Source organism: Protopterus annectens, chromosome 5.part0 (assembly GCF_019279795.1).
Source record: "Protopterus annectens isolate FY-2018-M chromosome 5.part0, PAN1.0, whole genome shotgun sequence".
NCBI lineage: Eukaryota > Metazoa > Chordata > Ceratodontiformes > Protopteridae > Protopterus > Protopterus annectens.
Genome location: NC_056735.1, coordinates 675,322,589 through 675,394,677, shown reverse-complemented (window position 1 = coordinate 675,394,677; position 72,089 = coordinate 675,322,589).

Genomic DNA, 72,089 nt, shown 5'->3' with positions numbered 1-72,089 from the left:
ATCCTAGTTATGTAATATAACGTAAAGTTTTGTAATGTACCAATGTCTACTTGATATATTTTGTTTGTTCTATTTGGTTATTGTATTGTGGAGATTTTCTCCCCGGGCCTCCACTGAAAATGGACATATATCCAGCTAGACCAGCCCGGTCAACAAATGTAAAATAAATAAAAAATAAATAATATATATATAGGGACATGATAAAGTGATGGACTTATGAGTATGGATAAAAAGGATTCTGTTGTAGCAGCTAATGATATGTAAGAAGAGATTAAACAAAAGATAATACAAAAACTGAAAAATTGGAATATCTGTTATAATGGATATGAATAGCAAGATGCAAGCAGTTAAAATGTTTTAGTCCCTTTAGTTTTATACACAGGTCAGGCATATTTTTATCAACCAGAGGAGAAGTTGTGGATAGTAATTAATAAAGAGCTGAAGGATTTTATCTGGGAGGGAAGATGGCAAGAGTCAAGTGGGATAAGCTGATTCTTTCAATTGACCGATGTGGTTTGGGGTTATCTGATTTGAAGGGATATTTCAGAGCTATACAGTTAAGACTTTTATACATAACACAAACAGAAAGCTATAATTCAAAGTGGAAAGGGATGATGATGAAACGGGGGGAGGGGTCAAGAAACAATGAGAGACTGGGATTGTGGATGCAGCTTCATAAGGAGAATAACAATAACTATGCAGAATATTTCTAAAGTATTAGAAAATATTCTGAGAACTAAGCCAACACAGGAATGGAGAAAGGAGATTCTGCTGCTAGGGACAACTGCAATTAGAAATATGGACAATAGGCAAGAGGGCTTTATTGGAGAAAACTGGCAAGAGAACCAAGATATTGGGAGCAAATAATTAGAGAAGGAAAGGTAATAGAATGGAAAGAGTCTAAGAATTTATTTTGACTGCAGGATTGAGATTGCCTTTCATATCAATGATTGATATCAGAGTATAGACAAAAAGAAAGAAATAGAGGGATCCTAAGAGAAAGACCAGCACTGGTAGAGTTTTTAGTAGTATCTGGAACAGAAGCTGCTGTTAGAAAGGAATAACTAGTAGAGCATACAAAATATTGCTGATAACTATAAGAATCAATCAGAGGAGGCTAGAAAGGACTGGGGAGAGAGACTGAATAAGCAATTCATAAAGGAACAATGGGGGATATATGTATGTCTCCCAAATATGTAACAAAGTCTAGAAGATTTAGGATCTTTGCTTGGAAGTGTTTACATAGGTATTTTTATAACCCAAGTAGGTTCCAAAGAATTTTTCCTCAGGTAGACAAAAATGCTGGAGGTGTGATGGGAAAGAAATAGGTAACTGGGAACATATTTTCTGGGAGAGTAATGAGTTGGTAGACTTTAAAGATTCTGTGCAGACTGCTCTGTCACAGATAGTGGATGAGCAAATTGGTGTAACTAAAGAAATTATTTTTTGAGCTATGATACAGAACTAGAACTGCCTAGACATAGTAATTATGGTGACTGCCAAAAGAGCAGTTACTAGAAAACGGAAATCAAAGTCTAAAGCAACTTTACTAGAAGTAGTGAATATAGTAACAGAGATAAAACAATCAGAACTGGGATCTTTAGAAAAGGGTAAGATTAAATTACATAGGAAAAAGTGAAAATGATGTGAACGATACATGCAGAGAAGGAACAAGGTTTAAAAGAAGGATTTGAATGAGCTATGTAATGTTTGACTGACAATGACTGGATAGATTATAAGTGATGTATAGTGTTTACAACTACAATGGTGTCAACATGGTTTGTGATTTGTAATGCTTGCAACTGGAATTATGACAATATGGTTTGTTTTCATTAAGATACATGTATTATTGCCTAGGTCATACATGATAACTTAATAAAGATGTTTCTTGTTAAAAAAAAAGAAAGTTTAGGATTTTTGCTTGGAAATGTTTGCATAGGTATTTTTTATATACCAGACTTCAAATACTTTTTCTTTAGGTAGATTGCAAATATTAGAGGTATAATGGGGAAGAAAGACATAATTTAAAACATGTTTTTGGAGTGCAATGAGTTTTCAGATTAAAAAACAAATCCCCACAGAGTAGAGGAAACAAATGGCTGTAACTAAGGAAATTATTTTGAGCTGTGACACAAGATATGAAATGCCTATAGGTTCATAGGTTGGTACTAAGCTATCTGCCAGAGGGCATTTATAAGCCTAGCCAGAATGTGTTGGCTTTCGCCTGTCTTTTAAATTAGTTTCCTGGTCCTCTGTCTAGCAGGGCCATTGAGATGATCCCCGGGGAGAATTTACGATTTCCCATCCACTCGTCAAGATTTCTCTTGAAGAGTGTTAGTGAGGCACTCTGCCTAACATAAACTGTGATTCTATTCCAGAGCAAGGGAAGTCTCTGGGACAGGTGTCCATCCCTCCAGCATGTCCTGCTTATTGTTATGTTGAGGTTTAATTCACTGGAGCGTGTGGCTCTTAGAGATTTGGTTTACTTGAGGTGGAGCATGTCCATTAATTTCGGGTTGGACATGGCCTTATACGTCAGGCAGAGATCACCTGTGAGCAGGCGGTAAGCAACTGACTAAAGCTGGAGTTTCTTTAGTCAAGCCGCATAGGGCATCTGTTTGAGGCCCATGATCCTCTTGGTGAGGTACTTCTGTGGCCTTTCCAGCTGTTGCAGGTGTTGAGTAAGGTACATTCCAAATGGGGCATTGTACTCTATTATGGGCCTAATGAGTGATGAGTAGAGGGGCAAAATGGCCTCTCTTGATCTAGATGTGAACCCTTTCGTGATTAGGTGGGCTATATAGAAGGAATTTCTAACCACTTTGGCATTGTGGTTATCAAAGGAGAGGTTGCTATTTACCTGGGTCCCCAGGTCCCTAATTACATCTTCCATACTTAGTGGATTACCACCTATGTGATAATTTGTGGGCACTTTGTTTTTCCCAAAGGGGATGACTATGCATTTTTTTAGCATTTAGCTTGAGGCCATGGTTCTGACACCAGGTATCTGTCTCTGTGAGACCCTTCTGGAGGATGTCTGTGTCAGCCAGAGAGTCTATTATGGCCCCCAGTTTGCAGTCATCTGCGAACTTGGTTAGCCATAGTCCTCCCGTGCTTGCCTGTACCTCGGAGAAGTATATACCGAACAGGAGGGGTCCCAGGACTGAGCCCTGTGGGATGCCACTTGTGACTGGTTTAGAGTCAGACATGGCACCCGCAACTCTGACTATGTGTGTTCTATCCGTGAGCCAGTTGGCAACCCATCTCGTGACACAGGGGTTAATGTTCAAGTTGGTGAGTTTATCTATGATGCCAGAGTGGGGAATGGTATCAAAGGCCTTAGCGAGGTCCAGGTAGACGATGTGGACTACCTTTCCTTCATCTATGGCCTTGGTAACTGTTTCAAAGAAATCAACTAGGTTTAGGAGGCATGATCTGCCTTTAACAAAGCTGAATTGGGTAGGGTCCAGTGTCTGGAGGTTCCCAATGTCTCTGTTTATGAGATCCATGATAATTCACTCCATAGCCTTGCAGACCAGGCTAGTCAGGCTTATAGGGCGATAGTTCCCAGGTTCTGTTGTGGCACCACCTTTGTGGAGTGGGATGACTGTAGCTGTACGCCATTCTTTGGGTACATAGCCTGTGGTAAGGCTGAGTTTGAACAGTGAATTTAGGTGAGGGTTTAGTTCATTTTGGAGCTTGTGTAAGACGCAGCCTGGGATACCATCCAGTCCCACTGATGCTGGGTTTTTAGCTTTGGAGAGGGCTGTTTTTACTTGCTTGTATGTGATGTCTGGGGCTCTGCATTCTTCTGGGATGGACACGGGCCCTTTTGGGGGTGAAGGGGGGTAAAGTTTGCACTGAACCTGTCAGCCAGGATGTTGGCAATGTCAGTTGGTTCAGTGTATTTTTTGCCATTTTGCACTAGCTCAGAGCATATCTGAGAGTTTCCACCTAGATTCTTGACATAGCTAAAGAAGGCTTTGTGATTATCTTTAGAGTCTTTGGCAATTTTTCTTTCGAAACTGGCCTTGGATGATTTTATGATGGCTCGTAGTTTCTTGCTGATATTGATCAGTGATGCCTTTCCTTTTTGGGATTTTGCTCTATCATGTAATAGTTTCCTCCTTCTGTTGTATAATTTATTTATGGCCGGGGACCACAAGACTGGTTTCCTCTTTTTGGAGGAGTGAGTCTTGGTTTTACTTGGGATAGCTCGATCCATGCATTCCTGTAGGTACTCATAGAATGCATTTGTAAAGGATTCTGCTGTTTTGGGCAGCATTATCCTTTAGCAAGAGGGCTTGGAAACTTTGTACCTCGGTCTTGAGAAGTGAGAAGTTGGCTTTTGAAAAGTTTTTCACAGTGGTTTCCTTGACCGGGGGTGGGGACGGGATGTGGATGTCTAGTGTGATTGGTTTATGATCTGATCTTACCAGCGAGGGGTTTACCTCTGGTGTGGAGCACTGATCCCCCATGTTGGTGATGATCAGGTCCAATTTGTTATCACCTCTTGTGGGTGTGGTGACCAGCTGTTCCAGGGTGTTTGAATTTATAAACTCTAGGAAGCGTTGGGCAAAGGAGTTTGTACTGGAGCAGTTATCCCAGTCAATGTTAGAGTATTGAAATCTCCCAATATCATGGTGTTTGGTAGAAACTTTATATTTTCCAATGTTCTAAGGAATGCTGAGAGGGGGTCCTGAGACAAGGTAGGTGATCTGTAGCAAGCTATGATTTGAAAAGAATCTTTGCCCACTGTTAGTTGCACATGGATGGTCTCCGAGGTCATTTGCTGTACTACTAACCTGGAGGTGTGGGTATCCTTTATGAAAATGGATACACCCCCTCCTTTTGTATTTCGGTCCGGGTTTGAGGGCCAAAAGGTATGGTATGAGTTGTATCCTGGTAGTGCTGGGGTGCTCTCTGGAGCCTTGAACCAGGTTTCTGTTACTGCACAGATATCAATTTTTTCCATGCTAAGGAGTGCCTCGAGTGCGAGCATTTTGAGGTTTAGACTTCTGGCATTGAGTAGCATTACCCTCAGTTTTTGGTTACTTGTGTTGTTTAGGGAGGTGGGTTTGTCTTTTGAGCCTTGCCTAAAAAAGGCACTATGGGGGTGGCAAGAGCCTTGGCCAGTATTCGAAAGCCTAAGGGCGACAGGTGCAAGCCATCTCTGGTGAAGCAGCGTGGCTTGTTGAGCATGTCGTCCCAGGATGACAGACACTGGATCCCCTTTGAATGACAGCTTAGCCAATTGTTAAAACTGATCATTTTATCTTTGTATTGTGGCATCATTCTTTGTGAGGGCAAGATGCTACTCAGGGTCAGGGTCATACCAGCCTGGGCTACATGATCAGAGAGCTCCTCTATGTCTCTTTTCATGTAGTCCAGGGAGGTACGTCTCAGGTCATTCACACCAACATGTACAATGACAGAGTCATATTTGTACTTGTTGTGGAGTGACCTGAGTGCTTGTGTTATGTGGCGGATCCTGGCACATTGGGTATTGGGTGTGTTGTTAAGCCTTAAGGGCTGTGGTTGTGTGGCACACTGACTCTGTGAAGTATGTGATACGTGGTTGTTGTTTGAGGGTGGAGGTTGCTTGGATGTCTGCTTTGGAGGTCTCTGCTGCTTAGGAAGATTCTTATTTAGAGCCTCCGAGTATGTTTTCACGTATTTATGTATATTATTTGCTGGTGTATGTATGACTGGTGTATGTGAGATTGGAAGTGTGGTGCAGGTGTTTCCCTTCTCCTCCTGACTGGCTGTTCCACCCTTGGGTTGAGAGAGCTTGGCCTCCAGCTTGGCTGGATAGTTGCATCCCTCACATACATTCATGCTTGTTGGAAGGAGGAGAGGGTTGTCTGTGTACATGAGGCAATTGTAACATTGCCTCAAGATTCCAAGATTCACCAGCTGGACTGGAGAGTATGCCTGAAACTGACCTTTGGACATGCCTGTATGTGTAAATGAACTGTTTTACTGAGGTGAAGTGTTAGCATCTATTAGTGCTTACTGAGAGCTTGGAGCAAGTGCTGGGCTGTAAGTGGATAGTTAGAGTGCTTTATTTGAGAGTTTGACTAGTTCTAAGGGAAAAATTGAAGAGCAGACTTCTTGGAGCCTGGAATAGTTAAATAATAGCTAACCGGCGCTGCACGGTGCGCAAAACCGTGCAAATGTGGGTTTTAAGGCAGGGAGATGAAAGAGATAGGAATTAGCCCAAAACGGCCAATAAACTACAAGTTACTGGGCTGTGACCACTCCTCCAGGGACAGATAGGCTGCTCAAAGCTCCCCACTCTCACCGGTGAACAGAGAAACTTCCTCCTATCCAAGTAGGGATATGGGCAACACAGGAACTTATAACACAGTCCTGAATTCAGCAGAACCTGAAAACTGGACTAGACTAGCTTAGAAAAGGCGGGAAACAAGAATATTTTTTTTTTTTTTTTGGCAGAGAATACACTAAACTTTCACAAAAAACACTTTAAATGCTTATAACAGGTTAGCATACTTTAGTGTGTAGCCTACAACAGTTAAACAGCTCAAAAACTAACTTAAACAACTTTAAAAAAGTGCTAACAGTAATAAACAGTTAAGTATGCAGCAAGGAAGGTTTTTTAAAGCTCAGAAATGCTAGTGATCACTTTTTTGGCGAACTAGCAGTCACAGGAGAAAAAATGCAGAGAAAAAATACTTATATCAATGGAAAGTCTCTCCTTAGTCGCTCTGCTGCTTGTAGTACTCTGCAGGACACCACAAGGAGCTTGGCTGAGTAGTATACAAGTGAAAAACTGCACAAATGTGGGTTTTAAGGCAGGGAGATGAAAGAGATAGGAATTAGCCCAAAACGGTCAATAAACTACAAGTTACTGGGCTGTGACCACTCCTCCAGGGACAGATAGGCTGCTCAAAGCTCCCCAATCTCACTGGTGAACAGAGAAACTTCCTCCTATCCAAGTAAGGATATGGGCAACACAGGAACTTATAACACAGTCCTGAATTCAGCAGAACCTGAAAACTGGACTAGACTAGCTTAGAAAAGGCGGGAAACAAGAATATTTTTTTTTTTTTTGGCAGAGAATACACTAAACTTTCACAAAAAAACTTTAAATGCTTATAACAGGCTAGCACACTTTAGTGTGTAGCCTACAACAGTTAAACAGCTCAAAAACAAACTTAAATGACTTTAAAAAAGTGCTAACAGTAATAAACAGTTAAGTATGCAGCAAGGAAGGTTTTTTAAAGCTCAGAAATGCTAGCGATCACTTTTTTGGTGAACTAGCAGTCACAGGAGAAAAAATGCAGAGAAAAATACTTATATCAATTGAAAGTCTCTCCTTAGTCGCTCTGCTGCTTGTAGTACTCTGCAGGACACCACGAGGAGCTTGGCTGAGTAGTATACAAGCGAAAAACCACGCAAATGTGGGTTTTAAGGCAGGGAGATTAAAGAGATAGGAATTAGCCCAAAATGGCCAATAAACTACAAGTTACTGGGCTGTGACCACTCCTCCAGGGACAGATAGGCTGCTCAAAGCTCCCCACTCTCACTGGTGAACAGAGAAACTTCCTCCTATCCAAGTAAGGATATGGGCAACACAGGAACTTATAACACAGTCCTGAATTCAGCAGAACCTGAAAACTGGACTAGACTAGCTTAGAAAAGGCGGGAAACAAGAATATGTTTTTTTTGGCAGAGAATAGACTAAACTTTCACAAAAAACCCTTTAAATGCTTATAACAGGCTAGCACACTTTAGTTTGTAGCCTACAACAGTTAAACAGCTCAAAAACAAACTTAAACAACTTTAAAAAAGTGCTAACAGTAATAAACAGTTAAGTATGCAGCAAGGAAGGTTTTTTAAAGCTCAGAAATGCTAGCGATCACTTTTTCGGTGAACTAGCAGTCACAGGAGAAAAAATGCAGAGAAAAAATACTTATATCAATTGAAAGTCTCTCCTTAGTCGCTCTGCTGCTTGTAGTACTCTGCAGGACACCACGAGGAGCTTGGCTGAGTAGTATACAAGCGAAAAAATGCACAAATGCGGGTTTTAAGGCAGGGAGATGAAAGAGATAGGAATTAGCCCAAAATGGCCAATAAACTACAAGTTACTGGGCTGTGACCACTCCTCCAGGGACAGATAGGCTGCTCAAAGCTCCCCACTCTCACTGGTGAACAGAGAAACTTCCTCCTATCCAAGTAAGGATATGGGCAACACAGGAACTTATAACACAGTCTTGAATTCAGCAGAACCTGAAAACTGGACTAGACTAGCTTAGAAAAGGCAGAAAACAAGAGTATATATATATATTTTTCTTTTTTTGGCAGAGATATACACTAAACTTTCACAAAAAAACACTTTAAATGCTTATAACAGGCTAGTGCACTTTAGTGTGTAGCCTACAACAGTTAATCAGCTCTAAAATGTACTTAAACGACTTTTAAAAAGTGCTAACAGTAATAAACAGTTAAGTATGTAGCAAGGAAGTTTATTTAAAGCTCAGAAATGCTAGCGATTGCTGTTTCAGTGAACTAGCAGTCACAGGAGAAAAAATGCAGAGAAATAATACTTATATCAATTGAAAGTCACTCCTTAGTCACTCTGCTGCTTGTAGTACTCTGCAGGACCCATGAGGAGCTTGGCTGAGTAGTATACAAGTGAAAAACTGTGCAAATGTGGGTTTTAAGGCAGGAAGATGAAAGAAATAGGAATTAGCCCAAAATGGCCAATAAACTACAAGTTACTGGGCTGTGACCACTCCTCCAGGGACAGATAGGCTGCTCAGAGCTCCCCACTTTCACTGGTGAACACAGAAACTTCCTCCTAACCAAGTAAGGATATGGGCAACACAGGAAATTATAACACAGTCCTGAATTCAGCAGAACCTGAAAACTGGACTAGACTAGCTTAGTTAAGGTGGGAAACAAGAATTTTTTTTTTTTCTTTTTTTGGCAGAGAATACACTAAATTTTCACAAAAAAAAACTTTAAATGCTTTTAACAGGCTAGCGCACTTTAGTGTGTAGCCTACAATAGTTAAACCGCTCAAAAACTAACTTAAATGACTTTAAAAAAGTGCTAACAGTAATAAACAGTTAGGTATGCAGCAAGGAAGGTTTTTTTAAAGCTCAGAAATGTTAGCGATCACTTTTTAAGTAAACTAGCAGTCACAGGAGAAAAAATGCAGAGAAAAATATTTATATCAATTGAAAGTCTCTCCTTAGTCGATCTGCTCCTTGTAGTACTCTGCAGGACACCACGAGGAGCTTGGCTGAGTAGTATGCAAGCGAAAAACCACGCAAATGCGAATTTTAAGGCAGGGAGATGAAAGAGATAGGAATTAGTCCAAAACAGCCAATAAACTACAAGTTACTGGGCTGTGGCCACCCCTACAGGGACAGATAGGCTGCTCAAAGCTCCCCACTCTCACTGGTAAACAGAGAAACGTCCTCCTATCCAAGTAAGGATATGGGCAACACAGGAACTTATAACACAGTCCTGAATTCAGCAGAACCTGAAAACTGGACTAGACTAGCTTAGAAAAGGCGGGAAACAAGAATATTTTTTTTGTGTTTTTTTTTCTTTTTTTTGGCAGAGAATATACTAAACTTTCACAAAAATGACTTTAAATGCTTATAACAGGCTAGCGCACTTTAGTCTGTAGCCTACAACAGTTAAACAGCTCACAAATGAACTTAAACAACTTTTAAAAAGTGCTAACTGTAATAAACAGTTAAGTATGCAGCAAGGAAGGTTTTTTAAAGCTCAGAAATGCTAGCGATCGCTTTTTCGGTGAACTAGCAGTCACAGGAGAAAAAATGCAGAGAAAAAATACTTATAGCAATTGAAAGTCTCTCCTTAGTCACTCTGCTGCTTGTAGTACTCTGCAGGACACCATGAGGAGCTTGGCTGAGTAGTATATTGGGATCAAATATTTAGATCAGGAAAGGTAATAGAATGGAAAGAGTCTAAGAATTTATTTTGACTGCAGGATTGAGATTGCCTTTCATATCAATGATTGATATCAGAGTATAGACAAAAAGAAAAAAATAGGGGGATCCTAAGAGAAAGACCAGCACTGGTAGAGTTTTTAGTAGTATCTGGAACAGAAGCTGATGTTAGAAAGGAATAACTAGTAGAGCATACAAAATATTGCTGATAACTATAAGAATCAATCAGAAGAGGCTAGAAAGGACTGGGGAGAGAGACTGAATAAGCAATTCATAAAGGAACAATGGGGGATATACTTATGCCTCCCAAATATGTAGCAAAGTCTAGAAGATTTAGGATCTTTGCTTGGAAGTGTTTACATAGGTATTTTTATAACCCAAGTAGGTTCCAAAGAATTTTTCCTCAGGTAGACAAAAATGCTGGAGGTGTGATGGGGAAGAAATAGGTAACTGGGAACATATTTTCTGGGAGAGTAATGAGTTGGTAGACTTTAAAGATTCTGTGCATTCTGCTCTGTCACAGATAGTGGATGAGCAAACTGGTGTAACTAAAGAAATTATTTTTTGAGCTATGATACAGAACTGGAATTGCCTAGACATAGTAATTATGGTGACTGCCAAAAGACCAGTTACTAGAAAATGGAAATCAAAGTCTAAAGCAACTTTACTAGAAGTAGTGAATATAATAACAGAGATAAAACAATCAGAACTGGGATCTTTAGAAAAGGGTATGATTAAATTACATAGGAAAAAGTGAAAATTATGTGAACAATACATGCAGAGAAGGAACAAGGTTTAAAAGAAGGATTTAAATGAGATATGTGATGTTTGACTGACAATGACTGGATAGATTATAAGTGATGTATAGTGTTTACAACTACAATGGTGTCAACATGGTTTGTGATTTGTAATGCTTGCAACTAGCAAAGAATAATCCACGACCTTGAAGAAAGGAACCAGAACTCTGTTAAAGTCCACAAGGCTGTATTTTTATTTCTGAAGTGTTCCAAAAGTCACAGATAAAATCACACTGAAGTATTCCAAAAATCACAGATAAAATCACACAAGCGCTTTCGCTCAGGCAGTCCTGAGCTTTATCAAGTGAAAACAAAATGCAGTATGCAGTAACCTCCATTAAATAGCCTAGCAATTATACAATTAATTAATTAGTAAGTCTAGTACTAAGGTGTGGTGCTGGAGTTGGATGTTAAAAAAGTTAGTCATTATACCAACTCAAAAAATGAAATGTTTGCAACAACATCTGCACTTAAATAAAAATGACTAATCATAAAAAACATTTTAAAATACCAGTTTCCTAGGTTTCAGAACATAAAAGTCTGAAGTCTGGTTGGGGTTGTAGATTGTTAAGGAATATGCTTAAAGATGTGTTTGGATTGTCAGTGAATTGTTAAAATTGTTATCAGTGCAAAGTAATAATAAAAAGAAAAAAGTTTTTAACAATTCACTGACAATCCAAACACATCTTTAAGCATATTCCTTAACAATCTACAACCCCAACCAGACTTCAGACTTTTATGTTCTGAAACCTAGGAAACTGGTATTTAAATGTTTTTATGATTAGTCATTTTTATTTAAGTGCAGATGTTGTTGCAAACATTTCATTTTTTGAGTTGGTATAATGACTAACTTTTTTAACATCCAACTCCAAGCACCACACCTTAGTACTGACTTACTAATTAATTAATTGTATAATTGCTAGGCTATTTAATGGAGGTTACTGCATACTGCATTTTGTTTTCACTTGATAAAGCTCAGGACTGCCTGAGCGAAAGCGCTTGTGTGATTTTATCTGTGATTTTTGGAATACTTCAGTGTGATTTTATCTGTGACTTTTGGAACACTTCAGAAATAAAAATACAGCCTTGTGGACTTTAGCAGAGTTCTGGTTCCTTTCTTCAAGGTCGTGGATTATTCTTTGCTTGTCTTTGGTTTTTTATGCTTGCAACTAGAATTATGTCAATATGGTTTGTTTTCATTAAGATACATGTATTATTGCCTAGGTCATACATGATAACTTAATAAAGATGTTTTTTGTTAAAAAAAAAAGAAAGTTTAGGATTTTTGCTTCGAAATGTTTGCATATGTATTTTTATATACCAGACTTCAAATATTTTTTCTTTAGGTAGATTGCCAATATTGGAGGTATGATGGGAAAGAATGACATAATTTAAAACATGTTTTTGGAGTGCAATGAGTTTTCAGATTAAAAAAACAAATCCTCACAGATTAGAGGAAACAAATGGCTGTAACTAAGGAAATTATTTTGAGCTGTGACACAGGATATGAAATGCCTAGACATAGTAAGGTCTAGATAATTCTGCTGCCTGCTAAAAAGCAATTACTAGAAAATGGAAGTCAAATCTAAAGCAACTGTTTGAAGTACTAAATATTGTAAAATAAATAAACATACTGGAAGAGGAGTCTTTAGAAAAGAGAAGGAGCAGAGTTCATAGGAATAAATGGAATTTGTGAAACAATACATGCATAATTTTATCAGGATGAGGAGTGAGATTTGAGGGAAGGCATGAATTGAGTGATTATATAATGGACTGAAAGGCAGTTAAAGAAAGAAAATATAATGTATAATTTGTGTGCAAACAGAAAAAAATATGTTAATATGATTTGTTTTCTTTTCTAGTAATGTTTGTATGCCTATGTCTTTAGTAATATTTAATAAAGGTCTTTAAAAAATAGTTACTTACAGAATTCTTTTTAAACCCATTCATATTATTTGAATGTTCCTTATTTTTTCGTTAGTCCTCTGTAGTTGCTTTTCTTCAGTCCTCTGTAGTTGCTTTTCTTCTTGTTTTGTGAGACTCGTTCTGCAGTACTTTAACCTTTTGTCAGCCCCTCTGAATAATTGCTTTTATGTCTTAACCATATCTACTTCTCTTTTATTTCTACTATATTTTTATACTCCATTTTCATTTTATCCCACTTATTAATTATCCCTTTTGAAGAAATCTCTACTTACCCTCATTAGTCAAGAATTACTTCCAGTACCTATTCCTTAAATTCATCTCTTTTTAACAGGTAGGTGGGAAAATGTCAATGTCTCATTTTTAACTTTGTTACCTTGCATTTTCTTTTCTTAGTCTTATCAGTGCATGATCTGAAATAGTTATTGGATGGTTGTCAAAGCTTTCAATTACATGCACATGTTCCTGTAAAATCTTTGTATCCAGTTTAGCCCAGTTATTATACCTTTGGTAATAATATGTAAATTTTATCCTAGTTCCTACTGAATTCATATCTTCCATACCAAATATTTTCATAAATTTCTTCAGAAATCTATGCTCTTGCATTATATTTTCCCTTCTAGGTTTCCATAATATATCCTCATTATTGCAAATCGCGTTTCAGTCCCCATTGATTATTTCTCCCAATATTTTCTTAAGTTCCATAACAACAGTTTTTGGTGGAATATAAGTACATGCTAGCATAATCCTCCTCCATCACCAATAGCCTCTTACTACCACAAATTTGCCATTATTGTCTCCACCCCACCCCCTTTATCATATTGGAGCCCCTCTAGCAATCAGTATCCTTTTTTTGTCAAATTCACATGCTCATTTCTTTTCAAATGTGTCTCCTGTAGCACTGCTATTTGCTTTGCATTTTCTAATATAATTCATTTCTATTTTCTTTTTGTCTATACCTGTATGGCCATTTACATTCCAAGATACCATGGGCAGAATAGACATTATGATAAAAAGCAGCTATTATTCACAGGTAATATCCATGACAGTGTTTTTGATGTATATTTCCATCTTTTGACTTACATGCACATATTAATGTTTGGCAGGCTGATATTTCATACAGTTGTTTCTGCTCATTTCTGTTTGAACCTATGTCATATTTCAAGAGTTTTTGCTTTAAATAGATAGAATGCAGTAGTTTTAAACCACTGCTTAAACAAAGTCTTAACCAGTCCTGGTCCTGCACATGCTTATCTCATGGTTGAGACTTTCTGTTCACCATACAATACTCTCCAAATACTCTTCTTAAACAGAATACACTCAACCTCTTACTGAAATAACAAAGCAATTTTATACATAACTGCTATCTGTACAATCCACTAAGTTGCATGTGGGCTCTCTCTTTAGTAACTTCCATCTCTGTAAAATCTTAGAATGTATAAATGTACCTACTATTTGTGTATAAATGTAAATAGAAATGTAACTACTCTGTGTTTAACTGGGACTTAGTATAATGCAATGTAAGCAAATTAACCTTTTCTCCCTTGGCTTCCTCTGAAAATGAGTATTACCCAGTCAGATTTTCTCTATTAACAAAGACAAATGAAGAAATAAAATAAATGAAAACAATCAGAGAGAAAAAAAACAAAAGCATTTTCAGAATATCCCTTTCCTTATTAACTATGCACATTTTCAACAAATTAAGTTTAACCTTCCAGAGATGAATATTTGTCCTAAACTGACAGCTGTAGTCAGAGGCATAACCTCATCTAAAATTAAAGTTACCCATTCTAAAAGGCATGTAATGGCCAGCGTCCCCACTTACACCAATTGCTGTATGTCCCAAGACTCACACTCCACATTTCTAAGCATCCTGGAGAATATTAGGGTCCAACCTAACATTCTCATACTGGGTGACTTCAACTATCCCTCCATTAACTGGGAAAACTACTGATGTACCAATACACTTGCCCAATGCTTCCTGGAATCATTAATTCCAATGCCCTGGACCAGCTCATTCTTACCCCTATAGGTAGCAATATCCCTTGACCTAGTCATTACTAACAGGGACATTGGGAGGCATACTGACTGTACGCATTTCAGTACAGTTTATCTGGAGTGGGGGGTAGAATCTGGCTGGCTGTAGGACCCATGATTGTGAAGCAGCATGTTAGCTACAAACCAATGGCTGCTGATTAGTCCAGAGACTCCCGCTTTAGTTGTGAGAGAGAGCGTGGGATAGCAAATATTAATAGGGGGAGTACGTCAACTTCCAGATCCACTTGACCTGCTTGCTTTGACGGCTTATCTTTAGAGTTTTGTTTACTGTGTATTGCTGTTGCTGCAGAGATTTGTACCTTGCTGAATCATTTATGTAAGTTATTTTAAGTTTTATTTATATGAGATGCAGAAGATGCAGACTAGTAAAAGTAATTGATGAATGAAGTGAACTAGTGGCAGTTGTTGATTTGCGCAACTTCGCAAGAGCATTTGTTTTTTTTTTTGTTTTTTTGGATTACTCACGAGCCGCCCACATGCATGATGCTAGTATTGCTGCTTTTATTATTTTCCTTGGAAAACAGCTTTCTTAGTTTCTTTAAAATCACATATAAGTGTGCCTAGCCCTAGATACAATATTTTGAGTGTACTGGCAGTTGCAGACGAGAAGACTAAGGCAGTGGCACATGCACCGATCAACTGCCTCGTATCAGTAGCAGTAATACTAATAAGTATGTATGTACTTGTTGTTTTGTTTTCCAATCCCATGACCTAGAAATTGAAAATAATTACCGAGCACTGCAGTGAGTGTAGTAGTTAGTAAAACCTGCCAAAGAACAAACGCACTCACACACTCACACACTCGTATCAGAACGAGAATTTGGGTGAAAAAGCTTGATACAGTTGAGCATATATACCTTCACTCACCCTGTCCCTGTGATCAAGACATCGTCAATTTATACGAACACTAACTGTTTGTATACCTAATATACAAATTTAGAGTCAAAAATAGTGTACTCTCTGAGACTGAGTCTGTAATGTATTAAACTGACATTAGCTTTTAGATGGCACAAGACATCACAAGGGGGCGGGAAGGCTGAAAGGCCTAGTACTGTGAATAGAGAAAAACTCGCACAGGTTAGCCAAGGTTTTTACAAACCACTTTGTGCACCCGTACTGTCTGAGAATTGTTACTTGAGTGAAATAGTTATCAAAATAGTTATCAAACTTAAAGATATTGTCATTTTTATTTCACAATGTCACAGTCAGATAAATACAATAGACCATAAAGTCATTGTCAACTCTAGTTTGAAACTGATTTGCACAGTGACAGGGACTGTCATCACTGTGACAGACAAGTAAGTTCCAAATTATCCTAGTTAGCATTATAATTTACATCTGAAGACACTGAGCCAGAGAGTCTGGGATTGCAGCAGCAGGGAGTGCGAACTTTGAAGCAAACGAGAAGTGAACAGTGGAAAGTAGCAAACTTTCCCCCCTGCATGCCCCAATTTGGGTTAAACAAGGACATGTGAAGCCTAACATGTGTGGCAAGCCAACTTCTATGCTTTCTGAAAAGAGTTTGCATGGTAAGCTGTCGAGGTGGGTTGTAAGGGGCTGGAAGGAAATGACCTTACACATACAAGCAGCTTTTGCATTACCTCACAGGTAAATATCAGCTGAACCGTTGACAGGCTAATAAGCGTGAGTGCAGTCATTGTGCATATGAAATGGGAATGGTGCTGAGGCTGCATAGCATTGTGTCAGACTGCAATTCTGTATTCCTTTATTCGTGCTGCAGGTGTTTTGTGTTTTACACATTGCACTCGATTTTTGTAGTAGCACCGCTGTGTGCATGCAATAGTCCCTTTGCACAGTGTAATCAGTCTCTTTATTCCTGAATGGCAGCATCTTTAAGTCCGATGGTGTTGCAGTGCACTGCAGTGTAAATCATGTAATATACAGTAATGGCTTTTCTAGTGTTTTTTTTTCCCTGCTTGTACATCTATAGCCTGTTGATCAGTTAGATTTTTATTGGATTCCGGGAATACATTTGTAAGTAGAATTCAAGGAAATAACTCTGTGATGGAAATGCAAACGAAGTCAACAACGGATCTTTGGATTGGAACAGTGTTCTTGTTATGATGGGGGAGGGTCTGTTGGTGTCAGGTATAGTGACTGGAGTACTCCAGAAGATTAACATCAGTATGTGGCAGAAACCCTGTGTCTAATAAATTTACTTGGTCAAGTATTAATAATTAAATTCTTCAATAAATTTTAACACAGTGTATTTTAATAAGTGTAGCTAAATAGGGACATCTACGCAGATACTGATTATTACATAAGTGTATAAATTGAAGAAAAATACAATACTTTCCAAGGCAAGCGGTTATGGTCTTGCAAATGCTGCCCTTTCAAAGCCTTAACTGTGAACTCATGCTACTGGAGAAATGATGATGATAGCATGTTTAAGCAATAATATCCGGCAATGTTATTAATAGTTACACCTGGCTACACTGGTTATCACACACACACACACACACACACACACACACACACACACACACACACACACACACACACTAGTGGGGGGGTGACTAAAATCTAGTATAGCAATGTTTACAAAAAAATGTATTTTAAGAGGTGTACACAAGTAAGATAAATTTGTTCAAGTTGTACTAATATAATTATGTGACCTCAGTGACAAGCTAAAGAGGTCAGAATTATTTGTACACACCTGTACACTTTTCTGGCATTTGTAACTCCAGGTATTGTTGTTTACAGCTGATTTAGCCATGAAGGAAAGACATGGAGTTTTTTTATATAGATACTGTAAAAACTGTTTGATGTTTAGCATCACTGCTTCCATTTTTAAATATATTAAGTGCAGCAATACTTTTATACCTTTTTTAAAGCTAAATCAATATGATTACTTTTTAGAGTGGCACTGTTTGTTGAACTGATATGTGCTCGGTATGTGCTTTTAAATACTGTTGCATTATTGTTCTGCCTTCATAGGCAATGCAACTTATTAAACTGCGTGATAATGGGCAAGCAGTATTACAAGTCCACAACATGTCTCTTTAGAGTCATCAGTGTGATATACACAGACTGTGCTCATTAAATGCAAATGTCAGCCAGACTTGTAATAATATCCTGCCTGTATCTCACTCTTTAATAAGTTTGCCTGTGTACACCTTCAGCACAGCATTGAGTATGCATCAAACTCCATACATAAAGTGGAAATGCCAATAGAAATGAAGTTCACTCTAAATTATAACTGCTTTCACTCTAAAATATTAGTGCTTGTGTTCCAAATTTAAATTATAAAGTTGATATATATATATCACACATAATCCATTTAGAAGTGAAAAATGCAGAGATATTAAGAAGATGCAGCTTTTTTTTTCTTCATTTTGCAGGTTACCACTAGAAATTATTTGTTTGGAGCAAGATTATATCACTTGTATGCAGTTTTTAGATACTGATAAGTAATGTAGATTTTAAACTGCAGACACAGTGAGTAACACCTTCTGGTAAAACTGTGAAAGTCTTTCACATGGACAACATCACTGAGATCAAAGGTTGAAACCAGCCTTGCACAGACCTGTTATGACAGCATCCCTCCTCTAAGCTGAATAAGATGTTCTTACCACAGACTTTGTAGGCATTGCACCCTTACATACTGCTTTATGAGCCATTCAGGAAAAAAAATACAAGCTACAATGGCCATATGGTGAACAGATGTCACAGTTCCCTCATATTTTGCAGCAGAATAAGACAGAGAGGAGAGACTGAGAAAGTAAAGGTTAGAGTGTGTATGTGTAATGCAGTAAACAGTAGATGGAGAGCTTACGTAGTAGATGGAGAGGGTTGGGAGGGTGGCCTAATGGTTATGGTGTTTGCCTTACAAACACAAGGTGCAGGGTTTGAGTCTCACAAGGGATAATTGGCTAGGCTTAAAATGGCTCACAAGGGCAGTTAGCCTAGTACTAATCTATAAATCTTAACCTGAGACAGTATAGGAGCATAGCCAGTGTTTAGTAAGGTATTCTTTTAGGATCACTTTGAACTTATGGCTGTCTGGGTTTAGCAGGATTGGTTGGGTTGAGGGAGTGAGTTTTAGGTTTTGGCTATATTATTGGAGTAGAGGGAGTCTCCATAGTAGTTGTGGGATTTGGATACTTTTAGGATTAATTTGTCAGATGATCTGAGGGCTCTGGAGTTAGTGTTTCGTTGGACTAGGTGAATGAGAGCAGGGCAGTTGTTGGGATTGTGGATGATAGTATGGCTGGTGGTAAGCTGGTTGAGTGATAGGCTAGGTAGTTCAATCCAGCTGAGTTGCTGAAGGGCATAACAGTGGTGTGTTTTGTGGGGTAAGTTAGTGGCCAACTTAGCCATTTTGTTGCAACAGGCTTCTAGGTTGATTAAGTCTGATCTGTGTAGATTGTTATTTGGTAAGGATTTGGGAACAGTAGATTAGGGTAGATAGTAAGTGGGAAATGGCTGTGGCTAGCCTGGTACTGTTAGCTAGGAATGGTTTTTCCCTGTAGACTGAGCTGAGTTTGGAGTGAAATGTGTTCCAGAATAATTATTCTCACTCTGTCATTCTAGACACCTTTTGCTCCTTGGCTCTATTACAGACTAGAAGGTGGAATTATGGATGTAAAATGATATAGTACATACAGCAGACCTATCATTCAGCTGTTGTATTATTTATTTAGTAAAACAGATTCAAATCCCTTGAGTGGATAGTAACTTCTAGTAACTTGGTAGGCTTCTTCATATGGATGTATGGTATAATACTCTAGAAAATATGAATACATACATTTACTGTACAGCTTAATTTATAATGGTATCCAAACAATTATCACTTGTACTTAAATATCCAATGTGTGGAGGTCTGCCGTTTGATAAATGAAATCTAACAAGATACATCCCTATATTTCATTTATCCATTCGTTTAAAAAAACATTTTCAGTTTAGTTTACAAGTTGTCATTCACTTTAGTGGATACAGTCACTCTGCACTTTGTGTTTTGAATGGGTCTTTTTTATAGGTTTATTCAAATGTACAAACTCACAATTGCTTTGCATTGTAGTCCTAAAGAAAGTTTTTTTTCCATTTTTTTATTTATTTTTTTATATTTGTGTAGATTTGGAGATAAGAGTAAATACTTTAGTAAGGGCTATGTTAGCTCATAGGTTTAGGGACTTGTTATATGCTGGCTTACTTTCATTCAGTTTGCATTTTTAATTTAGCTCAGTTATATTGGTAGTGACATTTTATGACTTACTGGTAATACTTTTTGCTCCCAATACCTGGGATTGTTTGCCGCTTTTCTCTGATAAATTTTAGCCCCATCTTGCCTATTATCTGTATCCCTAATTTCAGTCATCCCTATCAGCAAAATCTCTTTTCTCCATTCCCATGTTTGCTTAGTTCTTAGAATGCTTTCTGCTACTTTATGGATATTATATTCTGTAGGATTATTGTTATTCTCCTTAAAGGTCTGCATCTACTAGGAATATTTCTTTTTTTTCTTCTTCTTATATCTTTTCCATATTAATTGTGTTAAATCTTGTTGCTATGTACATGACTGATGAGTACAGTAACTTTTGTAAGGTAAGTCCAGTTGGCATAATGGCGAAGTCTTTGCCTCCCATACACAAGGTAAAAGGTTTGATTTTGACCTGTGGCCAATGACTGTATGGAATTTGTATGTTCCTGCTGTGTCTCGATTGGATGCCTCCCACCTCTCAAAAACATGCTGAGTGTTTCCACCTCAAACTCATTCAAGAATGGAGTTGTGAGCTACATCACAAACTCTATATGGTGTCCTGTAAGGGGATGGGTTGTACTGACCAGCTGCTTTGTGCATCAGCTGTGGTATGCAGTATCCTCTAGATAAGAGAATATGGATCACATACTGCATATTGTGTCAGGGCTAGCCACTCTATGGTGTAAAAATTGGCTTTAGATGATTCAGTTGTGTTGACTAATGTCACCCCAGTGACACATGCTAATGGTCGGAGAGGAGTATGTACCCCTACTGGCCAATTTATGCCCTCCATAAAACCTGCCAGCCCTGGCCATTGCTACACTCAGTGTAGGTTCACTGACAGGATGGAGCTTGGAAGTGGATGACATGATGGTAAGCAATAGCCTTGGTATCCAATGTATCTAGGAGTGCAGCAAAGTCACTTGGTTTGGGATCCAGAATCTACTACTCATATGGAGGGGAGACCAGAAATGGTGTGGGAATTGTGGTGAGTGATGGATGTCATCAGAATTAGACTAAGGACAGGGCAATATTTATGATCTCAGCAGACATCATATTAAAAAAAAACAACCTTTCTCTGTATACTGGTGTTGTTGTTGTTGTGACTTATGGCTTTTCCCAGTTAGGGATTGCCACAGCGGAACTCTGGTCCGCTAATGATTGGCAGTTGATTTTTATGTACCGAGTTGCCAGCCCTGATGCACAACCTTCAACAAAGGTACGCCCATTCACGCATGTCTCCATGCAGAAGATGCTCTAACTGAGAGTCGAACCAGACAGCGACAACACTACCACATCACCACCACCGCTGGTATCTTTAAGATATGGCAAATGACCAGGCTAACTGTATTCAAAGGCAATGCATTTTCCCAGGACACACAAATTTCAGCCTTAATTCTTTTTTTTTTTTTTTTTGGCTTTTTGGAGAGGTTACGTTGTACTGGTGTGGTTTATGTAGCAAATCTTAAAACAGCTAATGTAAAAAGTAAGAAATGCTTATCCTTACTCATGATATATTTACAAGCAGCTTGGTTTAAAACCTGATACCAAATAATGGTTATTATGACCTTTTGTCTTTTTGGTACATACACGTGAATAATTCCCGGGATTCATGAAGCTTGCACCAGGCGCAGGCGTAGCGTACCAGACTCATGTATTACAAAGTTAACATATGCCAATGGCTAAATACACAGCCAATGGCATAAGAAAGGATGCACAACACCTAAAAAACAACTTTAATGTTATGTCCACATTAATGCAAAGTACAACCGCAGGGCATGTGTGCGCAAACTGGAACATAAAGAAAATATATAAAAATGTCATAAAATCGCAATGTAATACAAATCAGTTGTACACCATAATACACAATGGTAGGCATGGAACACCACAACCAAGGCGCAAGGGTTGCTAAGGGCCTGCAACAGTGTTTGGCGCGGTAACTATGAATTAGTAGTCAATGCCATGCAAATGAGGCAGATAATACTGAATCGCAAATGTCCCGCCGGATGAAGGTTGAACCATATGGCGCAGTGCTATAACACCGAGGAGTGGCTCAGAAGAGATACATGACATCAGCAGAGGGGTGTGCCACCGTAGCAGTAAGCACATTGGAGCAATGCAAATCTGGCCTGTCCGTTGCTAAGCAAAGCTGCAGGACAGGGGTGAGGAGGAAGGTATAGAATCGTTTAGTTGAGAGCACACATGGTGCCCAAAAGAGCATGTGTACGGGGATGAAAATGTGAACTAAACCCAGTAAGTGGATGCACGTGGCGTGAACAATAGCACAAACAGGAAGGTCAGAGGAAGAAAAGAAGGAAATGCCGAAATAGGGTAATTGGCATACTAATGAGCAATCAACACCAATCAACTCACGGCGGCCATTCGACGGCAGCTGTCAAGTCTGCTTGCAGAAACCTGCAAAACAGGATAGGGGAGGCATTGGAATGCAAAGAAAGGAGGGGAGGCATTGGATTGCAAAGATAGGAGATCTGTCATAGCAGAGCAAAGCAAACCGACAGTAGACCGGCAATAGCACAAATTACGCAAGATACACCAGGTCTAGGAAAGTACAAATTAAAGCAGGCTTCCGTATGCATGCCAGAAAATGGTAGGTGGAACATGCAGAAATGTAAAGGAAAGGTCAAGAGGTAATCCACGGCAGCCAAATGTAACTCAACACCAAAGGTACCACAATAGTATTTCCGGTAGTAAAACACATAAGATATCCTGTAGCTATGATCGTACATACACACCCTATGACATCATCGGTGTTCACAGCACAATAGTATAAAGTGTGAAAGGACCCTACACACACCTGTGAATTCCCAAACACTGCACCATAGGTGTAAACACACGGGGAACTTTTAAAATGTACATGTTGGGAGCTGCCGTAGCTGTGATTCATCCGCATGTGTTAGAGACTGACGGTGTTGTGGAGGATGATGCCAACAACCACCGCAGGCCCTGTAGGAGGAGAAGAGTGTTCAGACCAAGGGTAACCTACCAGGGGCTACATGATCTGGGGATAGTAGAGTGTTACAGGGTGGACAGGGACATCTTACAGCAAATAGTGGAGTTGTGCCGGCCACGCCTGAGAACCAGAAATAACAGAGGGGAACCCATCCTAGTGGACACGAAGGTATGTGTAAGCATGCGAATACTAGCCACAGATACCTTCCAAAGGCCAACTGGAGATATAATGGGGATCTCACAAGCATCAGCATCCAGGGTACTGCACCAGTTCCTGGATGCCATGTTACCACATGCCAATGAGCATATATACTTCCCCCGAACTCAGGAGGAGTTGGCCAGCAATATGCGTCACTTCCACCATGTGGCACACTACCCGGAGGTACTGGGTGCGATAGACTGCACGCACATACAAATCAAGTCACCACCCGGTGAGCATGGTAGGTGCTACATAAGCCACAAGGGATTCCACTCCATCAACTGCCAGGTTGTGTGCAATGCCCAGGGCATAATCATGGATGTGTGTGCTGGCAGCCCTGGAAGCTACCATGACTCCCATATCTGGCATGCCTCACAGCTGTATCAGGTATTTGTCAGGGGGGACATCCCACATGGCCACCTTGTGGGGGATGCTGGCTATGCACTGGTGCCGTGGATGATGACTCCCATCAGAAATGCGCACACACACACACACCCACGCAAGAACGCCATAATGAGGCACACTCACAAACCAGAATCATCATAGAGCGTGTGTTCGGGATGCTGAAATCACAGTTCCGGTGCTTGGACACATCTGGTGGAGCCTTGCAGTACTCTCCAGGCACATGTGCCCACATCGTCATAGTATGTGCCATGCTACATAATATGATCCTGCAGAAGCAGCTGCAGCAGGGACAAAATGGTGAAGGCCCTCATAGCCCACCGCATTTGCCAAGGCCATCACAGGCACAGAGGGATTCAGACCATGAACACACTGTGCCAGCCCCAGTAGGCAGATGGAGGCATGCCCAATATGCCTATGCCTTGGCAAAGAGGGAACGTATAGCACATACGCTGACAGTGTAGGCCCCTATGGACTGACACACCTCTCCACCTGCACACACAGTAAAATGGATGGCACACAAGCACGACCACCTGTAAATTGTAATGTATAGGTGGCCCACTGTGTGAATCCTACATAGGCAGCCCAGAAACATTGTACACACAACAGCTATTGGAACACGGAATGTCAACACCTGAACAGTACATGCGCCTATCAGCATATGTTGGTGCTGTGTGTATAGATACCCAGGTACATCGGTGGGTACATGGCCGATTGTCAGAGGCCATACACCAAATGGGGCAAACAGTGTCCGCTGTCGCCACAACATTGAGTAACCAACTGTCGCATAGAGGAACAGAGGTAATCATGGGAGCACATGTGTTTAAGCACTGTTCTGCAGACACTCAGCACGGAGTCCCTGCTGCGTTAATGAGGGGCTCCACATAATATAATCATGGATGTTGTGTCAAGGCATAGGGTGTACCCATGACAGGTATTCATCACCCCAGCATGCTCCACCCACGGTCATTTGAAGGTGTAGCACAGTATTGTGTGTGGCTCACTGTGATATACATACCCAATGCCGGAGCACATACAGTAAACATCACATAGACATACCATTAACTGGACTCATCAATATGTAAACTAACTGAGTTACCCATGTGATTGCAGTATGGAGTAACAGCGGTAGTGTACTCCACGTACAAAACGACATAACACGTGTACATATCCCAGATGGCCATATGTTAAATGCAGTGACTGTCGTGCATGTTCCCGGTCCCACATCCTGCAAGGGATGTAACGTAATCCCAAAGGCACGAGTAAAGCATGTCGGATGCAGGTCATCAGATCCATATGTTTAGCACATGTAACCGGGAATATGCATTGCCCACTGCTGGTAAGCGATGTTTAAATATGACTATATGGATATGCGCAAAACAGGGATAAGCTACTCCGAATATCGCACAGATCACGGTGAATGATGTCCAGAACAGGTGAAACCAGCATTATATACCCCTGTACTAATAGCGCCTGCTCTGAAGGGTAAAACGACCACTGCCATGTGTAGAACACGCAATCATGTATAGAATCACCTAACACTATTGCTAGGCAAGATGAACCTATGGTAGGGTTTCCACCTCTTCAAAGTACTAATGTGGGACATACTTCAGATGTCTGCAGGCCGACACGTACACCCAGCCAGTACAGAAAGCAGAACTACACTGTTTTGCCTAGATAAAAGCTCATTCTTGTAATGTTTACTTACGTATTCTGTTTGTTGGTTCAGATACAGAATAACTGTATTATGCGATTATTACATAAACTATAGGAAATAAGTATGTTCTAACATCACAGGCCATTTGCCATGTTTACAAATATTTTGCAGGACACAACTGTCCCTCACAGAGTGGGACAGCTGGCAACCCTAACCTATGCCAGGTGTGTAATGTGACAGGTAGACACAAACGTGCAGAGTCCACGAAACAGTATACACCAACAAGTACACAATGAAAGGTGTAGCTTGCCTGTCACTTTCCCAGTCAGATATATATATATATATATATATATATATATATATATATATATATATATATATATATATATATATATATATATATATATATATATATATATATATATATATATAAAATACAGATAGAAAGGGCGATAGAGTGATATATGTTGATATATACGGATTTAGCGATATCTGCAAATATATATAGATAGGTCAACGACAGTCATAATACCTTGGAGGTACAAATACTTAGGATACCGCCAACTATGGAATGTGTAACATACCGACATGCGTAACCACGAGGCTGAAAGACCGAAAGAGAACAGTACAACCGCGAGTAATAGTATGATGATATGAATGGATAATTCGGTACTGCTGCCGGTGTTGTGGTCCACGTAGGTACTGTGTTCAACTGTGTGTGTGAGTGCCGTAGTCTGTGTATGTGTGTGTTGAGGGTGCCGTGTGCATCCCCGTGTGACTGTAATGTGTGTGTGTGTTTGCATCATGTGTCTGCTAGTGCCAACTCAGAGGTAAATGATTACGGTAGGTGTGGGTATAGCTAGCCGTAGGCATACAGTCACCACCTGTCCCACATTGGGAGGGACAGCCCCTCCCTGGGCAGGTGTGTCCCGACATAAAACATTACAAAGGGCAAATGTCCGAGATTGTAGGACATTAATATGTCCCATACATAATGTAATAGTTGCATTAAATAGTTATGCCTGTATGTAAGAAACGTAAATGTTACATGCAGTATGATAAGTAGCCAAAGTCCAACAACAATAGGTATGTATTGAGGATAAAAGTATGTGCTATCCTGTGTACTGACCGTGGCTATGTGTTGGCCTGTAAACACTGCTGTGTGTCTCGGAAGTGCCCAACAATGGCCATATGAAAAGGTGTCAACCCATGGCAAAGAGGTTCTGTTACCAACACAACCACAATGACTGCAAATATCTGGGACATACATACATGGGATAGCTGTCATGTAGACATATCCCTTTACATATCGCTGCAATTCCAGAGGTATGGAAGTATCAACCTCACCTGCATACTGTATAGAAACCAATTAACAATGGCCCAATGTACAATCCCGTAACATAGGTCTACTAACTGATAGCTCTTTAATAAGGGACGGAGCCCACACACATATATATGGAATATGTAGAAATGCAAGGTCCGCAAACCTGTATATGGTACATACACCCACCGACATCTCCCACACTAGAAACTATAGCAATACAGACTGTAATAACAGCACAAACATCCAGTCAGTCAATTACAACTGCAGAACCGTCGACATACCTTGTGAGAGACACAATTAAAGGCTCCATGCAAAATTGCAGCCATTGTATAATGGAACAAACGGTGATGTTACAGGTTTTGTTCGCAATAGTCCGTTAACAGACGTTGGGATGACAGGTACACCCACATGTTGAATCACATAGTCTAGCTGTCACACACAATCCATGGGGGACATGAAACCAAAGTATACTTGTCTCTATGCATAGCAGTTGCAATTACACATAACAAAAAGCAATACAGGCCATCTCCCCAAAGGTAGGGCAAATGGCCAATGCCCAAGTGGAGAAGTCAATTATACCCCACTGTTGCCGCGTAATTGGCGAATGCAGTAGCTGCAAAGCTGATATGCAAGTAATTAGTCACTCAGACTCACCAATAGGCGGCAGGAAACCACATGTTACAGGTATCAACGTATATAAGGAAGACTTGCCAGACATTCAAACCGTATGCTCATACAAAATACCCATGTAAGCAGTGTGAGAGAGATAGAGACGAATGTACGTAACGATAACAAGGTATGTAGAACACTCGGTATGTAAGTATATGTATAGCATGAGTTGTATTTATTATTTGCTGTATTTATAGCTCATTATGCATTAATTAAAAGTGTCCACAATGCATAACGTGGGAAAAGGTATTTATGTAGTGATGTCTTTCTGAGCATACTTAAGCTTGTAGAAACTGTGCATCCAGCTATGGGCCACAAGGTACACATCACAGACACCACAAGGGATGCTACATGAGGGCTTTAAACAGAACAATTACATGCAACCCGCCGTTAGTGGTAAGGTATGTCCAACAAGTACGTGCCATAGCCAGGGATAGTATATGTTGATATACTGTCACAGTAGGCATGTGTATGGGCATATAACGACAATGACATGTCGAAGGTGGTCCCGCTGTGCAAGTATGCTTTGCATTATGGGATACTATGTAAAATATGTGTAATATATAGTATTGTAGGTAGATATGTCAGATATTCTACACAGCATAACAGGCATATCATGCATACCACAGGTATCATCTATTGGCATGTACAATAACAGGATACATATGGCTTGTAGGTATGGGACATTGTAATAGCATGATAGCTAATCTAAATGGAAGGGCTACCAAGTAACCATGCACAAAGGACATGTAATAGCTTCACAGGTTCATAGTAGGGTACTATGCGGTCCATGTGTAAGCACAACCACAGTGTTCACACCAGTGGCACCTCTCTAGGGTAGTGTCCTGTGATCAGCAGAGCCATGTGTTACCTGCACATCTGCACAGTACAGCCACTGCAGTGATCCCTGGCGTACATGTGTGTCCCAAACACTAAGGGATGTATCACATGAACAGTGCTACTGAGTGTCCCTGCGTGATGTACATAGGAGTCATGTTCCAAAGCATGGTGAGTGTCCGGTTTGGGAATGTAACCCTCAAGCACATCCCACTCATTGTTGCATGTGTGCACATATCCATGAGCATGTTGCTCACAGTGGCATCTGCGTATGTCGCGTATGTGGAGGATATCCATTAATATTGTTGTGGACATGGGCCCTGTCTGTTCAGCAGAGGTCACCCCTGAGTATGTAGTATGCAAATGTGTACAGACGTGGTGTCCATAGTTCAGCCGCATACCTTAGCTGTCAGAGCTCAATAAACTTCATGGCATGTTAATGTTGTGGTATGTAAAGCTGTAGCTGTTGTGTAAGGTACACCCTAAATGGGGTGGTGTACCCTTGAATGTGTATAGAAGTCTTGAGTTCAGAGGAACAATGGGTGGCTATGTAGCAGCTACACACCCAGTACAGATAAGTGTGGCCATGTAGAAGGATGTCCACACCACAGTGGCAATACGGTAATCACAGTAGTGGGTGTGACATACGTGTGTACTACAAACATGTACAATGTGACACGTATGTAGGGGACTTCCACCTATGTGATAGTGGGTGAATGGTGTAATGCAAAGGTGATGTCCATGGACCTTGTGTCATGCAGCTTGAGGCCATGATAGTATCTGTCACAGTGACACCCATATGGATGGAGTCAGTATCAGCTGGTGGATCAAGTCATGGCGCTTTGTATGCAGGGGTTTGTAAAGCTAGGCAGGGAAAGTCCCTCTGTGCTAGCCTGTTCCTCAGGGAAGCATATACTGAACATGAGGGGCCCTATGACTGAGGACTGTGGTATGCCAAATGTAACTGAAATGCAGTAGGTACTATGTTATGCTACCCTCATTGTGTGTCCTGTCCATGAGCCACGTTGCATAACATCCTGAGACATAGGGTACGATGTGCCGGTGGATGTGTATGTTGTCAATACCAGAATGGAGAACGGTGCTGAGAGGCAATGAGAGGACAATGTAGGATGTGTGGACTCCCGCACCATCATCAACTACCCTGGTAACTGTATGAAAGGAGTCCACCAGGTGTAAGGGCCATGCTGTGGCCCTAACAAGTCCAACCCGGGTGGCATCAAAGGACCAGAGACCAACAATGTCTCTGTGAATGACGTCCTTGATGATGTGCCCCATAGCCATGCAGAACAGTTCAGTCAGGTGTGTAGGACTACAGTCCCACTCGTGCACTGTGGTGCCACCTGTGTGGAGTGTGATGAATGTTGCTGTATGCCCTTCATTGGCCACAATGTCTGAGACAAGGCTATTACTGAATATGGTGGCCTAGTGGGAAGACATGTCGTTCAGAGGTTTGTGGGCATCATGGTCTGGGACTTAGGAAGGTGACATGGGGCCAGTGTCCCAGGACATATAGAGTGCAGGTTAGTACTGTGTAGGTGTGACCGCAGGGACACCGCAATGTTCCTGCATGGATTGTGGCCCTGTAGTGAGTGAGAGGGTGTAATGTTAGCATTGAATCCATCCACCAGCATGTTGCTAACATCACCTGGGTCTGTAATGTTCCTGAGTGACTGTTGTATGTGACAGCAGATGTGGGTATTGCCAGTGACTACTGACATACCACCATAATGCCTTGTGGTACACCCCAAAATGTGTCACAGTAATGTTTACGTAGCTAGTCATGGAGTATGTGACGAGGGATCCCGTGACCCTACCGAGGCTGACCAGTGAGCTACCCCACCCATGGGATTGTACACCACTGTGCAACAGCCGCCACCTGTTGTTGTACATTATGTCCATGGAACTTGACCACCGGAGTGGCGTCTGTTATCTGGTGTGTGCCATCATGGCTCTGTGTGGCATAGCATGATCCATGAGCCATTGGAAACCACAACCCATGCTGCTGAATCCCTTACAAATGCTTTCTACGAGCACCTCCAGGATTGCATGGATCAAGCAATCCCAAATAAAATCAAGACCCTTTCCACCAAAGGCAAGTGCCCGATCTGGTGGACCCCAGCCATAAACAAACTTTACAACAAGAGGAGAAAGCTACTACAAGATAGAGCAAAATCCCTAAAAGGGAAGACATCTCTGATCAATACTAGTAAAAAACTATGATCACTCATAAAATCATCCAAGGCCAACTTTGAGAGAAAAATCGCCAAGGACTCAAAAGACAATCATAAGGTCTTCTTTAGCTATGTTAGAAATCTGGGTGGAAACTCCCAGATATGCTCAGAATTAGTCCAGAATGATACAAAAATCACTGAACCCCACAGACATTGCAAACATACTGGCAGACAGGTTCAGTGAAAATTTCTCCCTCCCCCAAAGGAGAAATATCTATCCCAGCAGAGTGTAGCCTCCCAATCATCTCAAATGCCCAGGTGAGAGCTGCTCTCTCTAAAACTAAAACACAGCATCAATGGGACGGATGGTGTCCCCGGCTGTGTGCTACACGAACTCAATGAGGAACTAAACCCACACATAAGGCTGCTGTTTAATCTTAGCCTTACCACAGGATACCACCCAAAGAGTGGTATGGCAACTGTGGTCCCACTCCAAAGCGGTGCTTCTCCGGACCCTGGTAATTACCACCCCATAAGCTTAACAAGCCTGGTCTGCAAAGCTATGGAGAGGATCATAATGGAACTCATAAATAAAGACATAGGGGACCTACAGACATTGGATACTACCCAATTCGGCTTTGTCAAGGGCAGATCATGCCTCTTGAACTTGGTCGACTTTTTTGAAACAGTCACCAAGGCCATTGATGAGGGTAAGGCAGTTCACACAGCCTACCTTGACCTTGCAAAAGCTTTCGACACAATACCCCACTCAGGTATCATAGAAAAGCTCACCAGCTTAAATGTAAACCCATATGTCACAAGATGGGTTGCAAACTGGCTCAAGGACAGAGCCCACAGGGTTAGAGTTGCTGATGCCATGTCAGACTCCAAGCCGGTCACAAGTGGTGTCCCACAGGGCTCAGTCCTGGGCCCCCTCTTGTTCGGCATCTACTTTTCAGAAGTGCAGGCAAACATAAGAGGATTGTGGCTGACAAAGTTTGCAGATGACTGCAAACTGGGCGCCACAGTTGAAAATCTATCGGACACAGATATCCTTCAGAGAGGTCTCATAGAAATGGATAACTGGTGCCAGAGCCATGGCCTTAAGCTAAATGCCAAAAAATGTATAGTCATACCCTTTGGTAAAAACAAGGTAACCCCAAGTTACCACATAGGTGGCAATCCATTAAGCACAGAAGAGGTTATCAGGGACCTGGGGACCCAAGTTGACAGTAACCTTTCTTTTGACACTCACATTGCCAAAGTGGTTAGGAGGACCTTCTACATTGCCCACCTGATTATGAAGGGATTCACATCCAGATCAAGGGAGGTCATTGTTCCCTGTACTCTTCACTTATCAGACCAATGATTGAGTACAATGCCCCATTCGAATGTATCTTACCCGACACCTGCAGCAATTGGAAAGACCCCAAAGTTCCTCACCAAAAGGATAAAGGGGCTCAAAAATATGCCATATGCTGCCCGACTGAAGAAACTCCAGCTCTATTCAGTCGCATACCATCTGCTCAGAGGTGACCTGTGCCTGACATACAAGGCCATGTCCAACCCAGAATTAATGGACATGCTCCACCTCAAAAAATCCAAATCCACCAGATCCACAAGAGCAAGAGACTTAAACCTCAACATGGATATAAATAGGACGTGCTGGAGGGACAGATTCATCACCCAGAGACTCCCTATGCTGTGGAACAGAATCCCGGTCCATGTGAGACAGAGCACCTCGCTGGCTCTGTTCAAGAGAAATCTTGACCAGTGGATGGGAGATCGTAGGTTTACCCCGGGGATCATCTCTGTATCACTGCTGGACAGAGGCATGGCAAACTAATGGGTATTGTATTCTTCAACCTAAGGGGTGGTGAAAGCCACACAACTCTGGCTAGGCTTATAAATGCCCTAGGGCAGATAGCCTAGTATGAACCTATGAACCATGCAGTTGTGTACATGCTACTGAAGTGCACTGGGGTGTGTTGCAGCATTTGTATGTGCAATGTCCATCTGCACGGGTGTCATGACATTAACAACCGCTGTCATAAGACGTCTGTAGTAGGTATTGTAGTACTCATGTACTGTGTATGCCGTGAAGGATGTGGTGCCGGGATGTGGCTAGCAAGGTTGATTAGCATATGTTCAGAATCCACCAATGAGGGGATGACCACAGGTGTGGAACACCAGTCACATGTTGGTAGTGTTCATGTCAAGGTTAAAGTTGGTCTTAGAGGTGGTGTGTATGGGTTTATCCAGCCGAGTGGAGGTTATGACTCATGGATGTGTCAGTACATGAGTGGCTATCCCAGTTAAGTGTGGGTTACTGTCAGTCACACATCAGTAGTAGCTGTCTGAGCCCTACTGTCCACTACACCAACAAATGAGGTCTGGTAACCGTGGGGTATGTAGTGGAATCTGTAGCTTGTTACAATGTGTATAGTGGTTCCAGACACAGTTAGTTGCATGTGGAACACCTCTGATGCATTGTGCTAAGTAACTAGCCAGGATGTGTGTACAACATAGTGGGATGTGGGAACACCTCAGCTGTGGGTGTGCCAGTCCAGGTATGTGCCTGAAAGGTATGGACTGTCTATAACCTGTCATTGCAGGTGTGCTCTGCAGAGACGAGAGGCAGGTCCCAGTCACTGCAGAGATATTGGAGTGGTGCATTCTAAGGTGTGCCTTGCCTGCGTGCATCACAGAGGAAGATGCAAGCATTGTGTCACATGACCTCATATCCTGCTTGCCAGTTCCCATTCTGCCGGTGACTGTTATTGGAAACTGTGCAAGACAGGCAGTATAGAAGCAGCAAGAGCCTTGCATGTGAGCTGTACTCCCAGGGCTGACAGGTGCAGGTCATCTGTGCCAAAGCATTGTGTTTGACCAGGTCAGTCAAAGCGGACAGATACCAGATGCCTGCGGAATGACAGCAGAAGCATAGGCAACTGCTGAAGTGACACAGTCAGGCATTGTACAGTGGTATTGGGCCTGGATGAATGCATAATGCTTCCCAGGGCTTGGCCCACACCTTCAGGGCTACAAGACTGGCGACCTATTGCATGTCCCTGCACACGTAGTCTGTGAAGTGGCATCTCAGGGCAGTCACACTAACATGGAGAATGACAAGTCACAGCATACCTGGTGAGGTGTGGCATGGGTGCATAGGTCATGTTGCAGAACCAGTTACCCGACAGCAAGATGGAAGTGACTATCGCCTTGTGTAGCCTGCTGTGTGGAACTGCAGTGTGACCGCCTACAGAGTCACCTATGACTGGTGTGTTGTGTATGTTATAACACACTATTGGCTGTATGTGATGGGCACACATGAGTCTGTGGGCTATAAGTTGGTGATGTTGTGTTCCATATGGGGGCTTCCTCTGGTGCCTACACAGAGTATGGAGAGGTACTGCACACATTGTCCTTGTATGTGTGCCCTGTGGTGGAGATCATGTGAGACTATGTGATGAGTGTGGTGTGTTGTGAATGTTACACATCCCCACATGACTGTCAGGTGCAGTCCGGGTTGGTGACAGCATTACCCCCAGCAGGGCTGCATAAGTGCATCCCCCACAGGCTGTAGTGTGGTATGTCGGGAGGTGAGCATTGAATGTGTACATGAGACAATTGCTCCATTGCCACATATACGACATATCCATCTTATAGACAGGCAATAGCACTGGTACTTGACAGTTGGACATGCCTGTATATACAACCATGTCTCACAGGATATGTGAGTTATGTGTGTACAACAGTTGTTGTACCATAGTGCCTTTTTTAGGCAAGGCTCAAAAGTCAAACCCACCCCCATAGACAGCACAAGTAACAGGAAACTAAGGGTAATGCTGCTTAATGCCAGAAGTCTTAACCTCAAGATGCACGCACTCGAAGCTCTCCTCAGTATGGAGAGCATCGATATCTGTGCAGTGACAGAAACCTGGTTCAAGGCTCCAGAGAGCACCCCAGCACTACCAGGCTATACCTCATATCATGCCTTTCGGCCCCAAAACCCGGACCGAACCACAAAGGAGGGTTTCCATATTTATCAAGGATATCCACACCTCCAGGTTAGTGGCATTGCAAGTATCGGAGACCATCCATGTGCAACTAACAGTGGGCAAGACTGCTTTTCAGTTTATAGCATCCTACAGACCACCCTCTCAAAGTCAGGAATCCCACTCGGCTTTCCTGAAAACATTGGAGAACATGAAGATCTCTCCAAACACCATTATATTGAGTGACTTCAACTACCCAAACATTGACTGGGAGCACTACTCAAGCCCCAGCACCTTAGCCCAAAGGTTCCTGGAAATTATAAACTCAAATGCTATGGAACAACTAGTCACCACTCCCACAAGAGGGGACAACATACTAGACCTGATCATTACCAACATGGGGACTCTATGCTCCACATCAGAAGTATATCCCTCATTGGTAAGATCAGACCATAAATTAATTTCACTGGATGTCCACATCCCGACCCCACCCCCAGCCCAGAAAACCACAGCGAAAAACTTCTCAAAAGTGAACTTCTCACTTCTCAAAACTGAAGTGGAATCCTTCAAGGCCCCAGGGCCAGTGGAAGCTACGGCCCAAACTGCAGAATCCTATATAAACGCATTCTACAGACATCTCCAGGAATGCATGGATCATGCTATCCCAAACAAAATCAAGACCCAATCATCCAAAGGCAGGCATCCATTCTGGTGGACCCTGCCATAAACAAACTGTACAATAGAAGAAGGAAGCTACTACATGATAGAGCAAAATCCCTAATAGGGAAGGCATCTCTGAACAGTACTAGCAAAACATTACGATCCCTCATAAAATCCTCCAAGTCCGGCTTCGAGAGAAAAATTGCACAGGACACCAAAGACAATCATAAGGCTTTTTTCAGTTATGTTAGGAACCTGGGATGCAACTCCCAGACTTGTTCTGAGTTGATTCTAAACGACAAAAAATGCACTGAACCCACAGACATTGCCAATATCCCGGCAGACAGGTTCAGTGCAAACTTCTCCCCCCCCTCCCCCCCAAAAGAGCAAGTATCTATCCCGGCAGAGGGCTGCCTCCCAAACATCTCTGATGCTCAGGTGAAGGCTGCCCTCTCCAAAGCAAAAAACACTGCTTCCATGGGACCGGATGGTGTCCCAGGTTGCATCCTACATGAACTCCAAGAGGAACTAATCCCTCAAATAAAACAGCTATACAATCTCAGCCTCACTACAGGATATGTGCCCACAGAATGGCATACAGCAACAGTGGTCCCACTCCACAGAGGTGGAGCCTCTACGGACCCTGGAAACTATAAACCCCATAAGCCTGACTAGCTTAGTCTGCAAAGCTATGGAGAGGATCATCATGGAGCTCATAAACAAAGACATTGGGGACCTACAGACACTAGATCCTACCCAGTTCAGCTTTGTCAAGGGCAGATCCTGCCTTTTGAACCTGGTTGACTTCTTCGAAACAGTCACCAAAGCCATAGATGACAGCCTATCTGGACCTTGCAAAGGCATTTGACACAATACCCCACTCGGGCATCATAGATAAGCTATCCAGCTTAAATATAAACCCCTAGGTCACAAGATGGGTTGCAAACTGGCTCAAAGACAGAACCCACAGAGTGAGAGTTGCTGGAGCCATGTCAGACTCGAAACCGGTCACAAGTGGCATCCCACAGGGTTCTGTCCTGGGACCACTCTTGTTCGGTATATACTTTTCTGAGGTACAGGCAAACGTGGGAGGACTATGGCTCATCAAGTTCGCAGATGACTGCAAACTGGGCACCATAATCGACTCTCCAGCTGACACAAACATCCTTCAAAAAGGTCTCACAGAGACAGATAACTGGTGCCAGTGCCATGGTTTAAAGCTAAATGCCAAAAAATGTATAGTCATACCCTTTGGCAAAAACAATGTGCCCACAAATTACCACATAGGCGGAAACCCATTAAGTACAGAGAAAGTTATTAGGGACCTGGGGACCCAAGTTGATAGCAATCTCTCCTTTGAAAACCACATTGCCAAAGTGGTTAGAAAGACCTTCTACATAGCCCACCTCATCACGAAGGGTTTCACATCTAGATCAAGAGAGGTAATCATGCCCCTTTATTCATCCCTCATCAGGCCCATCATAGAATACAATGCCCCTTTTGGGATGTACCTTACCCGACACCTGCAGCAATTAGAAAGACCCCAAAAGTATCTCACCAAGAGGATCAAGGGTCTCAAACAGATGCCATATGCTGCTCGGTTAAAAAACTCCAGTTCTACTCAGTTGCATACCGCCTACTGAGGCGATCTATGCCTGACATACAAAGCTATGTCAAATCCAGAATTAATGGACATGCTCCACCTCAGTAAATCTAAATCCCTTAGAGCCACACGCTCAAGGGACTTGAACCTCAGCACAGAAATAAATAGAACTTGTTGGAGGGACAGGTTCATAACCCAGAGGCTCCCTTCGCTCTGGAATAGAATTCCAGTTCATGTGAGGCAGAGCACCTCACTGAATCTCTTCAAGAAGAATCTTGATAGGTGGATGGGGGATCGTAGGTTTGTCCCAGGGATTACTCCCGTGTCACTATTAGACAGAGGCACAGTAAACTAAACCTTAAAAAGGGCACAGTATACTCAAATCAAGGGGTGGTGTAAGCCATACAGAATTGGGCTAGGCTTATAATTGCCCCAGGGCAGATAGCCTAGTATGAACCTATGAACTTATAAGCAAGCTGGAAATCGTAGCACAGCCAGTGTACCTATGGGAAATGGTGTGGAATGGGGGTTATATTAATCAGTAGCTCATGACATGCTCACAAGTTCTGTACAAGTGCCTAGCATGACCATAAAATACAGATAGGGTGTTGGATAATATCAACCCACAAGTGGTGACGACAGTCATAATGTGTGGCACCACACTATAACCCTGCTGAGTATGGTGTGCATATCCATGAACCATTATCACTGTAGATGTTAGCAGTACAGATGTACAAGACAGTACGGATGTTTGATTACAAATACCTTTGTATGTCACAGGAGTGTTCTACCAGTGGCCTGTTGACAGACTCACAACTACAAATGGTGCCACAGTGACATGTGCATATCACACCAGTGCCAGCTACAGTAGAACAGGGTTAATGTGTTGTATTCCACCCTCATTGTAACCCATACCACACAGACAAATGTTAGGCATCTGTGTAAGTAAGGATGTGAATGGCCATGACCTATGAGGAATAGCTGTGTCAGTGTTGTGAACAACATACGGAATGGGCTGTGTGGGTGAGGTGTGTGACATATGTGCACATTCTGATGGATGATATCAGCATTGTCACCGCTAGGTGAACATCCCTGTACACATTAACTACCACCTAGGCTGTGGTCATCATTATGGACACTGTGTAAGGGATGGTGCTGTGCAGTACACCTCCCTGACTTGGTGACATCTCCAGGCCCCTTAGGTAGTCATACGAGGTACCCATATCATGACAAGGTGCCATCCATGAGCACGGAGATCATTGGACAGGCATATACAGCACTGGGGTGACCAATATTGGATCACATATCACCTTTAAGGGGTAATGGCCATGCGTGTATGGCCGATACCAGCCTTCGCAATCCTCACCTCCACTATGCAGCATGCTGTCTACCTTGCATAAAGACATCTGCTACACCATAATGATGGGCATGCTACATGTCCATATCCTGATCTGTAAGATACATGTCATGGACATCCACCGTCCGAATACTAGGATTGCCACATGCTGGACAGATTCCTGTGCCATACATGTGACATACTCCTGCCAAACCATGCAACCCTGTCCATCAAAGCTGCACATGTCATCCCAGTCATACATGGTATGATGGCCACATGGTAGATGTAGTATCAACTGTCTGGATCAGTAATGTGGCACTGATGCACCTCGCAGTGACATAATGGCTGTCTGTCACAGCTAGGACACCTTGCCCATACATGCTATGGTTCATAAGCATCCCTGCGAATGACGTCCAACTAATCATTGTCCCATGTCTACCACATGTGCAGCACAGGCGATCCGTGGCAAGATGTTGAACAGCTGTACAGTGCTGTGTAGATGTATATGGCAAAACACATGCATGTACAGGTTTCCATGCGTATGTGTGCATTGTCACTGCTCAAATCCATTAAGGCTGCATCTGTGTTGATATGTGACATATACACAGCATCAAGGTCAACAGCATTACCGTGGACACATCCAGGCATGTGCAGATAGGTAAGAACAGCAGTGCAGGCAAATAGACATGCCCACATCAAGACATCATTCACATGGAGTATGAACACTGTAATGAGGTGACACACATATCTGGTGATGATATCCAATGCACAACAGGTGTTACATGTGTGTGACACAAACACATCAGTCGTGTCCATGTCATGATGATTTGCAAAGATAACTGTGCAGATGTACTAGATGTCATAGAAATGTATGTGCAGCAGTATGTCTGTACATCTCTGAAACTGTGACCTGTCACCATCATTATGTCTTACAGAAAATGCCTCGTACACGCCTTCCGGCGTACAGCCGCCAGGAGGATGATGTCCTCATCCTGTACCTCCATGAGAACTATGAGGTGTTGTTCAGCCATGTGCCACAGCATGCCCAGCAGTGGAACGACCTGTGGCAGGATCTTCGCAGGAGGGTGAACAATGTGGGTGGCCATAACCGCACCTACCAGCAGGTGCGCAGACACTGCACGGACTTGATATGACATGCAAAACAGCGTGCCACTGCAATTGCCAGGGAACAAGGTGGAACAGGTGGTGGGATACAAACCCAGCCCCCACTCACACACACCGAGGAGCTACTGGCCAGTCTGGGGACACCCTCAGAACAGCATCCAGAAACTGTAGCTGCCATCGTGGAGGTGGGTGTCTCCCAGCCAATGAGTCTGGAGTTGCCTGGTAAGTCAGTACTGCGCATATGGCTATTATATCCCATTTAGTTGCATGTGTCACTGTACATTATGTAAAGTAACAACATATGCAAGGTATGTGGACACACAAGCTGCATACTACAGTATGCTACCCTGTGTTTGCACACATGTGCATACTATATGCTATTATACAGGAAAATGTGTTAACATGCACAGTGCACCCTGTGGCTGTCATACAGTCATGGATAATGTTCATACTGCTGTGTCACCTCTATACAGGTACCTCTGGCATGCCGCACAGACATGAGTCTGTTGCAGGTAAGACTGTCATCAGTATCAGGCATGTTAAAGCATAGATCTATTTGCCATGTGGCCAGTTAACACTTGCACACTTGATGTTCATTCCAGTCACGATATACAGGTCGCAGCACCCATCATTCACACAGAACACCCATGTGCAATATATGCAAACGTAATGATAGACCAACTTGAAACCACAGTATTTGTCAATGCTACATGTGTGGTCAGCTATGCATACAACGGTGGAGGTGTTCTACAATGGAGGCATATGTAGTATGCATTGGAACAACATGTGTGGTACGCAAACAGTACCACACAATGAGCTGTGATATGGGCAGCCCACAGGTGTCACCATTGTGTTGTATGCCCCTGCATTGGGTGCACACATTGTGATGTGCCATCTGACATGTCCCAGACATGTAGTGTTCTGGCTGCAATATTGTCACACTATCCCACGACCCATACCCCACATACCAGACATACAACCTGTTGTCTGCATAGCCCTGTGGATGGTGACATATCTGACATCTATGGGTGTATGTCATATGGGACAACACAGACATGTGAGATAGATGGCCATCACACACATTTGGCCAACACATGTGCACACATGGCCATGGGGGATGGGCAGAGACACATAGCCACACAGTAGATGTGATGTGTATATACCCTGTTGCACATTGTCCACACATGGTCCACCTATAGCCTTAGTTGACTGATTATACAGTTGAAGTGGTACAGTGGACATCCTAACAGCCTGTGCACAGCTAGTGGAAGTGTCACTGAAGTCTACCATAGAAGATCAGTTGCACATCATGACTGTGTCATAGCATGACAGTAGTCACCTGTACAGCTTCCACAGACATTGACACCACATCAGGCCTCAGATACTGTACATTTCCCTTGCTGCTGTAGGACATCACCATTAGCTGTGCACCTCGTGTGTGTGTGTGTGTGGTACACCAATGTCATGTGGGAAATGGTGAATTGACATGTCCGCTATGTGTGGACATGGTTGCCAGGCAGCTAAGACCCTGTAGTTGTTGTGCAGGGGTGTCAGCTGTAGGCCTCCAGTGACCTGTCACTTGACACAGCATGGTTTGGTGTGTATACACCTCAGCATCGTGGGTCACAATCCACAGTTATGTCATGGGTATGCATGCAGTTATGGCTATGCAATGTGTACATATTATGCATTGTACAGCAATATAGATGCTTCAACATGCCATGCACTGGCACAGTGTCTGTACTTCACACTGTATAGCAATGTAGATGGCTCACACTACCCTTCCATGCTCATGCACATTTGCTAAACATGCAGTCTATCTGTAGGGCATACAGACAACACCACACTGTGATGCCCATTATGATGCTGTACATGTGTCAGGACACCATTGTGTCAGACATGTATGCATGTTAATGCACACATCAGCAGAGTACATGTCAAGGTCACATCAGCCATGTGTACTGTGATCCTGTTCTGGTCCACATGGTGTATCACGGGGATGCATGCATACTACCATGATTGTGTGAACTGCATGGCTACTGATATGACACCTGCTTGCTGTAGTGTGCACCCCAGGGAGGTATGCTTACCAACACTATTAATGTCCGAGCTGCATGCCCTCTGCTGTACCACAGGCATGCTGCATGCCATTTGTCAAATCACATGCATGGTGTGTCTCTGTGTGTGTCTGTGTGTGTGTGTGTGTGTGTGTGTGTGTGTGTGTGTGTGTGTCTGTGTCTATTGTAATTTAGAGTCTTTCTTTGCATTCACAGGTGATGTAGGTGCGTTACCCTCCTGCGGTCCATCTGATGTTAGTGTCCCCACAGATACTAGCAGTGATGAACATATGCATGAGGTACAGGCAGGGTTGTCAGGGGCTGAATCTGTGCCAACGGTTGCCATCCCAGCTATGTCCCCCTCTTCCCCACACACAGTTCTGCTGCCAACACATACCGCATCACCAGTGGCCATAGAGGAAAGACAGTCAGCGTCTGTTAGCGTGGAACAGGAATGTGTGGTGGCTACAGAAGGTGTGTCTACACACCATGGTGTCAGTGTAATGACTGCAGATGTGCCACACAGGCATGTGGTCGGTGCTGCTCATAGGAGGACCTCTGGCAGACATGCACCTGCAGGACAGAGCGCAGCAGCTGGTATCACCAGACGCATGTTCCAGACTGTAATGGCGGCACAGGCACATGCTGAACAGCACACCAGGGAAGGGCAGAGGCTGCAGAGGGCTGCTATCCGTACCCTAAATAACAACATCCAGGCATTGGCAAATGCTCAACAGCAGATTGCTGATGTTCTTGACAGGCGATTGGGTGACATGGTTGGAATCCTTGACTGTGGCTTGGCAATCCGCGAGCGTGAGCTGTCTGTGCTGGAACATCTGGTAGGAGTGAGGCGTAGGCCACGTGGACGTAGGCCAGCCACACCACCTAGTGCAGGTCAACGTGAGCATGCCACCTCACATGCCCGCTCCCATAGTGCTGGTAGCAGTAGCAGTGCAGCTGGTGCTGTGCTGTCCACACCAGGACACAGCAGGCCACGTGGACGTGGCCCTGGATGTTCCCAGCAGGGACACAGTTCCAGTGGACATGTGTCGTCGGACAGTAGCCAATCCGTACCTCCACCTCGTAGTGCCCGTGCAACCCCTGGCAGGCACAGGTCACGTGGCCATGGACGGACACAGTGAGCTGTACAACCTGGTCTGTACAATCTGGAGCTGTCAATCATACCCCATGTAGGCCTCAAAAAAGGCAGAACTGTGTGCACACATACACGCACACAGCAAAGACATCTGTAGGGCACAACAACAACCACATGCATACTGAACAGACATGTCCAATCATATCACTGGCCTTTACCCGCACACATGATGTCATCCATAGATGCAGCCTATGCCCCTAGCAAACATTATCACCTTGTGCATATGATGAAGCCTGTGCCGCATCCCTGTCATCCACACCATCGGTGCAGGGACATGCTCAAATGGTCTGATGCAAAGGGTGAACAGAATAGTGAGAAGTGTAATTTACATTAGTTGTGTAAGAATAGTGAAAGAAGTGTATATTACAATAGTTGTGTGAGAATAGTGAGAGACATGTATATTACATTAGTTGTGTACTGTTGACACGCACCAGACATACCATGTAGTACAGGTTTAGCATGCATTGTGATATGTTCACAGTATGTGTCATGGTAACAACAGTAACAGTATGTTGGTAATGATGCCCTGGTTCCCTCCTTATGGTCTACTTGCATGTGCCTACAGGTAGCACTGTTTGAAGTCTCCCATGTGTAACTGTGGAGTACTCACAGGCACATATGGCAATATCAGCATGCTAAACGTAGCCTCAGCCTGACTGAAAGTCTAACATACCACAGATGTCCACACATATACTGATCCAGAAGCATGTGGACAGTTTAATAGGCTACAGTGGCTAGAGACGTGACATCCATACCAGGTCACATCACAGGTATGTTGACATGGTGCAGGGGTTGTACACAGTGGTCTTGCCAATGATAATGTTAGAGGCCACTTGATAGCATGAGGCCTCACTGTGTAGCAGTAATACCCTGTCACATTACAGAAACATGCTCACACTAATGGGGTCAACAACACTATAATGCCCACCCCATACTGTTGAGGTGAGGACCCTTGCCTATGTGGTCATCACCCTCACAGTACTGTGCATCCACACAATGCGACATAGAGAAGTGCATGTACAGGTAGCCAGTGCAGCTGAGACTGATGGCATCAACAGGGTAGTGGACTGCATCACCATGAGGGGTTAGGGATCCTGTGTGTTCTGTATGGTAGCATACACCCTCACTCCATGCACCAGACAGCCATACATACCTACATACACACACACACACTGTTGAGACCACAAATGTCGTACACATTTGGAGAGCTGATGTGTGTGATACACACACCACACCTGCCTACGTCATGCTTTCCACAATGCAGTATGTACAGATCTCTACAACAGTGTACAGGGGTGTGTGACAATTGGGTTGTATTCCACACCATATGTGGCATATATGGTCACACAAGCAAACACACATGGCAGTACTGTGAATGATACACCTGCTATATGATGATACGTCTGATAGACATGCAGCAGTATTGACCGCATTATGTGTACCAACGCTACCTTCGGCAATTGTGCTGCTATATGCACATGGGAGGATGTAAGTGTTACAGGTGTCAAGTGACATACTGTCAGTGACACCTGACCACTGTGTAGGTGTTATGTCTCCACCGTCAGGTTACGGTAACATAGCGTACTGTTTGCACATGTCATGGTTGGATGGCGTGTGACACACCTGTGAGCCGTCCCTAGCAAACATCCATCTACACAGGTGCATCACCACTTTATGTACACACATCCATCCATACCTGCTCTACATCCTACCATACTGTCAGAATGTCACCATATACAGGTGTCAATTATGGGGCTGCATTGCAGCTGCATGTTGTAGTTAGGCACAGATGAGTTACTTACATCAGCTACTGTACATGCATGGTAGCTGCATGCACACTACAGATTGTACATGTGTGTTGGTCCTACATGCCTGTCATGTAGCCATGATTGTATGTATTGCAATTGGTGGACATGTGTGTTGACATACATAACACATGGACTGTTGTATGATATGATGGGTGTCATGGGTAACTAGTACAGAGGGAATGTGTCCTCGGTCAACATTGCTACCTCATGTACTGTTAGCATTCAACAGCCATGGACCCACCTTCCATTTGTGTGCATATGATTGCTGTAGCCACTTGTCTGCACAGTGGACAGCAAAAGCTATGCTATGTACATATGTGGTGTGTGTTTGGTCCATGCACATAACCACTGCAATTACATGTATGACATAGCCAAACATTTGTGTTCGTTGGTGTACATCAACAGTCATCTGTCACAGCTGTGTAAGGCCCAGGGCCCCTGGTATGTGTAGAGTCGACCTGGTTATGTACAGTGGTATCATTACAATGCATAACACATGATGGAACCCTGTCGGTACATGTGTAGTCTGCACAGTTGTTGTAGACCTATGTACAGTCCACTGGTCATGAGTCACACAGTGTTGTGTTAAGGTATGGCTGTGCATTGCCGGTCCAATGACATGGTGATGTGTGACGGCTACATTGTAGATTGTGGTGTGTACCTCTGTGATCTACACCTGACACAACTGTGATAGCTCTTGAGTGTGTACTGGTCAATACATGTGAGTGGCCTTCATGCACATGGGGACAGTAATACCATACTGTGCCCTTCTGTGATCAGAATCCGTTTGCATGCAAGACGGCCCTTTGCAACTGCTAAGTGTGTGAGCATGCCCAGTATGCCATTGTGTAGATGGACAAACAGTACATTCCAAACAGATGTATGATACAAAGCGTGTGGCCATGGCCATTGACATCCTGTATAGTGCTGGTGGTCATCCAGGCAACGGATGTCCATTTCCAATGTCACGATGGATGCCTACATTGAACACACTGGTTGCTGTCTTGAAGGGTGTACTGTCTGTGGCGTGTCCCATATCTATGTAGTGTTGTTGTAGTGCTCTGTAGATATTTGGTTGCCCCAATCACACCACTGCTGTGTGTTTGTCTATGTCAACCTTGGGACAGTAATATGCTTTCAGACTGCTCACTCTCTATACATTCCCTATCAGCGTCCTTGCCTTTGTGGATGATGTCACCCACCTAGAAGTATGCCTCTGGGAGTGCTGTACTCAGTAATCTTGGTAGCGCGTTCTGTAAATGTGTAATGCTGTAGTGTGGTAAGGTAGTTAGGTGTATGTTCGACTCCCAGCCCTGTCAAGTGTGTGTGTGTGTGTGTGTGTGTGTGTGTGTTTGCAGCTGCCTGGGGACACAGTAATGCTTTTAGATGCCTCACACCACATACATTCCCTATCGGCGTCTTTGCCTTTGCAGATGATGTCACCCACCTAGAAGTATGCCTCTGGGAGTGCTGTGTTCAGTAATCTCGGTAGCGCATTCTGTAAATGTGTCATGCTGTAGTGTGTTAGAGTAGTTAGGTGTATGTTCGACTCCCAGCCCTGCCAAGTGTGTGTGTGTGTGTGTGTGTGTGTGTGTGTGTGTGTGTGTGTGTGTGTGTGTGTGTGTTTGCGCTCATGCTCCCATCTGCCTAGGGATGCAGTCATGCTTTTAGATGCCGCACACCACAGCAGTTTGCTACCGATGTCTTTGCCTTTGCAGATGATGACATGCACCTAGATGACTGCCTCTGGGACTGCTGTGCTTAGTAATCTCGGTAGCGCATTCTGTAAATGCGTCATGCTGTAGTGTGTTAGGGTAGTTAAGTGTATGTTCAACTCCCAGCCCTGCCAAGTGTGTGTGTGTGTGTGTGTGTGTGTGTGTGTGTGTGTGTGTGTGTGTGTGTGTGCATGCTCCCGTCTGCCTAGGGATGCAGTCATGCTTTTAGACGCCGCACACCACAGCAGTTTGCTACTGATGTCTTTGCCTTTGTGGATGATGACATGCACCTAGATGACTGCCTCTGGGACTGCTGTGCTTAGTAATCTCGGTAGCGCGTTCTGTAAATGCGTCATGCTGTAGTGTGTTAGGGTAGTTAGGTGTATGTTCGACTCCCAGACCTGCCAAGTGTGTGTGTGTGTGTGTGTGTTTGCGTGCATGCTCCTGTCCACCTGGGGACGCAGTCTTGCTTTTAGACGCTGCTCACCACAGCAGTTTGCTACCGATGACTTTGCCTTTGCGGATGATGACACGCATCTAGATGACTGCCTCTAGGACTGCTGTGCTTAGTAATCTCGGTAGCGCATTCTGTAAATGCGTCATGCTGTAGTGTGTTAGGGTAGTTAGGTGTATGTTCGACTCCCAGACCTGCCAAGTGTGTGTGTGTTTGTGTGCATGCTCCCGTCCACCTGGGGACGCAGTCTTGCTTTTAGACGCCGCACACCACAGCAGTTTGCTACCGATGACTTTGTCTTTGCGGATGATGACATGCACCTAGATGACTGCCTCTAGGACTGCTGTGATTAGTAATCTCGGTAGCGCATTCTGTAAATGCGTCATGCTGTAGTGTGTTAGGGTAGTTAGGTGTATGATTGACTCCCAGACCTGCCAAGTGTGTGTGTGTGTGTGTGTGTGTGTGTTTCCAGCTGCATGACAACAGTACATTGCTTTTACAGTATTCATTCTCCATAACATCCGTGCAGCGTCTTTGCCTTTGATGCTGCTGTCTGCAGGCTAGACATGTGCCTGTGTGAATCATGTGATCCACTGATCACAGTAGCGTGTTTTGTAACTGCGTGACGCTGTCATGTGGTACAGTGCTTACATTTATGTTCTGCTCCCAACCCTGCCACGTGTGTGTGTGTGTGTGTGTGTGTGTGTGTGTGTGTGTGTGTGTGTGTGTATGTATCTATCTACATATATATATATATATATATATATATATATATATATAAATATATATCTATCTATATATATATATATATATATATATATATATGTATATGGCTATATATATATATATATATATATATATATATATATATATATATAATGTATATTGTATATAGATATGTATGTTGGGATTATCACTCTTGACTCTGCTGCATTGTCTGTACGTGAGCACCATGGATGTATGTACATCTGCCATGGCTCTGTGATAGTGGGCATACTGTGTTCTGTAGTGATCGTGGGTTATACATGTGTAGAGACCAGTTATTGTGTTGCTGGGTATTACATGGGCATTGGAAACAATGTTAGTGCAGCTCCTTTGACTGGTCGTATGCAGATTTCGGCAACAGTCAGCAGTGGTTATTACATTGGAGTGTGAGTATGCCTCATATCCATCTGTAGTAACTGTCAATTCTATGCACCTCAGGTTAACATTACAGAAGCACGTTTATCCACAGGTTGTGGTACAGATCCCAGGGCTGTATGTGTAGACAATGACAGGTGCAGGACTGAGTTGTGTTGGATGCATGGAGGGGTGTCCATGGCCAGTAATGGGGATCTCTACAGCCTGGCAGGTACGGTCTGTGACTGTCCCAAACCTCCTGTATATGGCTGACACATGCTGTACTTGTGTATATGCAGACACACACACTTACCACAAACAGCTACGGCTATCACATACACACACCCATTGCACCACCATTGGGCCATGCAATAACCGTTGTCCCTCACACACACACACCTATGTGTACATTGGATGGCTCTATGACAGCTCTGGACATGTCAACACCACACCCTGTGCATATGATGTCACCTGTGCCACCACCTGTGATGTGTAACATTGATGCAGGATCTGACTAACCTGGTGCTGCTGCACACGATGGCTTTATTCCACTGTATTGATGTTAGCATGCTGTTAACACACAGTGTGTTACTTCCAGGTGTACTTCAGCAGGCATGATGCATTGCAGCTATGACCATCACTGTAGCATAGTTTACAGCACTGTTACTTCTGATGATGTAGTCTCCATCCATGTGCCATTTCACTGATGTGTGTAGTATTGGCAGCATGTGTGTCTGTGTGGGCAGTACGTATGTGATGTGTGTAGTACACATGTATACATGCTTACAAACGCATACATGACATTACACAGGCTTCAACATTCGTACACTAACTTACTCGTTCTTCCACATGCGCACACAGGCTAACACGCACGCACACATACTTACTCAGGCTTACTGGTGCGCATGGGTGCAGACACACTGTGGGCAGGTTTGCAGATCACATCGGTGGTATCCATGGTGTACGCCGTCAGTCACCTGACATTCCCTAGGATAGCTCATGACATGTCTCTTCCACTGAGTACTGACAGCACACATGTGACACTGCTCCGGTGAGGTTACAGTGTTTTGTACATACACACTCATGTTGTCACCTATCTTCTACTCTAATAGTCCCCTTAACCTACACTACATGGTAGAGGCTTGGCCCAAATGGCATGACATGTTGTGATTCACTATCCTCAGCCTCACTTGCCTCACACTGCCTACAAATGCTTCGTTACATCTCTGACAGAGTGCTTCCACACATAAGTACCAGTACGCAGTAGCCATGTTGTCTCCAGCTTGCCATTCATCTGCATGGCGTACTTACATCTAACTAAACCTACATTTAGTATGTATATTATCCATATGTCTTGTTTTGAAGCACAGCCCGTTCTCGTGGCACCACGCTACGCTTCCACACCTGGGATTGGGGGAGGACAACTACTGGTTCATTGATATCCAATGGACAAAGCCGCCATTCACCTTGGATTTGGACATTGGCATGCTTCTTCGACTGTATTCATACTGTATTTGCAGCTGTCATTGCTCCGTTTAGCAATGTGCAAAACGTTAGTCGCATAACATCCGGGTACATTTCTGCACATAACACTGCTCGTGCATGGACAGCTTACTGTTTCATGTATTGCATAATTACGTAGGGTTACCACCTGTCACACTTTTCGAGGGACAGTCCCTCTTTGGGCAGTTGTGTCCTGCAAAAATGTGAGTAAATGGCAAATGTCCTGAGATTTTAGGACAAAATTATTTTCTATATTTTATGTCATAGTTGCATAAAACAGTTATTCTGTATCTGAAACACCTAAATGTTATAAGAAACAGACTAAGGAACTAAAATGCTACAAGAATAGACTTTTATTCAGGCAAAACACTGAAGTTCTGTCCTTTGTACTGGCCATGGGTATGTTTTGCCCTGCAAAATCTGATGTTTGTAGCACACATGTCCCACTTTGGGCATTTGGAAAGGTGGCAAACCTATCATTACATCATTTGCATAGCTTACACATACAAATGGGGTATGTTGCAAATCCCAACATTGTCCGTGCAATGTTCGCGTTACGGGCGGTCTTGCACGCCCCTGCAGGTGTTTGCTGAATAGCCTGGCAGTCATCTTTCCTTGCTGTACTCTCACTCAATCCATACACGCCGGAGGCTTCATGTATCATGGCCTAGGTTTTGCTATGTGCTATGTCTATTTGTGATGTATGCATGGCTGTGGGTATGTCCCACTGTCATCACTGGTAAAGGTGACACCCTATAGGTACTTCCTGTAGACTGCTGTGTCATTTGACATGTCAGCACATACCTGCAGATGAACATCCTACTGCAGCACTTTTCATATCTTCTGATTTATCTTGCAGTCGATAATGCTGTTTCCTCAGACATGTATCTGTTTCAGATCATACCTATCACCCTCCTAGTGCAAAACTTCTGTACAAAGCCTAACATGATGGTGGGACAGATAGGGGCAGATTCTACATATTGCTCTTACACACGTAGATAGTTGACAGTATTATAGGTTTTGCATTAGTATGACCTTTGTGAGGATTTGGGGTCTTAAACACATATGTTTATCATTATGTAATGATGTCAGTTCTCAGGTATTTGGCTGACAGGTACAAATTGTGAGAGGAACACACCACACATATGAGGCATACATCTGCACATTCGTACAGTTGCGAGGTATGTTTCTGATACTGGACATCTATTTCCTTACGTCAATACACACAATACATGGCGCCATCACAGGCCAGTTACCATTACATTCCTATTGTGGGACACACCCACCCACTGGGTTATATTCCTCACACAGGCCAACAGGTGCTTATCCACACTAATTATTCCATCATGTACCTTATGTATGCGCGGTATTTGCGCTTTCCATCAGTGGCAGAACTCACGTACGAGTATGGGGGACTGGACACTGTATCGGTGACACTGCATGACACCCTGAGGGACACATGTCTTTTGAGTCTATTAACCTTGCACGTTGACTTTCACAGGCTATACATTGTAATTCACATTTGTGGACAAACATGCTTATGACTTGTACATGTTTTGTCATTTGTCCTGACGTCTTTCTTCTCACCTGTCCACCTAGTATCACTAGTTCTGTACATTTCATTAGGACGGGTTACCTTCATACCTCTCACCTGTACACATTATGGGTATACGCCCTGGGGTTTGACCTATGATTCTGTTACATTTGTCATGATAATGTGCCTTTCTGGTAGATTGCTGGCAAGCCATGACGGACTGTGCGGCTAGGTAATCATGACTGACATTTCTATTTCATGATTACTAACTCTCATAACATTCGTATTCCTGACTATGCAATTATTCTATCAATGGTCTGACTTTGTCCGAGGTATATTTAATATAGTCCCTATTTGTCTGTCGTGTACTATGCCTTAGTCCAGCTGTCTTATTCTGACATTCTGGCAGGTATGGTTACCATCTTGGTCGTAAGCATGTCCTTCCATGATAATTGCCTACATGACACTGATATAGGTCCCTATGTCTTCCCCCAATGGCTTACAAAATATCCAGTAGATGGGTTGCACCGTTTTGGAGAATGTAGGCATGTACTATACCCACATAGGTATATTGATCACTCCCATGGGGCGTACCTAATGGATCTGTGCCAACCAACACCTTGGCCCAATTCTGCATACCCATGATTCCCATACCTGACACACCTCCACAGTACCCATTAAACATGTTTAATGTGAGTGATAATAAAGTGTGGGACACTTCTGAGCACTCCCCACTCTGCGGATATCAGCTCATATGTCATACATTCAATTGACCCATGTGTTATTACCCTTGCACCTGCTACTGTTGCATGTACACCTATATCGTAGTTGCAGGTGTTACTTTTTTTGCATCAATGACAGTGGACACTTCATACAGGATCAATTTTTGGGGTCCTGCAAAGGACACCTATATTCATGTTTAACGTGTAGAACTTGCAGGCCCTGTCACACTGGTACTTTCCGTGCAATGGTTCGGAAACCATCGGTGTATTCTCCTTTCATGCATGTCTGTCTGTCTATCCATATTAGCTATACCGTGACCTATTTATATACATGTGTTATATGTACAGGGACATATGTTTGTTGTGTATATATCTATTCATGTATCGTGTGTGTATAGATTTATGTATGTACATATATACATATGCCTGTATATTCCTCATCTCGTAATTTGCTGTGGATTATGTCTGTGGATATATGTGTATATATATCTCCATATCGTACCTTTCAACTGTACAGATTTCCACTGCATGTACAGCTGTTTGCCTCTTATCTTTGGTCCATTTTTCATAACCTTGTGTTTATCTGGCAAGTTAGTGGCATATCATTAAAGACTGACGTTGGTAAATAATGACAAACATTTCAGGTTACGACTTCATACCCTTCAGAGAATCCATGCTAGTGACACACCTGTTATTCTATCCATTTTCTATGTTTGTTAGGGCAATATCTGGGGATTGTCCCTATTTGTACCAGTTGTTGTCATGGCTTTGTCCGGTTTCATACTTTATGGGTTTAACAGGTATGAGCCATGTACATAGAACGTGGGGAAAACACCATTCATTTTCTATTCTGTGAGCGGATTACACACGCACAGGAGCACTTGCATATCCTTATTGTGGGTTACATGTGTTTCATAGTTAATTGTGCTTCCGTGAACATTCATAATTCTGACCGTAACAGTTACATATCTGTATTCCAGTTTATGGACTACTGCGAAACACACGTTCACCTTTACATATTTAAATGTATGTACTGCACGAACGCTTTCATTACACTTTCAAGTTATATACGCAGTGGTCGTAGGTCAACCGGGACTTCATTCACGTTGGCCGGATACCGGGACCACTATTCTATTGGTGTTCTCCCTCATTGATATGCATATCCATAGTACTTAGCTACAGCAACATACACCTCACCGCTTCACCTACGACACAGGCATCCATTCTCCTGCTGGGAAAAAAGCGGTACTACATATTACACATTCCCTATTGCCTACTGCTGTGGACTCCGGCTGCATTGTTAATCACTCCGAGGATATGCAGAACACCAAGGCATATAGTCCAGCCACATACAGGTCTTTGATTGTCAGGGTGTTCATGTAATGATCTGTGTTTAGGCTTGTCCACCTGGTGAACGGAACTTCCCTGGCCGAGGTCAAATGTCAGGCGAAGCATATGAACAGAGATTATCTCCCTATTTTGAAGTTTTACCTGTGTTTATAGACACAGGTGTTTGGGCACCTGTCAGCAGCTTATTCTGTTGGCATTACATATTATGGGTGTGGTTGTTATAGTCTATACTCCACGATGAGGGGTGTTCCCATTCACATTTGACTATTACCTGTATACAGTCATATGGGGATTATTATTTTTGGACATGAAGTGACTACAGGTATGCAGTTGTACATTACACAAGTGTGATGGCTGTTCCTGTAAATTTGTACAGAACATACCTCTCAACCTCTTAGAGCACCGAACCTGCGCAAAACCTACACGATGGTGGGACAATTAGGGACACATTTTAATGATTGCTCTTACAAGCTTAGAACGTTGATAGAATGCTAGGTTTTGCATTAGCATGACTGTTGTGCAGGTTGTGGAGTCTTATACTCAGGATATTTCTCATTATTTAGTGATGTCAATCCCCAGCTATTTACCACACTGGTGCAGATTGTCGGAGGCACACACCAACACTATGGGGCGAACCTATGGTCATTCTTAGGGTTGCCACCTTTTCGACTGCCCAAAGTGGGACATGTTCTGTAGAGATGTCAGATGTTCCAAGACAAATCATACCTGCAGCCATGCATAGTACTGAACTTTAACTTTTTTGTACATATAATAGCTTATTCTAGTAACATTTGAATTGCTTATGCGACTTCACATAACATATTGAGGATTCATACATAATAACCATTTTATGTGACTATTAAAGTAAATTAGGGAATAAACTCTCGGTACATTTGCTGTGTTGATTTATTTCACAGGACGCAACTGCCTACAGAGGGGGTGTTACTCGCAAAGTGGGACAGGTGGTGACCCTAGTCATTCTGCAAATATCCAGACAGTTGGGTGGTATGGCACAGACCTCTGTAATACGCTGTTGTGTTCTTGCACAGCAGTAGCTCAGCATTAAAGACTGCAGTTGGAATGTGTTGACAGACAGTTGGGTTTCAGACTTCATACTCCAGACATTAATGCCAATGTGCAAACTGTTATTCTATCAAATTCTATGTTTCTAAGAGATATGTTTACAGATTGTCCCTGATTTTGGACCTTTGTCTCACTTATATTTTGTCCAGATATCTTGCTCACACAGGTTGACAGGTATGGTCAGTCACAGTCAGTGTCCCTCACACTTGATCAGGGTTGACCTGTTTACGTAGTGCCCTCATGCCGTTTTCCACTTTGCAAATGTGTGCATTATATTCTCCCTCCTATTTGTGTCTGGACATGTGCATCATGGGAAGGTATTTTATCCTGGGTGGTAGGTTATGCATGCCCACTTAGGGCTGGACAGTGTCATGGACCTCCACTGCACGTTCTGACTTGTGTCCAGATATCTACTGGATTGGACATCATGTCGTCATACCCATTCTACTATTTACACAAGTTGGTCATCCCATGAGGGATATCCCAAAAATTGGTCAAAACAAAAACATGTTGGATAACGAATATTTTTGTGGATGCACGCGATGCAGGCGGTTTTACCTGCAGGGGATACATGGTTTGCAATCCTGACACTGCCTAGGGTGACAATACCTACTACATATGCGTAGGGGTCACTGTGTGTAGCTGTTTCTGCAACAAACCAGTGGACCAAGTACAGCTGGATTTGGTGGATGTTCTGGTATGGTGGCAGGTTGTGTGTTGTGGAGGGTATGCTGGGTAGGCTATTATGCATCCAGGTGTGTTGCGTTTGTTATGGCCAGTTCCATCAGGACCCATCTGTGGGTATGTGACGGTGCCGTATCTATACATTTGTCTCGCATATTTCCATATTCTTATGTTTGTGAGATTGTGTTCTACACTATGGCCTGTCTGCTTGTCTTGCAGCTGTTTCTACATGAGGTTGTGTTTCTTTCCACTTCACCTGCTGCCCCCTCATACACCTCCGGTTCACCTTTTCTGCATACGACACATTTATTGCCTTTGAGGAATTTACCATTAAACACACACCCCTCACACGTGAATTACTCACACCCCATAGAGCACTACTATGGTTGTTGACCCATGACACGGCCAGAGTTACACATTGACTACCCTACATGTGTCAGGTACCTTTATGGTTGTGTGGACTACCCTGCCATGTTTGCTTTCCATATACTATACCTCACACACATAGGTACACGCCCTTACTTCACTTTCATTACTTGGTTGGTGTATCCGGGTACTACCCGTTCAACTGTGTCACATACACGTTCAGATTATACAGCTGACTTCCGGATTTTGCCAGCCTGTTCTACTCATTGGTAGGATGGTACCTTTTCCTATGTCCAAGCTATTCCTTACACATGTCCGACCATTGTGGACATTGCCTCCCCACAGTCAACTGTTGTGTTTCCACCTTTTCAATTGGCCACAGTGTGACATAGGGTTACCACCTGTCCCACTTTGCGAGGGCCAGTCCCTCTTTGGGCAGTTGTGTCCTGACATGTAATTGTCAACATGGCAAATGTCCTGAGATTTTAGGACACACATATTTCTTATATTTTATGTGATAGTTGCATTAAACAGTTAATTCTGTATCTGAAATACCTGACTGTTATGAGAAACAGAATAAGCAACTAAAATGCTACAGGAATATGCTTTTCTGTAGGCAAAACAGTTATGTTCAGTCTTTTGTACTGGCCATGGGTATGTGTCGGCCTGTACAGTCTGATGTCTGTACCAAACATGTCCCACTTTGGCCATTTGTAAAGGTGGCAACCCTACTGTGACAGTTGCGGTGAACACGGCATATTTTACAGGCCGACACATACCCAAGGTCAGTTCGGCAGATAGAACTTACAATTCTTGCCTATATCTAAGCTTATTCTTGTAGCATTTTGGTATCTTATTGTATTATATGTCCAGTGAAATATGTTTACTGCAACTATTGCATGACGTCTACAGAGGAATTATGTCCTATATTCTCTGGACATTTGCCAGTTTTACATGTTTGTGTCAGGACACATCTGCCCACAGAGGGACTGTCGCTCGCAAAGTGGGACAGGTGGTAATCTTGGTCGACGGTACAGATCATACTGTTCCTTTCGGCCTACATGTGTCCGTGTTGTTATGGCTCGTTTATATGCTCCTTCTGTTTCGTTTACATGTGTATGCTATTTCCTATCACTTTTGGTATGTGAAATACGGACATACCTTTTGTATGTGACTATTACATGGCTTGTGGGATATGATTCAGACATACGGTCACTACCTATATCTACATTTCTCCTCGTGTATTTTGTTATGGACACATCTGCACAGCTATGTTCCCTCCCTCATATTATGGGTCGGATGGTGACCCTCTCCATTGGACTGGACGTACCTACTGTCGGCGTGCTAACATCTGATACGTTTCACTTCCACATGGTATAGCTATCACCACTACATTGGACTACAGGCACACAGTTTTCCTGTCATTTGTTCATGGGTAGGGACCCGTTATTCCCTACCGTGCATTTGTGTTTGACTCTTCATTTTCTGTTCGCAGGGACTCTGCTTTGCATACGTTTCAGTCTCCGTGGACACTGATAGGTACGATTACTACTGCTGGCGGAATATAATATTCAGCAGTTTAGGTTGCTCCTCGGAAGCCGACATTGACATGCCTCCCTGCGCAACTTCGATACACCCCTTGCACTCGTGCACGTTTCCTATGCACGTGGCAGAGGCAGCTGCGCGCCTTCATTAATATGCATATGACGCGTCTACTCCACATCTACGCCGCACGGCCGGCACAAGACTTACGCCGGACTTGCGCCGAGCTTCATGAATACGGGGGAATGTTATTTACTTTGTGCTCTTGTTTCAGATACTGTTGAAATTATATGGTGGAGAAACATGCATCAATTTTAACTTTATTTGCTGACATTTATTACATACTTTTCTGTTATGGTTTCTCAGGGAAGACAAACTACAGATATGTCAATGAATTATTCCAATAAAGCTTCTACACATCAAGTTGTATTTTATAACTGTATGCAGAATGGGTGCTGCCAGCCAGGTGGTATAAGTTTCTAAAAATAACTGCTGTCGCTCAGTTCCCTAGATAACTGTGTTCTTGCTTTTCTGTCTGTAGTCTGAGATACCAGAAATGCCTCAGCTTTTGACTTGGTGGCAAAAGTTTTCCCTTGCCTTAAAACAACATTGATAAGTTACCTCTAACAAGGCCTGATAAAACATATAAAAATGCAACAGTTAGTATAACATTTTATCCCCCACTTTGTTTCAGAAAAGTGGGACATGAGATGATCTCATTGAAGACAAAAATCTTGTTTTAATAACTAATTATTCCTACCTGCTGTCAGTGCACACTCAAGCTGATAACCAGTAAGCAGCAATGGTCCTCTTTGGTCCTCTTCCTGAAGGACACAAGTCTGACTTAAAACAACCTTATGAAAGTAGCAAAAACTGATGATTGCCTAGATTATAGGTTCATAGATTCATAGGAGGTTACTAGACTAGAGGCTCTAGAACCCTTAAAAGCCTAGTTATGTTAATTCCTAGTTGTCCCATTTCTCCTTGGTTAGATGGATGTAATTTACAGAGCAAGTCTATGACCAGCACTGACTACTCCTGTCCATGAGGGACATGGGTGCCACCCCCTGGGTGAATTTGCACTCTCCCAACCATTTGTTTAGGTTGAGTTTGAATAGGGTGATGAGCTCTACTTCATGTGAATTGGAAGTTTATTCCAGAGGAGCATCAATCTTTGGGAAATATATCTGTCTCTCCAGCATGTTCTGTTACTGCCACAGGCTTGGTTAAGATCTCTAGATTGAGTGACTCTTGTGCCATTTGTCTTGCGGATGTGCAGCATTTCCATTAGGGCAGGATTGGAGATTGCCCTATAGGCCAGGCACAAGTTGCCTTTCAGCAGCCTATACAATATAGAGCAGAGTGACAGGGCTTTCAGTCTAACCACATAAGTCATGGTTTAGAGGCCCTGTATTTTCTTGGTGGGAAACCTTTCTGGTCTCACCAGTTGCTGCCAGTGTCTGGTGGGGTGCATGCAAAAGGGAGCATTGTACACTATTAATCCTCTGATGAGGGTCGAGTACAGTGAAGTTACAACAGTCTTAGACCTGCATGTGATGCCCTTACTTATGAGATGCACACCGTAGAAGGTTTTCTTTACCACTGTGGAACCTTGGCGGTCGAAGTTCAGATTGCTATCTACCTGTATTCCTGGATCTCACACCACTGGATTTGAACTTAGGGGGTGCTGTCAATATTATAATTATTAGGGAATTCCACTTTGCCAAAGGGGATAATAATGCACTTTTTTGCATTTGGTGCCAAAGCCATAGTCTAAAACTAATAATTTGTCTGTGTTAGCCCCTCCTGTAATATGTTAACATCATTGGGGGACCTAATGATTGCAGCCAATTTGCAATTATCAGCAAATGTGGTAAGCCAAAGGCCATCTGCTTTAAGCTGGACTTCCTAGAAATATTTGTGTTTGCAGAGACTTAATGCGATGTTAACTGTAATGTGATATTCTCTCATTGGTTTGAATCAATTTAAATGGTCCTGAATGAAGTGCTTTTTTAGGTCAAATGAAGCGGTCTGTATACTTTGAAAATGTTTACCATCATTTCAAGCTTTTAAGTTTTTATATTTTTTTGAATTTATTAAAGTATTTTTGAGCAGAGCTCTGTACAGTCATTGTGATTGCTTACTTTATTTTGTGCTGATACATTTTGTTCTGGTTTAAGTGATCTTTGTTCAGCAGTTTGACTGTTTTTGCTGTTTTAATATGTTAACTTCATTGGGGGACTCAATGACTGCACCCAGTTTGCAATCTTCAGTGAATGTGGTAAGCCAAAGACCATCTACTTTAGCCTGGACTTCCGAGAAATAGATTCCAAACAGTAAAGGGACCAGCACAGATCCCTGTGGTATAACACTAGTGATGAGTCTACTGGTGGAAGTGGAGTCAACAAATTGACAGTATGTGCTCTGTCAGTGAGCCAATTAGTTACCCATCTAGTGATGTAAGGATTAATCCCCAGCTTGGAGAGTTTATCAATGATACCTGAGTGGGGGATTGTGTCAAAGACTTTGGCTAGGTCAAGATAGGCAGCATGCACTGTCTTACCTTCATCCAGGGCTTTGGTGACTTTCTCAAAAAAGTCTACTATGCTTAATAAGCATGATCTACCCTTAACAAAGCCAAAGTGGGATGAGTCTAATGTTTTAAGGTTGTCTATGTCCTTGTTGATAAAGTCCAAGATGATTCTTTCCATGGCCTTGCAGATGAGGCTGGTTAGACTTATGGGTCTATACCTCCCAGGGTTTGTTGATGGCCCCCTTTGTGCAAGAGGATTACTGTTGCTTTTCTCCATTCTGCTGGAACAAAGTCAGTTCTCAGGCTATGGTTAAAGTGAATGTCAACTGGGTCCACCAGGTCCTGTTTTAGATTGATTAGTAAGCAACCTGGGATGTTATCTGTTCCCACTGAGGCCACATTTTTGGCATTGGAGAGCTCAGATATGACCTGATCTCTAGAGATACTAGGCAGAGGACTGGTGTCAGGTATGCTATGGGTTATGGCTAGTGGGGATGGGGTGAGGGGGTGAGGTTTGCACCAAATCACCTAGCAGGTTGGCAATTTCCACAGGTTCAGAATAAGAGGTACCATCCACTATAAGTTCAGCACATAGCTGGGTATTCCCTTTTAGTTTTCAGACATAGCTAAAAATGCCTTATGATTATCATTGCTAGGGATGCTATTTTAGCTTTGTAATTAGCTATATAGAAATTTACAAGATTAGACCAGTTTTTGTCCTACTGCTAATTAATGTCCAACCAGATCAGCTTATCACATATTTTACCTATAGCTGCTCAGATAATGTTATGGATAGAAGAAATAAATATAATTTTAACTTGCTTGGAACTGTGATAAACATTCATTTGTTCTGCTAAAGCACAGTCATATGAATGCTGCGTGGACCATTTATGTTTCTAATCATGGAGCAGAAATCATCACTCAGTACTCCAGGGATCTCTCTGCCTCATTTGCTCTGATGCCTCAGGAGACTTTGCCTTTTGCAATGATTGTAGTTCAAAGACCCTCCCGACTACAAAGAGAATGCAACCATGAAGATACAGACATGGCACTTTCCATATCTACACAACTTCTTTAAGACTCATATCTTTAAACAAGAGGGCAGCAGACACTATGTGCACTCAACTATATACATTTTCTGGGCATCTTTGAAAATTCTGTGACAGGTTGCCAAATGTTCCTGAGTCTTATGCCAGTGATGGTGCAAGGGTAGACTCAATCTCCCTGGTAATCCTAAACTGCTAAAACAGCTTGTATTTCTGATAGGATGGAAGCTGCAGTGAAGAGAAAGCAATCATCTGGTGCCCAGCAAAGGAAAGTGAAGCGTACATGAAAAGAGGAGATTGCTCAGTTTTCAGCAAGTTTGGCCTCCTTCCTGACTTGGTAAGCACATTTATTTACACATACTAGGGCTTTATTACAGAAAAACATGCAAATGTAAAACTGTCCAGTGTACTGTTGTGGGGTACCTTGTATTTACTTAATACTATTTGTTGAATTCTGGTATTGTAGAGGTCAAGGACAGAGTTTTGACCAATGAAGAATTAACATATGTTGATGTATTCATTGTGTTCACTATTGCCAGGTGGCACTTATAATGTGTGATGGATTTTTAGGTGTGCACTTTTGAGGATCTGTATGTCTATGCACCCTAAGATGTATTAATAAGCTAATCTAGGCTTACTTTATCTGCCTTGCAGTCATTATGTGCTGGTATAAAGGCTGTAGCTCTGCTGTGCCCAAAAATTGCTTTAGAATGTAATTGTACATGTTAGCCTTGGAAATGATGTTGAGCAGAGTACTTTTCAGAAATTAGATTTTTTGTGTGTATTGTAGGACATTAAGCATATATGTCTGCAAACATGTACAATGTGTAGTCTTGCTTCTTGCATAATTAGCTTTTGTTTTGCTTTTTAGAAAAGACACACCTTCAAGTTGTGCATTGGTGACAGACTTACAAATGCTGCCTACTTCTGTTGCTCCATTTGATCTACAAAAGCAGCCATCCATAAACAGGTACTTTTTCTTCTGTACTGATTATGATATAATGCATCAGACTACATTATAACTCAGTCATGCTTAATTGCTTTTTAGAAATGGCACACCTTCAAGTTCTGCATCGGTGACAGACTTACAAATGCTGCCTACTTCTTGTTGCGTCATTTGATCTACAAAAGCAGCCATCCATAAACAGGTACTTTTTCTTGTGTACTGATTATGATACAATGCATCAGACTACATTATAACTCAGTCGTGCTTAATTGCATAGTAACATGATTTATTTTTGCAGTTCCAACGATGGATCTACTTCTGTTGCACTAGAAAATTTTTGAGAAAGACCATTGACAGTTTGGTAAGTCTTTTACACTCAATTTTTTTTTATCATCAATTGCTGGTGATACACTACACAAAGCAGTACTGTGTGAACACATTTGATACTTGTGTTTCATGTGTGCATTTCTTTGTTTTTGCTGTAGGCACGTGGATAGCAAAGGTGAACAGATCACTGCAGCTCCTCAAAGTGATGTACCTATTGAACCAGCTGCAGCAAGCTTTCCTTCTGTGGAAAGAGGCATACAAGAAGCAGTTACCAGTGAAGGTCCAATTAGTTTATCTTCCAGCAGTTTGGATGCTCTCCGATTGGACACTGTGAATCTGGGGAAGAATGATGAAAGTGATCTGCTGCCGCGTGATACAGATAAAAGGCTTTATCACTGCATGAGTGATGCTCTGCAGAAGGATGATGGAGATATAGGGCTATACACTCTCACAATCCTCAATGACATGGATAAGAAGACAATCTTAATGGTACATTGGCAGCCTCCTAGGGATTTTACATTCCCTAAACGACTTGTGGATTATGCTGGAAGGAGGCATTTTCGCAGGTGTAAGCCACAGCTGCTTCATGACTTTAAATTTACACAGTACTCAAAGAAATTAGATGGAGTTTGCTGTGGCCCCTGCTTTGTCTTTAATAGTTCAAAGGACACTGTGTTGGTCTCCACACCAATGACCGACTGGTCGAATGAAAAAAAGATCTTGGAGCAGCGCAGTAACTCTAAAGAGCATGGCAATGCAGTTGCAAGGTCAGAGACATTTTTAGATGTGTGTTGAGGCAGTATGAAAACAGCACTGCACTCCATTTCACGGACGGATAAAAGACTGCAAGAATGCACATTACATGCCTTAAAACATATAGTGAGAATAATCATCTTGTGTGGAAGAGAAAATTTGCCATTATGAGGACAAGTGTCCGACAGTGGGACCTTCAAATCTCTGCTGCAATATACTGCTGAACTGGACCCTTTGTTTGCAGAACATCTGCAAAAGGCACTTAGTAATGCTCTCTATATTTCAGCACAGATTCAGAATGAATTGACTCAGCTCATTTCTTTGCAGATTCAATGAAATATTCTTAACCGCGTGAAGGATGCACATTACTTTAGTTTAATTGCAGATGGCACTACAGACATTTCCCAGAAGGAGCAGATTACGCTAACTCTAAGATATGTTCACCACACTCACAGGAAGGTAGAAATTTGAGAAGACGTCATTGAGTTTGTAGAGGCTACGGACTCCACTGGAAAAGCACTGGCAGATCTTTTCTTGCAGCGACTGACAGCATGGGGTCTGGATAAAGGATGTATGCATGGACAGGGTTATAACCGAGGTAGTAACCTGAGTGGCCACTTCAGTGGAGTTCAGGCAAGAATTCGGGCATTCTTTCCAGAAGCACTATACTCAGCATGCAAAGCACACAACCTAAACACTGCTATTGTACATTCCTGTGCAATGCGTGAAATGACAAATACACTTGACACATGTTTAAGTGTAACTGCCACTTTAAATTCCTCTGCAAAACGTCATAATGTATATTTGTGTCAGCTGAAGGAATTTGCAAGTTTGCCATCAGAGTACGATGATGTGTCTGCAGACAGAAGTACTTCTCTACGTGCACAAGGTGCAACAAGGTGGATGAGTCAAGCCGATTGCCTGCATGCCTTTAAGATGAAGTATGTTGTTATTGCCAGTTGTTTGGAAAATATGTCAGAATTTGACAAAGAGGCAGAAAGGTACCTATATTCTATTTCCAAATTTGATTTCATTGTTGAGTTGGTAATAATGGAATCTATACTGGGCATTGTTAAGCCTCTTCATCTTTATTTTCAACGTGAGCAGATTGATCTGATACAGGCATCAGAAGAAACTTCAGTTATCGTAGAAACTCTTAAAAATATTAGAGGCGATGTTGACAGCAAATTCAAAGTCCTTTATGAAGAGGTAAAGGAACTTGCAAGTCAAGTCTTCACCAAAGAAAGTGTATCTAGAATATGTGGCAGACAAACAAAAAGGAGCAACATCACTGCTTCTAATTCAGAAGAATACTACAGACAAAACACAATCATACCATTTTTCGACCATGTGATCGCTGAAATGACTGAACAGCTTATTGAATGCCGCCCACGTTTCCTGACACAATATTTGACACCCAAGTCATTGTACATGCTTCAGGATGATGCCAAAGTTATTGAACTGTATGAGGCTTACAAGACCGACTTGTCCTCTCTACATAACCTACGAGAGGAACTGGTAAGATGGTCCACAAAGTGGAACATGGTACCAGGGAACCAACTCCCTACCACAATTATTGATACACTGCAGCACTTAAAACCTGAATTCTATCTAGATATCAACACTGCACTAAATATTCTGGCAACAATGCCAGTCAGTGTTGCATCTGCAGAAAGGACATTTAGTGCCTTGAGGAGGATAAAGACCTGGTTCTGAAACTGCATGATTGTACACCGTTTAACAGGATTGGCACTCATGCATATACATGATGACATAGACATTGACATTGAGCAAGTCCTAAGAGATTACAATCCGTGCAATGATCGGCACATAAACTTATTTCCAGCATAATAGTGCATGACACTGAGATGCACAAAAGTGTTTTTTGCTTGTGTGTATAGCTGAGAGATTTTCCGGCTCTTGTGTTTCCCTGCTGCTTGCAAATGTTTTAAGTTTTTCATCATGTTAGTTAACCAAGAGCAGAGCATCAATCAAGTGGCTTAAAGCAGTACTTGCATCCCAGGTTTATGAAACTCCCCCCCAGACTGATTTTCAACTACATTTAGATACTTTCTTCAGTAATTATTTTCAAACTACTTTTTCTTTTAAACCTGTACTGCACTCCATATATTACTAAAAAGCTTTACAATTTTCTGTTCCACTATACAGAAACATGCCTGACTACTGTATGTCAAAGTAGCTGTTTTTTGCAGTTTTTTATGTTAATAAGCAGAGCATCACAGACTAAACTACTGACTGCATTCCTAGTTATAAAACCATTAAAAAAATTATTATGATTATGCATTTTTTTCTTATTTCAATGCTGCCATGTGGTGCTTACTGGAAACTTGTCTTGGAACTATTTGATAATGCCTTGGTATTTCTATTTAACTGGTATATGTGCATGTGCCTTGGTATTTCTATTTAACTGGTATATATGTGTGTTTGGGTGTGTGTGGGGTACAACTTCATTGGAATGAAGTCTGCAAAATTTTAAATGAGAAGGTATTTTGTTTTTTGACCCATGAAGATATGAAATGCTCAAGCTGCTTCATCATGCAAGTAATTACCATCCTGGCATATGGCTCACAATGATCATTCAGGGAGCAGCATTGTGAAAGGGGGGTGGCCTGGTCAGCAGTTTAAGGAAGTGTACGGACAGCAATGTGTAGATGTGGGTGTAGCTCATGGGTGTGGCTTGTGGGTGTGGCTTGTTGGGGGCAACAGTCTAGGAGATGTGAGTACAAATCTGAAAATCCTGGCTATACCCCTGATTACTAACATGGGTGACCGTTGCTCTACACCAATAGTCAACTCCTCCCTGGTTAGATCTGAACACAGACTAATCGTCTTGGAACTCCACATCCCTCCCACCCCCACAAAGGAAACCACCATGAAAAACTTCTCCAACGCTAACTTTGGGCTCCTAAAAACAGAGGTGGCTAACTTCACGGCACTCATGCAAATGGAGAATAGTTGCATGACCGCTGAATCATACACGAATGCACTGCACAAACACGTACACAAATGCATGGATCTCGCCATACCCAATAGAACCAAGACACTCTCCTCAAAAAAAAAAGGGAGCCAGACTGGTGGTCCCCTGCCATAAACAAACTCTACAACAGAAGCAGAAAACTGATGCGGAACAAGGTGAAGAACAAAGACTGGAAAAACTCCCTTATCAGCCACAACAGAAGGTTGAGATCCCTCATTAAATCCTCTGAAGCTAGCTATGAAAATAGAATTGCAGCAGATAGTAATGACAAACATAAGGTCTTCTATAGTTATGTAAAGAATCTCCATGGCAATACCCAGATTTGCTCTGAGCTGCTGCACTATGGTACCTCCTATACCGAACCAACAGATATTGCCAATATACTGGCTGACAGATTCAGTGCCAACTTTACCCCTCTCCCCCCCCAAAGGACCAATCACAATACCAGTAGATTTCCAGGCACCCAGTATTACTGCTGCACAGGTTAAAACAGCACTGTCCAAGACCAAGAATACAGCTTCTATGGGACCTGACAATATCCCCGGCTGTGTTCTACATGAACTACAGAGTGAACTGGCACCTCACCTGTGTGCCCTGCTCAGTCACAGCCTCACCTTAGGCTTTGTTCCTAACAAATGGTGCACTGCTACAGTTATCCCTCTCCACAAGGGAGGAGTGACTACAGACACCGGGAACTATCGCCCCATTAGACTGACGAGTCTTATATGCAAAGCTATGGAATGCATCATCATGGACCTAATAAACAAGGATATAGGGAATCTCCAAACTCTGGATCCTACACAATTTGGTTTTGTAAAGGGTAGATCATGCCTGGTCAACTTGTTTGACTTCTTTGATTCAGTCACCAGAGTTGTGGATGAAGACAAGGTGGTTCATACAGCCTACCTTGATCTGGCCAAGGCCTTTGATGATACCATTCCCCACTCAGGAATCATAGAAAAACTCACTAAGCTAGGCATCAACCCCTATATCACTAGGTTGGTTGCAAACTGGTTCACAGATAGAACCCACAGTGTGAAAGTAGCTGACTCCAAGTCAGACTGTCAAACAGTCATGAGTGGAGTCCCACAGGGTTCAGTCATGGGTCCTCTCCTGTTTGGTATCTACTTCTCTGAAGTCCAGACCAACACAAAGGGACTCTGGCTGACAAAGTCTGCAGATGATTGGAAGTTGGGAGCTATTATTAACTCCCCAAGTGATGATTACATCCTACGGAAAGGCCTCAATGAGACCAATGATTGATTCAGAACCATGGCCTTAAGCTCAATGCCAAAAAATGTGTTGTCATCCCCTTTGGGAAAAAAACAGTTCCCTTGAATTACCATATCAATGGTAGTCCACTGAACACAGAAGGCATTATAAGAGATCTAGGAACACAGGTTGACAGCAACCTCTCTTTTGACCACCACATTGCCACTGTGGTCAGAAAGTCCTTCTGTGTGGCACATCTCATTACTAAGGGTTTTGCATCCAGGAAGAAAGAGGTCATTGTCTTTCTCTACTCTTCCCTCATTAGGCCAATCATTGAGTACAATGCCCCATTTGGCATGTACCTCACTAGACACCTGAACAACTGGAGTGGTCACAAATGTACCTCACAAAGAGGATCCTAGGCCTTAAACATCTGTTCTATATGAACAGACTCAAAAAAGTCCAACTATTCTCTGTCTCATATCGCCTACTTAGAGGTGATCTCTGCTTGACTTACAAAGCCATGTCTGACCCAGCTCTGTTAAAAATGCTACATCTAAGGAAATCCCAGTCCCTCCACACCACACGCTCCAGAGACCTCAACCTCATTACCACAATCAACAGAACATGCTGGATGGACAGGTTCATAACCCAGAGAGTGCCCATGCTATGGAATTGACTTCCCATACATGTCAAGCAGAGCACCTCACTGGCCCTTTTCAAGGGGAATCTTAATGAGTGGATGGGAAATAGAAAATTCACCTCGACAGAGGCACAAGGAACTAAGGTTGGGTGGCACAATGCCAGTGTAATCCTATGAGCTAGCCTTTTAAATGCTCTGGGGCCATTAGCCTAGTACACACCTATGAACCTATGTTCTTTTCTTGTCTCTGTTCCTCCCCAGATGAGAAAAACAACTTGCATGCTTTCAGAAAACATTAAATTTTAAACCTGAGAAAAAGTGCAGTGGCTACCTTTAAATAAAGCTAAAATATTCACCATTCTATTAAATGCATTAAATTATTAATGCTGCTGGGGAATCAATTCCTATAACTCCAAACTTTATTTTCACTGCATTGCTTGCCATTATCTCTTCAAAAATTGCATTTCTCTCAGCAAAGAATCCTTAAGACTGTCAAGATTAATTGTTTGCCCCTACAGGCAGCTCCTGTCCATGCAAAAGTAGTCAGCAACAAGAAGAAGAAAAAAACAGCTAACAACTTTGCAGATGCATGAACGAATCTTTGTAAATTTCACTCAGAGCAGAGTGTACAAAATTCCCCTGGCTTACTGTCTTCATCCGCAGACTTATCTCTCAATGAGAATATCTGCTAATAGAAATAAAAAAAAAAACAAATGTCTTTTAGATGCAAGATTCTTAACATTTTTTATTAATTTCATCATTTTGTCTTATTTTTTAGACCTACCTCCTTTCAACAAAAAAGGGTCTATATTATAACAACGAACGATCAGACGATCAAATGTTGTTATATCGACCCCCAAATCTCGAATACTCAAAACAGCAAACAACCAGAACATCAATTTTTTTCCCAGGGAAAAAAATCACTGTTCCCAAAAAAAAAAAAAAAAAAAAAAAACTAAATGAAGTGGAGGGCTTTGCACCCCACACCCCCCATGTGGGGGACTGTGCCCCCACACACCTCCTACTTAAATATACCAACTCTGAGATCACACAACAAGTGGGGTTCAGATCCAACCCTCAGAACAGACTCTGGTGTTTTTTTACAGTTTGTGGATACTGGAAACTCTTGAGCTCCTTCCTTATCCATAAAGCTCTAGTCTAGCTTTATTGGCCTGAATTTGTCCATAAATAGACTTAAAAAGAAAAAGTCATGGGCATTCAGAATTGCCATTTAGCTGAAACACTTGAAGTCCTTAAAGGGTCATTTGCATATATCACACATTGCCTCTAATACAAGAAGTTTAAGGAATCACACAGTGGGAAGTCTAGCCTTGGCAGATTTTTCTTTGGGTTTTTACTGATTGTTTTTTCTATGTGAACTTTTTACTCATTGTTTTAATTTGTACAAAAGTAATCAAACTGTGTTAACAAATTAATATTAATAACAATTATACTTCACATATATTGATATATATCATATAACCTAAGCAACACTGCATACATTTTTCAAATCCTCCCCCTTTTTACAAGAAACATATTTATTAAACCATCACTTATGACATAAGCAATCATACGTTTATATAAATGAAAACAAACCACACTGACACAATCCTAGTTGCAAGCATTTCACATCACAAACCATACTGACACACTCCCAGTTGCAGACATTATTCATCACTTATAATCTACACAATAATTTTTAGTCAAACGTTACAGAGCTCATTTAAGTCTTGCCTTCATTTAAATTTCATTCCTTCCCTGTATGTATTGTTCCCACAATTCCCATTTTTCCTAAGTAGTTTGCTCTTACCCTTTAATAAAGATCTCAGTTCCAGTTGTTTTATCTCTGTTACTATATTCACTACTTCTAATATAGTTGGTTTAGATTTTGATTTCCATTTTCTAGTAATTGCTTTTTTGCAGCCACCATAACTAGAATGTTTAGGCTATTCTGATTCTGTATTGTAGCTCAGAAGAATCATCTCCTTCATCACATGAATCTGCCCACCCAACATCTCTGATAGTTCATACCACAGGGAATCCTTAAAGTTCACCACCACACTCCCAGAAAATATGTTCCTAAGTACCTCTTTCCTCCCCATCACACCTCCAACATTTGCTGTCTACCTGAGGAAAAATTCTCTGGGGTCTACTTGAGATATAAAAATATATATGCAAACATTTCCAAGCAAAAATCCTAAATCTTCTATATTTTGTTGCATATTTGGGAGACATACATATATCCTCCCATTGTTTCCTTGTGAATTGCTTATCCAGTCTCCCTTCCCAATCCTTTCTAAACTCCTTTGATTGATTCTTATAGTTTTCATGCAATATTTTATATGCTCTACTAATTATTATTTTTTTATTGGCAGCTTCTGTTCTAGATTCTACTAAAAACTCTACCAGTGCTAGTCTTTTGTTTAGGATCCCCTATTTCTTTCTCTTTGCCTATAGTCTGATATCAATTCTTGCTAGAAAAGGCAATCTCTAACCTAAATTCCTGGTCTCTTCCCATTCTATTACCTTTTCCTCTCTAGTTATTTGCTCCCAATACATTGGTTTCTTTGCCAGTTTTCTCCAATTCTTTAATTACCATTGTTGATAATTTTTAACCTTCAGGGTTTAGAAAATGCAAAGATTGTGGCATCAGATACTGCTGACAGATTATCATAATTCTTGTGTTTATTGTTTAGGTCTAGCACACGTAAAGGTGTTGTGCAATATTTGTAAAGTTTTCAATCTGTGGGCCTTAACTGATTGGAAGAATAAGTTGATTTTGAAAGGTCTTTTGCTTATGACCTTTTCTGAATCTTTATCTGGATCTCAAACCTCCATACCAGCCAAAAAGGAGTCCAGAAAGCATATGTTAGATTTTTCCAGATCCTTCACTCCATCTTATGATCAGTCCACAGAGCCAGCCCACAAAATTTCAAAACGGTCAGATCTGCAGACTAAATACTCAGATCTGTCTGTTTTAGTTACCTGATCTGCTTCATCAGATCTGATACTTTTGGAATTGAAACAGCTCCCTCAGACCTGATATGCATACTGTCTAGACCCTGCTCCCTCCTGGCTGCCATCTTTCATTTTAGACAGATGCCAAAATTCTAGATCCTCTTCTTCTCATTCTTCCAGGAGTCTGATGGAAGCAGATGTGGATAGAATGATGAGGATATTTCTCGGCACAGATACAGTTCTCCTGGCTCCTACCCCTTTGGGTCTGGAGACCTTTTCCAGTACAACTCCACCCATCTTGGCTCCTTCTCCAATCTGACCTTTGGCTTTGGAGCCCTGGGATCTGAGTTTTCTGGGACCATTTGTATTGGATCTGAAGACTGTGTCATTGTCTGCTCTGATACCTTGTCTGACTGAACCAGCTGCAAGTGCATCTGAGTTGGATGATTCTCAGAGCCATAGCATCCTTGTCGCATTCAAAGTGTTAGAGTCCACTCTGAAGTTGTCAGAACCAACTCTGCCTCTCGGAGCCTCAGCACTGGACAGCTTGGCTCAGACCTCTGCTTCAGGTGGGCTGTCTTCGGGTCAGAGGGAGGTGACAGTCCAGAACCATGTCTTCCCGGCTCCATCTGCCTTCTTCTCTGAGGTGGTGGAGAAGGTATTCTCTGCTTCTAGAGAACAGATGATTCCATCCCTCAAAGAAGTCCCTAGGAAGAGAAAGTATAAGTGGAAGCACTTAGACTCTCCTCAAGAGTTGGTTACAGAAGTTACTGATTTTGATGAGGGAGAAGGGCCCCCAAGATCACCACCTGATGACATCTGCTTTGTAGACATCCTGGAGATCGTCAAGAACATGGGTGGTTGGTCCACCAATAACCCTTCCCAAGAGGAATCAGTATTCCTGGAAGCCTTTGTGTCTGGCCCATCTACCTTCTTGGTGACTCTGCCCACCAATGAGCTGATTGATTTTGTCTCTAGGCAGGTGTGAAAGAAACACAATACTGTTGAGCCAATCCCCAAGAGACCAGACAGGATCCTGGCACCACTAAAAGGAAAAGAATTCTGGAGCAAAGGACTACCAGTAGATGACACGGTCATAGCAGTGGCCACAAAAAAAGGAACTTGTGGAACACAGTTCATCTGTCCATCCCCCTAACAGGGAGTTCAGGGCTTTTGACAAATTTTGGAAGCATATACTTCAGTGACTTTTGCAGTCGTGTCACTGAATTATTTTGTACACTTCTCCAGACTTGAAAGGGACTTGTTTAAGGAACTTTCCAAATCCCTCTCTGGGAGAACAGAGCCCTATTGCCTCTCAGATAGCTACCCTACAATCCAACTAAAATTCATCCATGAGGCTCATTTCACATAAAGCTGAAGGTACTTCATGGGTGGTGGGTTCAGGCATTTCCATTAGGAGACATGGCTGGATGCACCTGTGTGATTTTGAAGAGCCCTTCAAGTCCTCCTTCATCAATGCTCTCTTTGATGAAAGTTCCTTATTTGGCTCTAAAGTTAAAGACACACTCTCCAGTTGTGAGCAAGATTATAAGATCCTGTCTGCAGTGGGCATATGTTTTTCAATCCGCAGTAAAAACCAAATGGTGCTGGCAAGAGTTACCTCCAACAACAATAAAATGATTAGTAAAAAACAAAGCAGGAGGTAGCAGCCATGGCTATGTAGAATAACAGCTTTATTAGTAAAGAGGTGGCGCTTTAGGCACCAGCCACTTCATCAGACAATCAAAGAAGAGTAAAGCACAGCATTTATACCAAGCTTATCATTGCCATCAACTGCCCAATTAATCCTTAAAGCCATATACTTACTATAAAAAGTTTTATATCTAGTGTGAAAAATTTTTAAAAGCTTAAAATTAAAAACAGCTCAACAATAGAAACAGCATATTACATCATGCAACTTAATACATACAATATATATAAAAGTGTAAAAATATATAAAAAAGTATAAAAGGTCAAGGGAGAGGGGGGTACTACCTACTATTTCTTTAAATCTCTATTTAGAAGAATGGGTTTAATATTGATTTTGTCATTCAGGCCTACCCTAATGTTAGCTTGTAGCCTTATAATCCATTCTAGTTCCCTAGTTTCTACTCTATTCCTAACATCTCCACCTCTGTTGTCGGTATGGACTTTATCTATTACTAAAAATAAAAATTTGTGTGTCTCATCATGGAATCAAGGAATAGGTGAGCCATACTTTTCAGATATGGATACCATCATAGATGAAGGAACTGTTAGTGAGAAACACATGAGAGTACAAGTATCCTACTCGAGTAACATTAGATCTTTACAGGAAGTATATCGAAAAAACTGGAATATACTATGTGCTGATGATGATGTTAAAAGGCTGGTATGCGAAACCCCGAGATTTGCTTATAAAAATAAACAATCTATAAAAAGATTATTATGTGGACCACAACCCATGGAAACAAGAATAGAAACTGCAGTCAGATATGGAACCTTCCCCTGCAATAAATGTAATTACTGCACCTTCGTTGACACTGGAAGTAGATTTCTACATCCAGATCTAAAGAAGGAGTTTACCTTCAGAATATTAGCTAACTGCGACAGTATGAATATTATATACTTGGCACACTGCACAGTCTGTCCTGCCTTCTATGTTTGAATGTCAATGTGA